This window comes from Epinephelus moara, chromosome 16 (assembly GCF_006386435.1).
Source record: "Epinephelus moara isolate mb chromosome 16, YSFRI_EMoa_1.0, whole genome shotgun sequence".
NCBI classification, from domain to species: Eukaryota; Metazoa; Chordata; class Actinopteri; order Perciformes; family Serranidae; genus Epinephelus; species Epinephelus moara.
Genome location: NC_065521.1, coordinates 22,016,458 through 22,073,457, shown reverse-complemented (window position 1 = coordinate 22,073,457; position 57,000 = coordinate 22,016,458). Strand labels below are relative to the sequence as shown.

General features: G+C 40.6%; 1 protein-coding gene across 1 annotated transcript; it reads right to left on the bottom strand.

Annotated features, from left to right (window-relative positions):
* Window positions 1-4,284: 4,284 nt before the first annotated feature.
* LOC126403204 (contactin-3-like) lies at window positions 4,285-55,724 on the bottom strand. Its single transcript, XM_050065739.1, has 23 exons — window positions 55,514-55,724; window positions 52,826-52,963; window positions 52,005-52,140; window positions 47,105-47,280; window positions 41,836-41,931; window positions 40,525-40,728; window positions 39,556-39,658; window positions 39,025-39,209; window positions 36,283-36,419; window positions 32,262-32,391; window positions 31,620-31,770; window positions 31,137-31,264; window positions 29,626-29,795; window positions 28,148-28,265; window positions 21,540-21,698; window positions 16,826-16,975; window positions 16,639-16,709; window positions 15,731-15,965; window positions 15,117-15,226; window positions 10,766-10,952; window positions 10,436-10,548; window positions 10,093-10,261; window positions 4,285-5,033 (listed from the first exon to the last, which is right to left on the bottom strand). Exons 2-23 carry the CDS (start codon window positions 52,878-52,880, stop codon window positions 4,936-4,938), a joined length of 3,081 nt encoding a protein of 1,026 aa, XP_049921696.1. The 5' UTR covers window positions 52,881-52,963; window positions 55,514-55,724; the 3' UTR covers window positions 4,285-4,935.
* Window positions 55,725-57,000: the final 1,276 nt, after the last annotated feature.

The window sequence follows — 57,000 nt, the reverse complement described above, 5'->3', positions numbered from 1 at the left end:
CCTTATTATATAATAAAACAATTAGTATATGCAGAAAAAGCCTCTGCGAATGTGTTCTTTATCCACTGAATAGGGCATTACTGTTGCCATTTACTCTCATTTAAATGCTTTTTCATAATATTATGCATTTTATAGCTTTGATGGTGCCCCAAGGCACCACTCAAATTCCTCCTGCAGTAAAAGACACTAAAACTGCTGATGCTGAAAATGACACCGTGCCACACATAACTCAAAGAAATCCGAGAGAGAAAAATCCTCAGTGAATTGTTTTTATTAACTCCCTCATTTAGAAAACACAAATGCACCAAACGATATCGTACATGCACAGCTTCAGCATATCAAGATCAGCTGATGACTTTTCAATGTGAAAACGTTACTGCCACGATCTCACGGAGATCACCTGGGACATCAAAATACTGAGGAGTCACAACAGAAAGGCCAAGCGTTGTCACCCAGAGCTCTAAATGTAGTTCTTTATCAGTGTTTGTGGCATTACAAATTTTGGGTAACTTGTTTGTTTCTGATCAATTCTGCCTTTTCTGAAATTGAAAGTAGCAAGAAATTGTAAAGTTGTATTGGTATAAAAAGACAAAAGTACTAGTAGATAATACTACTTGTATTATCTACCGTGCACTGGCCGACTACCTTGTAACAGGTAGCGTTTGTGTCACTGCACCAAAAGGCTGTGTGTGATAGCAGCTGCGAAGAAATGTTTCCCTCTGCTCATGTATTTTTCAGATTCTGGGTATGACAGAGAATTACAATTGGAAGTGGGACACCACAGGTTGGTCTCCCAGTCGGGGGGCATTGCTTCAAATCACAACAAAATACATACAGTATGTACAGTTTACTGTATGAAGGCAAGAGAGAGATCTCATCGCACTGGCTCTTAACTGTTATTTTAAAGCAACACTTGACCTTTGTGCAGAAATTTTTGGAAGAAAAATAAATTAAAATAAACAATCAGGAACCATATCAAACATTTAAAAAAAGAAAAAAACCCAAGTAAAAATCAAAACATCTCCACAGTACTGATACGTTACAAAAACAAAGAGGTTGGCAATGCTTCTATGTACCCAAGACACAAGTTCATAAACTGCGTTAATGTTTCTTTTTTTTTTTTCAAGTTCATGTAATCAATAAATCAGCCAGAAGGATGCATTTCCTGTGTAAACATTTCGTTAGCTTAACAATGACATTCTGTGATGAAATGTATACAGGTTAACCACACGTAAAGCCACAGAAACAACAAAACAGGATTCAAAGACCGCTTTCAGAACGTTATTAACACTCGTCGTGGGAGGAAAGCCTTTTGTCTTCACGTTTAGTAAGAACTTGTTCCTGACCTGGCCTTGGATTCTGGAGCTGCTTTGCACTTGTTCCTCTGCACTGGCAATCCATGGTAATTTGATAGAAAAACAGACGTTTCAACTCCTCCCTAGGTTAAATTTGTTTTTTTTCCTACCACCCATATTGACCTTGCGTTACTCTATTTGAATGTCAGCAGTACTTCAGTTGCTGAAAGCCCTGAACCGCGCTTAAGTACAAGGAATGAGTTTAAACAGTTTTTTTTTCCCAAACAGCAGAATGGTCTTCTTGAAAATGGTTATCCATGACACCGTAGGGTAAGGTAACAACCACACACACACACACACACACACACACACGCACACACACTCACACACCCTTGAATCTTCCCAGTGTCATCTTGATGGGACTGTCCTGATTTAGTCCTCCCTAAATCCTGATACATTAGTCTTGTGTGGGTGTCATTAGTACCATTACTCCTATGCCCTTTCCCACAGAAGCCCCTCAGGCCTGCTCTAATTCATTAAGATGTTTTAATGTCTGCTAAATCATGGCGCATATCAGGCTTTCCATTCGTCAAGTTGGACTGTTAAATAGACCCTTGTGTTGTGCGCAGATCTATCTGCTTCTGCCACGTGAGAGCTATTGAAAGGTAGGTCGAAGCAGGTCTGAATACCTGAGCAGTGGGGGTTTCGCTGAAATACAGAAATAAACAATGACAACACATACCACGCTGAAAAAAAATAAATAAAAAAAGCTAATACAACTGACAAGAAAGGACAGATTCACAAAGTATTAAAACACAGCTGACCATACATTTTGCCAAATAATGTCTAAGCTGGTGGCAAGTTTTCAATTATCAGACTGGCACAATTGGCAGCACTTTAAACCCCTCGTCTTGACTGCGATGGCTGATGATGCACAATGACTGGCACGTCTGTGTGTTGTCCAGATGGATGTAGACTAGTAGGGTTCCAACTAATGATTCATTCTTATCAGTCTATAAAATGTCAGAATATTAAGAAAAAATACAGTTTTTCCAGAGCTGAAGGTGCTTTTTAAAAATGTCCAAAACCCAAAGATCCCGAATGACGGATACTACGGTGTGACGGTGTCTTATTTCTGACTGGGCATTAAAACCAGACAGGTGTTTGGAGATGACATCACACCTTGTTTGCACTGGCAGCTTATTACGACCCACGTTTACATATATTGTTTTGCGGTGGCTTCCAGTGAAGGTGGTAATTACGCCGTGAGCGAAGGAGGAAGTCAAGTGACGTAGTATAAAGAGCCAGAATTACGCAAAGGCAGGAGGTCGAGTGGTTGAATTGGTTAAAAAATCACAAAAAAACAGGGCTTTGACCTAGGGCTGGGCAATACATCAATATTATATTAATATCATGACACAAGAGTAGATATCGTCTCAGATTTTAGTTATCATTATATTGTAAAAGTTGTATTTTCCTGGTTTTAAAGGCTCCTTTAAAGTAAAATGATGAAATTTTCTGAACGTACCGAACGATTCTAGCTGTTGTGTTATTTGCCGTTACCCACTTATTCATTAAATCCACATTACTGGTGATTATTTATCAAAAAACTTATTGTGTAAATATTTTGTGAAGGCACGAACAGTCAACCCTACAATATCAGTATCGAGGTATTTGGTATAAAAATATTGTGATATTAGATTTTCTCCAAATTGCCCAGCCCCATTATGTAATGTCACATCGTGTACTGTTTCGTTGCGTACGTACAGAAGTTAAGTAACAATTTTTGCGAAACAAATGTATTTTAACCTAAATTCATGTTCCTAAACATAACCACGCCAGTAGAGGTGCTAATTTAGGAGATGCTCCAGTGGGTCGTACTAAAGGGTAGGAACAAACGGCCTGTTTGGTCGCATGGGTTTTCTGTTATAAATGAATGCACCAGTTTTAAATTGATTTGACAAAAATAATCCCAAGGCAAGATAAACTTAACATTTTGAAATCACCTTTCAACCACATCTCAGTTTTCACTGTCAAATGGAGCTGCCTCAGTTGTGTTGGGGATGGTTTAATTGACACACTGAAGTACTTTGGTCATGTGATAATCCGCAACACCTGAGCAAGCTCCACTGGCAGATACAGACGAGGTTGAAAGCTCGTATGTGCACCTTTAAGCTGAAATTAGTTTGTGAAACTTTTGTTCCATAAGTCAAGAAAAAAACATTCACAGACAAAGTCTTAAACTGCTATTTTCTGTTACTGAAGTTTTACTACGTTACATCATGTTTTGAGTGCAATCAGTGAAAGTATCATTTAAAGGAATGGTTTGACATTTTGGGAAGTATAGTTATGTCAGTAGGCGGTGAGTGTTTACAGCTGATTAAGCGGAATGTGAAAGTGAAAAGCCAGCTGTTATAGCGAGGGGTGAGACGCGATAATTGTTTTAATATGAGGACTTTTTTGTTATTTCTGTAAAAAACAAAAAGGGGATGTAACAATTGTTATATAAGTAAAAGTCTGACTGAATGATATTTGTATTTTTTGACATATAGCAGTTTGTTGGCATGTGGCCGCGGTATAAAGCAGGATAATACACTCTGAGATGGATTCCTTGGAGGCAAATGGATTGCAATCGAACGTACACCTTTGTCGAGTATGTTTGGCATTTTTTCCTTGATAAATGACTGAGATGACTTGTTGTTGATTATATTCCGCCGATTGACTGATTGTTTCGGCATTAGCGCTGAAGGAAATACACTGGCAGTCATATACCTCTCCCACCACTGCTGTACACAGGCAGATGCAGTCTTCGTGAATGCAGAGTAAAGTCCAATCCATCAATCAGCGGGGCCATCACAATAACTGGTCTGAGGCTCTCAAACCTGTAGGAGCCCTCATGGCACACATTCAGCTCTCCACACTCAAATGATAGAAGGTAAATGGCTAACACCACCGGCACTGTGAGCTGCTTTATGACTTTCATCTGGGACGACTTTTAATGGAGCACGTAAAGATGAAGGCGGCTGCAGTGTGTTCTGAAACACTGACTGGTGTCTGTAAGAGACGGCGTTACAAGAATCTCCAAAGGCACGGGCACGGGTGAATGAACATGTTCCTACTCGCCAATTCAGATGTGGAGAGGAAAACTGAAAACATTCAAAAATACAAAATGCACCTTCTCATCGCGACCCTTCGGCAAGGTACACAGAGGCCTTCGATAATAAGAAACTGTGAGGACTAAAATGTTGAGGAAAGCATGTAGCTATCTTAGCAATAACAACAAGAAGGCTGAAACTACTTTGGCACATGGATGGAAGTAAGGCATCTGTATCAATCTAGAGTCAAAAAAAAAAAAACCCTGTTGAAATGGAGCATTGTTCCCAACCGGCAAAAATGTCAGACCTGCGTAGAAAAAAAAAGCTCAAGCATATACTGTTAATTAAGTGCCTGACAGCACGCTCCACTCTTGTGCTGCCTCATACCCGCAATCTAACACTGCAAAATAGTATGTGGTCACCTCCAAAAAATGAGAGATACTCAAGAGCAACTTTCACGACTTAAAAGTTAAAAAAAAGAAGAAGAAGAAGAAAAAAAATATCGATAAGAAGGTTGAAAAAACAGAGCAGAGTTTGTCATTGTGTCACGACGTCGACCTGAATGTTGATATTGCGATGGCGAGGAGCAGGGAGAGGGGGGAGATGTCCGCGCTCCAGGCTCTTGAGCCGCGGGCACTCATACCTGAAACACACACACAAAAATAAACACGATAAACTGATGTGAAACCCGCTGGATGAAGCGGACTGTTGGCAGCGGCAGCGACACTTCAGGATATCCATTTTATTCCTTATCTTAAGTTTGAGCTCTCTGCGGTGTCACCTGTAGATAAAGCTGAAAACACATTTGCAAAAAAAAAAACAAAAAAACATTCAAACTGAAAATTAGATACTTAAATTTCCAAATCATAAAACATTCATGGTGATGTTTCACAGGGGTACTTAAAATGTGGTAAAAAACAAAACAAAAAACTATTTATGTCGTGGCTTGTGACTGCGATTGTAAGTACAAAATGTATTAAGGGATTTGGGTGTAAAGGGACCAGGAGCCTGATGCAGTTTGCTCTCATCACTAGTTTCTCATGTATGATTTAAGCAAGTCAATTAGCTCTTATGGATCACTGACTATTTCCCTGTAATGACATCCATATAAAAGCCTTTCCTGGAAAAAAAAATATATTATTTATGCAAAAGAAACCTCCTGAACCACCTCTGATGTTTCAGAGCTACTAGTTTCTATAAACACACAGCACTCTGTTTTGCCTGCTAATGTGTTTTGCCCACATCTTTTTCTTTTGCAGTATCCAAAGAATCTCTGGGACAAAAAAAGCAGCCTTTTTTTATTTATTTTTTTCAAATGAAATTTAAAAGAAAAGCCAGCGTGGAATTCTATCTCTCTCAACTGCTGTTTTCAGGGATTCAACACCGAATATCAACAATGCAAATTAGCATTTAGAGCAGGAGAAGAGCCCCCCTGGAGTCCCACAGGACAGTAATAGCATCTAGTAAAAGAGGAAGTCAACCTCTGCGACAGAGATGGATTGCGCTGCATATTTCAGCAAAATGTATGCCGGGAAGAACCTAACGAGGGCGGCTGGGGACACGGGTAATGGTGAGTCAACGGAGGACAAAATGTCCCTGTCAGGTCTAAAAAGTGCTAAGTGAATTCATTTACAAGCGTGGGTAAATAATAAAAAACAGAAGTTCTGAGAGGCTCAGGTGCTGGTGAGTCTGTGTGTCAAATGTTGCCATTCTGTTGTGTTTCTCCAGAACATGGTGGCGTCAGCATATTTCAGCGCTCTGGCTGGAAACTGAAAATATACTTTTTCCTTCCATGTGAGTGGGAAAGAGATGCAGTCAGGGGTGCAAGCAGAACTCAATCTACTGGGGGCGTAAAGATACATTGATCAGATGATCCAGTGTCATCAATATCGATCCATATCATCATCCTTATGTTATGCCTTTGTCTTGAAATCCCCATGGCTCATCTTTGTCACCGTCAAACGGCACCAGCCAGATAATGGCAAGCAGCCAAAAAAAAAAAAGAAAAAAAAAAAGATGATGAGCATATTTACTCCCCTCTCAGGAATAAATCAGCAGTATGGAAATATTTTGGATTTCGGAGAAAAGACGGTTCAACAGACAGCGCACATGTCATATGCAAAAAATGCTGTCACGAGATAAAATACGTCAAACCTGGCCGGGCATCTCACTCTGTTAACTTGTCGCTCTCACTACAGAGTCATTAGCTGCTCAGTTTCAACAATATTAGGTTGAAACACCTGCATGCTAAAATTTCTGTCAGGAGATACAGTGAGTTAAAGGTCCAGCGTGTAAGATTTAGTGGCATCTAGCAGTGAGGATTACAGACTGTAACCAGCTGAAACTTCTCCTGGTTAGAATTCCTTCCATGATCTTTGTTCATGAGGTTTTTACCGGGAGCCGAATTCTCCGCAGAGGTCTCTCCCTCTTCAAAACAAATGGACCCGATAATTTAAACCGGTAAAAACACAGAATAAAGCAGTTTCATGCTACAAATCAGTGTTTCTTCTATGGTGTTTGGCATGTCAGAGACAGGCTGCTCGCCTAGCTAATCTGTGCTCACCTTTTTTCTTTGACAATTTAAGATCCTCTGATAACTCTCTTCATCTCCAAAACAAACAGACCCGGTGATTTAAATTGGTAAAAAAACGAAATAAAGCGGATTCACATTGAAAAATTGAAGTTTTTCTGATGTTCTCGTCGATGAGAGGTTGCTAACTATGGTCCTTTCTAAGCTACTGTAGAAACTAGGGTTGCAACGATCCATTGATCTGGATCAATATATCAATTCTATGATCAATGATCCAATGTCATTGATGCAAAATGAAAACATCGATCCATAACGTCATCTTTGGAATATGCCTTTAGTTTGAAAGTCTGTGTCACTGTCAATCTGAGGCAGGCAGACAAGAGAAATACGATAAGGATAATGTTTATTTACTCTGGAATAATTCAGCAGTGTGGAAATATTTTTGATTATTAAGAAAATACGGGTCAACAGACAGAGCACATAGGGTAGGTAAACAATGCTGTTGACGAGATAAAACATGTCGTAATGTTACCTACCAGGACGGACATCCCACTCTGCTAACTTCAAAAAATTCAAAATTCAACACAGCTGTTCTATCAGGTGATACAGTGACTTAAGCCACAGGTGAGGAAGAAAAATAATAACATTACAGGCTCTAGTTTCGCAGACCGGGCAAGGCGGGGGCGCAGCGCACCTGCGCTTCGCCAACTGGGTGTGGCCAGGCAGATTTTGCAAGTTTGGCACACCATGCGCCCTGGCACAGCTACTTGTCTTTCCCACCTCCGTCCCTCCTACCGGCGCAAGTCAGAAAGAGGGAGGAGAGAAGGCGTGGAGTGGGTTTTACACACATCACATCAATCAAATGAGCCCCTCTCCTCGCCCTTAAATGCGCCGCGCAAAGGCGTAATGAGAGTTTACTCAATTCGCCATGGCAGAAGAGAGCAGCAGCGTCAGACGGCCAAACTTCTCCCAGGAGGAAACTGATGTTTTGGTCCGGGAGGTCCAAGCTCGCAGTGTCCGAATATACGGAACTGCGAGCAGACCTCCACGGGCTGATGATGCAAAGGTAGCCTGGGAGGAGGTCACCACAATTGTAAATCAATGTTGCGTTTCTCTCGTGCGCGCGCGCTCTCTCTTTCTCTCTCGCAGTCTCACTCTGTTTCTTTTCTTTTGACTTTTCTAAGATGACAGATGCTGAATATATACTCCCTATCTGATGCTGTGGCTGTTTGTGGTTGGCTGAGAGGGATGTGAACTCATTAGTTTGCAGCTGTGTTAATCAAATCAGGTTGGGTTTCCATTACGCGTGCCAAACGTGCCAAACGGTGCCAATCCCCTTTGATCTGACATCAGATGTGACGGGACAGTCGATATAGAGATACATTTATGTGCTGATTGCAGATAGTTGCATTGAATAGTGTTTTTTTGGGTATTTATTGCATCGTTAATGTGCCTGATATTCTGGAAACCTGCCTGTGAGGTTTTGGTGACGTGTGCGCACTGTCCGCCGGTCAGCCAAACTTCGGCTTACACCGGCTGCGCTCCGCCTGCGCTGACAGTAGACCTGGTTTCAGCTGGCGAGCTTTTAGCGCACCTTCGGCGAAGCCTTTTGGCACTAAACTGTCACTGCGCCAAGCTGGATCTGTTGACACCTCCCCCTGCTGCGCCGCCACACCCATCTCAGCGCACCTCGGTCTGCCAAACTACCAAACTGAGCGCACCTCGGGTTGTGCTGCTCGAAACTAGCTCTGCGCAGGGTTCGCCACCCTGCGCCACCCTGCGCCGCGCCGGGAAACTAGAGCCCTACATGTAAATTTTTAAGCTATGAGAAGTGGAAAAAATGTCCGCTAGCTAGGCTAATTTATGTCAACATGCTAAAGCTAATAATGGGTGACTAGCTAAAAACAGTTGTTTTCTCTCTGAACCTTGACAGTTATTACTGAGCTGAGTTTGATACTTATATTAAATGATGTTGTTGTTAATCCATGTTTTATAAGGCTGTTGGGAGACGTTTGCCTTCAGGGCTTTAAGACAAATAGACCTGGAATTTTAGGAAAAAGATATGGTGTGGGTTAAAACGAAAATTTCTCTTTCAGAAAGGTCTCTGACAGAAAACCCTGAAGATTAGCTCATCCCATGTGCTGTTTTATGTTAGTAGAGCCAGTTTAAAGTAAACTTTACTGCCCTTGAGCGTTACAGTTACTTACATTATTTATGTGTTGTTTTTATTTTTATGGCCAAAAGCAAAAAAAAAGGGCCAACTGTGTCTTCTGTGACAGATTGTGTTATATGGGCAGATGACATTGTCTCATGTTGATCACAGGCCTTAATCACATCGAATCGAAATCGTATCATGACAGAGTTTGTAATAAGAATCAATATAATATTGTATCATGATGAAACTAGTGATTCATACACCTAGTAGAAACATGGCGATGCAACATAGTGATCTCCATAGACAAGAAGCGGCTCCCTATATAGACATAAATGGCTCATTCTAAGATAACGAAAACACAATTATTTTTATTTTTAGGTGATTACACATGAAAGAAAACCGCCTTTTTATATTATATTCCATTTCTGCCAATACATTCTCCCTAAATCCTTCACATTGGACCTTTAAACCAACGATGAGTAAGAAAGAATATAAATAATATATATAACTTATTAAACTATGAGTAGAGAAAAGGTCTGTGAGGCACTAGACTGATATACACAATGTAAAAGTGTTTAAGCTAAACTGATGACTAGCCAAAAAAACAACCATCTTTTTCTATGAACATTGACAGTTGTTTTCTACTTTTGTCACAAGTTGCTGTTAAGCTGTGATTTATTTGTGTTAATGGAATCTATTTAAAGCCATCTTTATTGCACTTAATTGGGTTCAATATTTACAATTATTTATGTGCTGTTTTTGTCTGTTATGGACAAAGTAAATAGAAAGGGGTGGCAGCTTCTTCTGTAACTGACTGTTTTGAATGGGCATATGACATATCATATCTATCGCATGCCTCTTCATTAAATCAAATCAAAATTGTATTGTGGCAGACTTTGTGATGTGGAGGAAAGTATTGTCCTCCAGATAATTTATGACATTGACAAAACTAGTTACTGACACAACCAGTAAACTATTAATCACTACAGCTTGATAAACTGTGAACAAGGAGCTTACTTAGTTGGTGGATTCGTACGGGATCTGAGGCCGGGCCCAGCCCTCCTTCACTCAGCGTCTGAATATGGATGATGTAGTCATCATCGTCCTCTGGGAGGGTCAGCTCCGCTGTCGAGTTGGTTGTTGTGAGAGTGTTTACTTCTTTGTGTCTCTGTCTCCTGTATGACAGCTGAGAGGGGGGAGGGGAGAAACAAGGTGGGTGACTCATTGTAAACATGTATTCTAACAGCCTGACAGCTTAGAGTGAGCCGCCACACAGGTTAACTTCCGTGCTTTCACTCAGTCTGATGCATAATAGGAATAAATATGTTACTGCGGAGCACACTGAGAGAGTAAAACTCACTTGGTAGCCTGTAACTTCTGACTCCGATTCCATTGCCACCACAGGTTCCCAGTAAAGAGACAGCTGAGAGCCAATTAGGGTCCATTCGACATTCAGCGGTGGTTGAGCTGGTGCTGCATAATATAAAAATAATTCATTTCTATATGTCAGCACGGAAACATATTACTGTCACATCATTCTACAGAAATGACCATATTTCTCTGTGAGATAATACTAACTTCAAAGAATAACATTAAGGGTAGATACAGTTTCTACCACCTGACTTGAATTATAATGAGTGTGGTGCAAAATCAAACACCTGAGGAGCAGCGCGTGGGTGCTGCAACTTACGTGGCTTTTTCGTAGTGACATTGATTGCCGGGAGGAAGGGGCCGGTGCCTGCTGTGTTGAAGGCGCTGACTGTTAGGAAATACTGCGTGTTTCCTGCCAAGCCGCTCACTGTGACTGAGGTTTGGTTCCAAGGCACCCTAACCTTCCCCATGGTCTCTGGTTTAGTGTCATCCTCCCAGTATACCACCTGTTTGAGACGGAGAGCGTGCCATCTGGGATTTAACCTTGTTATATTGCTTTGGATTGGAGCAAAAAGCGTACATCAGAAGGGTGCATTTTTAATGACACAACAAAGTATTAGTAGTTGTTTTTTGATGTCTTGAGAGAAATGTTGTTAAGTGTTCGCCTCTGGGTCTATTCTCTTAAGAGAGATCACAATTTTCTTTTACCTTTCCAGCAGGATATCTGATCTGACATTACAAAGCCTTTGTTAATGTACTTTTAAAACTCCTTGTTTAGTTATGTTATGTTTAGAACGACAACAGGGAGGAAATGACTCATACTTTTTCCTAATGGTTAATCTACTGATATTTTAGAGTAAATAATAAATGACTTAATCATTAAAGCTGCAATAGGTAACTTTTATAAGAATAACTTTTTGTCTTATTTGCTGAAACTGTCACTATATTCACACAGAAGTATATGAGACAGATGATCGATCCCTCTGCCCTCTCATAAGCGTGTATTGGCCTTACCGCACAAGAAAATCAGAGCAAACACAGCTGTCGATCATGTCAGTTGCTGCTTGTGAACTGCGGTCAAACTGTCAAACCAGGAAGTGCCGATCAAATCTCAAATCTCTGAGATATACCACTAAAAAATGTGAAAAATATTGGAAAAATGGAAATCGTATTTGACTTTGAAGTGATCTTTTATTTATATCTTTATTTTGGCTGGTGAATTTAGATTTATTTCCCTCGGTGTTAAGACATACAGGATGGACTATCACTCATGAATAAGTGGATGTTTTCTCCCTCCTTAAAAATACCCTAGTAACCAAAGTCAAGGATCATAAGGACCTTCGTGATCTTCATGGACGATCGTGGACATAAAGGATCCATTATCTGTGATCCTACAGTGTAACCTTGCTTCTTCTCACTTTCTGTTTAACAAGATGTTAAGCAATTCACTTTTACCCATGATGTCCCTGCCTGTTGGTATTGCTTTTGTCTGCTTTTTTCTCTTCGTAAAAAGTAATAAAAATATTGTATGAAAAAAAAAAGATTCTGTTATTTTATTAATCAGCTGTTTTAAATTGAGGAAGTTGGTCTGGCTGGTGGGTTGTCCTTGGTGCTTCACTCAAATATTTCCAACATGGAGGCCGGGTCACAGACTCTTTCATTTTCTAAAAACACTGGAGGCAAGAGAAAGGCAATGCAGTAACAGAATCTTGAATCATATTTGAGTAGAACTGGGTCGATTTCCAGTTTTGCCGATCTGATCTGGTCCAGTCCGGTGTACCAGTTTAAACTTGCTTTATATTTTTTTATATTTCAATATCTTAAGTACTAGTGTTAAACACTGTAGCACAATGCACAGTCTGTTTTAATTAAATTTTATTTTATTGCTTTATATTTACATACTTTTATTTCATACTCTTATTCTTACTTCTTATAAATCTCTGTTCTTTACATCGGTGCAACTGTAACAAATCACAGTTTCCCCTCGGGGATCAATAAAGTATTTTTGATTCTGATTCTGAAAGGGATTAATGGAGCCACAGGTGTCTGACAGGCTGCGAGCTGGGGCCGGTGTCGGCAACATGAAGGAGATCACATTGCAGCAGAGCAGAGGTGGGAGGAACAGAGCAGCGCACATGGTGTTTGTTAACAACAAAGTTTGTGTGGTTTGGGGTGATGAGAGGAGACATGGCAAGAAAACTAAAACTGCATCAATATGGCAACAGTTTGGATTTGAAGCCAGTGAAAGTGGTGTCCTCAATGGCAATGCAGCGCTGCATTTCTATTTATATCTGTCACTTGCTTTGAAAGCTTCATATTGGACGAGGAATGGCTCATTCATGAAGTTAAAATGAGGAATTACCTACATGAAACTAGGGGTGGCTCCACGATACGATATTATCACGATACTTAAGTCACGATACAATATTATTGCAATTTTAATCTTTAGTATTGCGCTAAAATATATTGTGATTTATTAAGTTTTTTCAGCTGCAAATGACTGTATGTCCCCAAAGAAAATGTTTTTCAACGTCAGTTTTATCTTTTCAGGTAAAGTTTTTCAGTCTGTTTATCCCACTTCAGTCATTTTTATTGCAGTAAAATGTATCTAGTGGACTGAAAAAAGATTATATTATTTTAGTAGGCTATCAAAAGTTTAATTTGTATTGTAATACTAATTATTTCTATTAAACATATCAATACTTGACGTGTAATGATAAGATATTGCCACACAAAAATATTGCGATACTGTGCTGTATCGATTTTTCAGGTTTTTCAATTTATTATTTCACTACAAAAACCAGAATAAAGTGTCAACTGGTTGGAAGGAGATGGACAGGGAGCTGAAAGCTTCTGGTGAGCTAAAACACACTCGCTAATAACAAGCTAGGCTACTTGCTGTTGGCTATACTGTACATCGTTTCCATTAAATATCAAAATGTAAAATGTGTTTTCTGTTTAAAAAAAGTAACGTTACAAACGTAGGAAACAAACTAGTAGGCTACTCAATTATTTTTTTTATGGGTTACGTCTCCAGTCTAATCTCCAGTAAACAGCTGATATTTGTGTGGTTTGTTTACATGAAGTAGGCCTAACTTGAATTCATGGATTCACTGTGGACAGAGAGCGCCAATGTTACGTGATGTGACGCGATAGTCAGAGGCTTGCTTGCTGTTGGGACAGGGTGTCATTATGTTCCACTCATGAGCAGCGACACCTGACAAAATTTGGTATACCAGTGTAGTGTTTGGCTTAATATCAACCTGGTTCGAAAAATCTTACACTATCTCAACCCTACTGCTGAGCTTGACAGAGGCAATAGGATGAACAGAAGAATCATGATTTTTTTTATCTATATGTCTCATAAAACATAAAACATGCAGTGACAGTTTCAGCAAATATGACAAAAAGTTATTTTCACAAAAGTTACCAACTGTGGCTTTAAAATGTAAAAAAAATAAAATTAAATAAAAATAAAAAATTCCCATTATAATTTCCTAAAGCCCAAAACCATCACTTTCTTCGCCCAACCAGCACTTGAAAACACAAAGATATTTAATTTGCAATCACATAAAACAGACAAGTATCATATTATCATCAGTATTATATGCTCACATGTGAGCAGTAGGACCACTTCTGCATTTTTGCTTGATGATTGAAACGATTCATTAATTATCAAAATTAACAATCAAGAATTCTTTGTCGCTCGACTAATGGATTTATTGTGTAATCGTTTCCGAGCTACAATACATCATTCCATGTTGCGTAATACAGCATGTAATATTTATTTTTCCACTAATGAAAATCTCACTAATTATGATATGCATTTAAATGAAAATATTACAGATCAAACACCAGCTCAAGATCCCAATCATAAAACAAGGGTCTATTTTACCCATCACACTGAAGATATACTACCCAAAATGACACCCATCCCCCCACCCATCTACCTTCCTGACATGATTATTAAATGTTAGCTGATGCTGAGCTTGGATATGAAAAGGCACAAAAGCTCCCGTTCCCAGATGGAAATACTGAAACAACTTTGGTTTCACTGAACAAAAGAATGATAACAACATCTTATAATAAAGCGCTTTGATCACCCTGATGATTCAGTCTGAAGGATGCAGGCAGGGCAATCAGACTGTCCCAGATTTTGAAGGTAAAATAGAAAGCAGCGGGTTTGTGTGTAAAATGTAAAAGTTTAATATTCCTGTTTTATTTAGTGAACAATGAGATCGATTCCCGAGGTGCTGCCGTGTTAGGCCGTGGAAACAAAAAAAAGGAGACAGTGCTTTGTATCATCACACAGCTTTCGGTGTGGCACGATGGCATTTCTTGGTGTTCTGACACGAGGTCTGGCATTGCAGCACACACTATCATGAGTTCCGTATCATGATACCCGGTAACTGACAGCGACTTGAAAAGGCATGTGGACAAGCAATTTTCTTTTGTTCTCTTGAAAATGCTCTGACATGTTTTCCTGTCGTGCTGGTACAAAGAACTGTATAATTTTGCCTATAACAGTCACCCAACTGAAACTGCCATTTCCATGGCGACCGACGCGGAGTTTGGAAGTGATGGCTTTGAGGTACAACAGGGGCGCTGACAAGCATTTGAATTGTGTTGTGTGTGTGATTTCTATTTCCATTTAAAAGGGTAAAATGTACCTCATAGCCCAGAACCCTTTCAGGGGTGAAGGAGAGAGCCTGCCAATTCACCTCAATCTCAGAGGCTGAGACACTTCTGGCCCAAACTCCCGCTGGCATCCCGCTTGGCTCTGAAAACAGACGACAGGAGACTGAGCATCGCTGCCGTCTTCCAACAGCACAGAGACGGGCAGAACAAATCTCTTCAATTTTTACATTTATGACTGTGCGGCGTTCTTGTTGATCTCTACTTGGATGAATCATCACACACAGGTGCTGCTGGTAAATAGACCAACACTACACTACAGACTGACCCCCTCTCAGCATGCTGAGAGGTAGCATAGATCTAAATGCCAACCGGTTTTCACTTCAGAATAGCCATTCAAAAGAGTGGTGATATTTGGAGGCAATCTGCCCATCCTTACATAAATGTGTTGCAAATTTTTTTCCAATTTTCCTACCCTTTTATTTCAAGCAAAACCACATCTACAAATTCATTTTTCCTGCATGTCTCTTTATCCATCAAGCGCTTTCAGCCCAGTGGATGCGATAAAACGTTCATGATCTTTGTCCTTTTCAAAAACACAGAAAGCTTTGTAGCTTTGCAAAAAACCCACTCACGTCCATTCCCTTACCTATCTCTGCAGAGTAGATGGTGACCACGGGGCTGAAGGGACCCTGTCCTTTGCTGTTGTAAGTGCCAACCTTGACATGAAATGGAGAGAAGGGCGCGATGCTGTCGTTGCGGTACACGTAGCGCGATGCGCCGGGGGCAGAGGTGGCCACATGAGTCCAGCTAACTTCTCCAAAGGCGCGGAAAGCAATGATGTAACCAAAGCTCTCACCATTCTGCAGTTCTTCGGGGACAGGCTGAGAGTGAAACACAAAACTATAGTGATATTAAAACATATACAAACCACTCACGTTCATCCCGCCGCTGGGCTGACACAATCACCACCCACTCGCGTGGTGCCAAAAGAAGTGCGCGACCCACAAATTGCTTTTGTGACCCACCTGACGAAATGAAATGAGCAGTAAAATGCCATTTTGAAAAAAAATCCAAGCTCATTACAAAACGTCCGTGCAGCTTTTATAATGAAAAGTTATTTCTGCATTTAATGAAATGAGAAAACTCAAATAATGAGATAGCTTTAGCCGACTAATGACTTCTTCAATATCCACATTATTCTATTATTTTTCAACTACCCGACTGGTTTACTTCATTGCTGGATTTGAGCATTGCAGATTAGGCTGAACAACAGTAATTCACCACAGATCCAAGCCTCATAAATGACAATAACTGTCAGGTTAAGTGTTCTGCTTGTGTATACATCGTTGCTGCCTTACATGCAGTCTCTTTAACTAAGAAATTACAACGACTGCAGCGCCAGACTTCAATTGACCCAAAATTTATGACACCCACAAGCCAAACAGAGCAGGGGGGTTGATTTAGCGAGAAATATTAAGCACCTCACTCAAGGATAAAAAAGATTAACTGCAGGCACTTTGAATAACAGACTAGAACATAAGACTGATGACTTACCTCCCATGTGATGACCAGTTCCGATCGGCTTCCACCTCCTCCACCCACGTCACCTGGCGCTGCATCAGGAACTACACAACACAGACCTTGTTCACACCTCCATATGAGAAACACTTTAGGCTTCACAAAGTTTCTACTTGGAGGTGTTTATATTTGAGGGGGCTAATGTGAATCACATTTACGGTACCTGCATCCTCTGTCCTGGTCTTGACTGACACAGGGCTGGGTTCACCAACACCAACACTGTTTTTGGCCAAAACCCGAAACTCATACTCCACCCAGGCATTGAGGTCCACCACTGTGGCTGTCAGTGTGTTCCCATCGATTATCTCAGGGACTGGGAGGAAACAGAAAACATATAGTGTGTATACCAGGGGCGATTGCTCTGAGACAACAAGGGAGGCTGAACTTCCCCTAAAATTTCATAGAAGAAATGGTCAAATATGCACTATTGAATTTACATTAAAATAAGAATTTACATTGCATTAAACGTGCGCAAGGATGCGTTTAACATCACGACTATGATCAAACGTCAGCTGTTTATCACCAGTTTTCAAACGCGACCTCCCTGTCATACATTCTCGTGTCAGCACGGTGGACGCGGAGCCTCCAAGCATTCCTATGAGACAGCGCTGAGCAGGTTTTTTCATGCAGCAAAGGGAGACGGTCACTGGATAAATGCAACAAAATCGTCACTTCCAGGGAGGCTCAGCTATCTATTTGGAGACAACAGTGTCAGCGCCATAGATGCAGCAGCATTGTTTCAGTGCATGTCGCAGCCTGAGAGACAACAACACAACAACATATAGTTCATCTCCTCACAGGTCACACTCTGCCTTTTTATTTATTCCCTCACTTAATCATTTTTTTTCTTTAGAATTATGTCTATGATTTTGTATTAATACAATGTTGTTAATTGTTTCTTTAATAATATAAATATCTATTCTTTTCCATTGCAGTTAATTGAATTCAATGTCCTTAATTGTAATTGGGCTTTGGCAACACATATGTCATGCCAATAAAGCCTATTGAATTGAATGGAAATTGAATTGAGAGGCAGAGAAAGACAGAGTGTTATAACACTGGTTTTACAGCACCCAGCATACCAACTTGGATTAATTTTTCTGAAAAACATTTTTGATTCTTTTGATCGGTGGACCCTTACAGACTAAAGGAATACTGATAATCAAGGAATGGACACTTGTGCTTCAGAGGTAGAAATCCACCACCTTTTTCCGTCTCTCTTCTTTACCCTGCCAAAATCTGAGTGAATCACAGTATTTTTTGGTGCTCATGGATTCAGTAAAATGAACTGAACATATACACTATGGAGAATCTAACCGAGCTAAAGATGTGTAGCATCTCTATATTGACAAATATTTACACCCTTTGTATGTGCCGTCTAAGCAGCTTGGCAGTTTAAGTAGCTAAAGCGAGTAGCCGGCAAATTGGTGCTTTTCAAGAGGTTTTATAGATAGACAGATATTTATTAGTCCTTTCAGAAATTTGTTGTGTGCCGTACAGCAACCGTCAGATAAATAAATGACTATAATTACACGGACAACAACAACACCCGACAAAACATCAACAACAGGGTACCTCTTCCATATCATAGAGCTATTCACCACATATCATTAAAGTGCTCTACAGATCATAAGGTGCAGGATCCTCACAAACTGAGAGGTTCACAGTTTGTTCAACAAATATATCTAAAGAACTTCTACAAAAAGGAACTGCTTCTTTAATAAGCAGACCCAGCGTCTAATTGAGGCTGGCGTTTGTTAGTGTAGCAAAAGGGGACTCAGTGTTTAATTGGGACTTTAAGTTGAGGATTTTTAGTACACACAATCACAAGATAATTAAGTGAAAAAGACAAATTATGAACAAGTATGTTTTGTGATCAGTGTGAGTTCAGCTTTGGTTTTGAGTCTTGACTGTCAAAGGTCTGCCAGAGCTAGAAAATCTTTTCTTCTTTCTTGTGCGTTGCGGCAAAACCTTAAGATAAACTTTTAAACTGACACGCAGCTGTGAAGGAGAGGTCTTCACTGGTCTATCGGACCCTGGGCCCAGAGACCTGACCTGGGACGCACACAGGTTTGAGTCCACGTTTTATTATGGTCAGTCAGGTCCGGATTGGGTCCCATTCTATTATCTTTATGTGTGAATCTAAAAAAGAACCATGATGAGCACTGATCACAAGAGAAACATATATGCACTATATGTGTGATGATGAGGCTGACTTAGGATGGGATTAAGAGAGCGAAAGGAAGGTGGAGTATGTTTTATCTGACATGACAAAATGTTTTTTGGGAGTAGAATGGCATTTTAAGTAGCACTTTTAATCACCCAGATCTCTCTCCTCTTAGACATGCACCAGGTCAGGTCTAAAATATCTATCTACCTGCAAAGAGAGTCAGGTAAATACATTTTTAAAAACTGTTGTGTTTAATGAGATGTCAGAATGAATTTCCTGAGACCCATTAAGGTTCAGGTCCGTCATTTTTGACCCGTAAAGACCCCTAGTGTGGAGATGCTACCAGATACGTATGACCTTAAAAGAGGAAGCTACAATGTGGCTACTCACTGCTCCTCAATACTAAAGATGGGTGAAATGCAGAGGACAAAGGTAAGGTTAAGTCTCTACCAACTCCTAAGGGAAGTATATGGCTCTTTAGTAGCTAATTGCGTATTGTTTGTTCAGTAAGGACTGTAGTTCACTACGATGTGTTACAGTGTTGGGTTACTTTTAAAATAAAATAGGTTATAGATTACTAGTTATCCTGTTAAAACATGTAATAAATAATGAGACTATTTTAATGACTTAATCAATGTAAAGTGACTTCATACATTTGCAACCTTTTTGATTACTTTGCTAACATATGTTTTAAACTGGCCCATAAAGTTGAAAAATGTCCAGAAACAGGCTGAGCCAAGAGAAGACACTCGTCCACGGCCAAAACGATCAAAACAACAGAATGAAAGTTATACTCCACTTATAAACTTTTTTACTGAAAACAAGAATTACAGCCTTGCGGTTATATGTCTCTGCGAACCCATCAAGCTGCAGTTACAGTTTACATCCATGTCTGTGGAAACATAAATGTTTCACACACATCTTCCCTCCGGCAGCACAGAGGATCTATACAATCAGCACAATTTAGAGGTGGACAGTCAAAATTGATTTAGCATCTGACCAAACGTCTCCCCTTCTGTTCCTGAGTTATAGCTCTGAGTAATGGCCAGGAAAGTGTTCTTGCAGACCATAATGATGTCACAGTGAGGTTGACCTTTGACCTTTTTGATATAAATTGTCATAAGTTCATCATTTTATCTCATTATACATTTTGTCATAATTAGCACATAAATTCTCAAGTTATGGTCAGAAATGAATTTTGTGAGGTCACAGTGATTGTAGGAACCACAATATGTATCTAACCTCTGTTGTTTAACTCTGTTCTTTTCTTCACTTTCCCTTCCTGTAGTAATTGGCACAGGGGTGTGTTTGGCTTCACATTATTTTACTCACTGGCGTGGCAGCTTTTAGACAAAGAGGGTGAGTTTTGGCACAGATATTTTCTGTGGCCGTAATCACATCACGTAATATTTTGTTTCGTCTCATTTTGCTTTAGTTATCTCAGTTTTTTGTTTCATAAATTACAATAAAACGCCTCTTTGGACTTCAGTATGGATTTTATTGAACGGGTCACAGTTACGAGCCTGCTCAGCCCCATAGCAACTTTTTTCATTTATAGTATAGTTTCTACAGTGATCTTGACCTTTGACCACCAAATTCTGGTGAGTTCATTCTTGAGTCCAAGTGGACGTTTGTGCCAAATTTGAGAAATTCCCAAAAGGGCTTCTTGAGATATCATGTTGACGAGAATGAGACGGACACAAGGTCACACTGACCTTTCACCTTTAACCAAATTCTGATCAGTTTGTCCATGACTCAAAGTGGATGTTTGTGCCAAATTTGAAAAAAAAAAAAAAATCCCCTCATTCTTGAGATATCGCAATCATAAAAATGAGACTGATGAGGTCACAGTGACCTTGACCTTTGACCTATGACTACCAAATTGTTATCAGTTCATTGTTAAGTACAAGTGGACATTTGTGCCAAGTGTTTGCGCCAAGACTTTCCCTCAAGACGTTCTTGAGGTATCAAATTCATGACAAGGGGGTGAAAGGACGGACAGAAGGACAGCCTGAAAACAAAAAGCCTGCAGCCATAGCTATTGCTGGCACAGAGGCATACAAATATATATCGGATGTAACCCCTTTGCAATCTCCAACATTATGATTATTAACTGTAATTTAATTATGTATTTTTTCATCAATAACTGTAAATGATTACAATTAAATATGTTTTGTAGCTAGTTCCTACCCAGCACTGGGCATTACTTATTGGTGGACATGTACTCTGGAACAGGTGAAACATTTAAGGCTGTGGCTCACTTAAAGTTCCAGCTGTCAAATAAACTGATAAAGTAAAATATAAATCTCATTACATTCCATTCATTTGGCAGGCGCTTTAGCGTACAGCAACTTGCAATATGTGCATTCAGAGTCCATCGGAGCAAGAGCTAGATGTCATCCAGCCAGACCCGACTTTACTCAAGCAGATGAAAAGGATTTTGGTTTAGACTGAGGCAGGTGTAAAGGTCATTAAAATGGTTTAAACGAGATCATGTAAAAGCAGCCACAATGACCTCTAGTTCTCTCGAGTAAGACTCCGTATCCCTCCCATCTCCAGAGCCTTCGCTCTGTAGCTGACCCTACACTCTGACCTCCCAGCTGAAGCGGAAAGAGAAGTAAGAGAATCTCCCTGCAGGGATCCGTGAAGTATCTTAATAACATCACACGTGATATAAGATAAGAATTCATCTTTAAGTGCTGCCTACCTGTGTTAACCCTCTGCCAGCCCACAGTGAAGGGAGTCCTGGTCTGGATGAGGTAATAGGTAATGGGGCTGCCGTTGTCTCTGCCGGGACTCCAGGCCAGCTGGGCTGTACTGTCTGTCACCTCCTCCACCGTCACAGAGTCTGGAGGGCTAGGGGGGCCTGGCTCAATCACAGGAACAGACACTGTGAGGTACTTGCACATGCAGAGGCACAGACGAGACTGCAGAATGTGTGGATGTGAATGTGTGCACTCACACGTACTGCGAGGAAAACATGAGCGGCAAATACATTTGCATAAAAAACACCTCCACCTTAACTACACTGCTACAAGAGATTACTACGCCTTTACATCTTGAATTCAACATTAGCAAGAGACAAACATTCTTTAAAAAGCTTTGAGTTTGAGGAGAAGTTATGCCCTTCACAGGGAATTAAAAGTTAATTCAAGATTTATCCTCCAATATTCAACCGACTTGTAATCCTTCCCTTTCATGGTCCTCCCGGTAATTGATCGATGAAACAGCAGACGTAAGTAGATGCGGGGAGTCAAATTAAAAGGTAAAAGATGAAAAAGGGCCTCATAGCCCTGAAGAACCCAAGTTTTATCATTTATTTTCATTATCCCACCAATTAAGCGGTGTGATGTTTTACTTTAGCCTCATCTACTGTTTCCTGTTCTAATGAACGTGTCGGCTCATCAGAAATAATAGACCACTAGAGAGCTGTGAGACAGACCGCAGAATAATAACGCCCCTAGCTCTGCTCACACTCCTCACCGCCTCAAAAGTGGTTTCTAATCTGAAGCCAAATATTCTAATTATCAAAGCGTTAAATGATTATTTCATACACAATCAATGGTTCATGCAGCATGTACGTGTTACATGTTTCAATGCGTGTATGCTAAACAAGTAATTGCTGAAGAACGTTTTTTTGTTTTGTTTACAGAAGCCTTGAACGTGCTGCCCACATACATTTGGCCTTAAAGCCTTGGCTTTAAAGATATTGATCTCTGTAAAACTCATTAGCAGCTCCTGATTAAAAAAAAACCTTAATACACTGGCCTCAGTAATACATATTAATGGAGCACACAATCAAGGATCAATTCCTTATCCTCTTAATTATATTTCATTGGCTGAGGCAAGAGGGTGCTGTCAGTGTCTTGAGGGTGTTCAAATAATCTGTTATTAATATGGGCAGACTGTCTGGGCTTTTGTTGTGAACCTGGCACAGGGCAAATTAATATCTGGCTGGATTATGACTACTTACAGACACAGTGATATTTCTTTGATTTGAGCTGAATACTTCAATAATTTGTAATATATGCCGTCACATAAGTCAGAAGTGAATCTAAATAATAGTACGTTATAAAAGTGATGGTATAATAATGATAAAACACATTGTGCTGCACTGACTGTCATATGGTGGGTGTCTTCCAGGGTGATGATGATGAAACTGTCAAACAAGCCCGAGTGCTCACCAAAGTGGTTTGAATGCTAATGACCGTGATGTTATCTGTATAACATGACCTTCTCCATAACCACTGCCACCCGGTGGAGTGTTTGTGAGGCACCGTGGAGTGGCATCTAAAACATTTTCCATTGCCATCGTGGAAAACAAGAACCCGGATGATCACTCAAGAGTCTTTGTGTCAGGAGCGATCATCATTGACCTTCAGCGCTGCGAGAGGAGTGGAGCGAGACAGGATCGGAAATAGCACCCTGCAAATTTACCGAGCTAACTAATGTTACACAACTGCCAATAGCGCCAATAATTAACATCATGATGACAAAAGCTCATATATGTTGCTGTAGTCACGCTCGCTCCATCTTAAAGCACAATCACACTGACAAGATCATTATCACAGCTAAATGAGTCCTGCATTATTCACATTGTTGTCTTAACATTAAATTTGCATTTTTTTGAGCACATGTAAATGCAGCCACCGAGGGAAGCCTGTCTGAGTGTCTTCTCACGTACCTCTCGCGGTATATAAAGCCATGTGGATAGTTTTATTTGTCAAGGATTTGGGCTATCCATCTCTGAGATGTCTGCCTCCACCCCAAAATGAATGAGGTTAAATGGATTTTTTTTTGTGGTGCTCCAAGCTTTGAAAAATAACATTTTAAAAAATCAACAGCAACATCTCTTTCCAGATTCAGTGCCCCCATTGCTTTGGATAATACACACAACACAGCACAGTTTTTCTGGTGGAAAGTAGCTCCCATGAAAACAGCTTGTTGTGTTCGATTATTCAAGGAGCACTTTCTGTGAAGAGATGTGTTACTGTCAGCGGTGCAAAGTACTGTATTTAAGCACAGTTAGGAGATATTTGTTCTTTACTTGTGTATTAATATTTTATCCTACTTTTACTTCTATTCCACTTCATTTAAGAGGGAAATATTGTACTCCACTACATTTAGAGTGTTAAGGTTTATTTACTGTTTCTCATTTAAAATCTAAGACTTAAAGGAGCTCTATACACTATTCAGAGCATTAATGTAGCAGCAAACCACGATTTGCTATGAATAGATAGTGTGGAGTGATGTGAGCTATACTTGGAGCTTTTCTGTTCTTTGTTGTGGTATTTCTTTGTAAGTGTATCTGAGTCCCTGTGTGTGTATCCTACTGGCAAGCTTATTACTGCCGCTCTGCACTGCCCTCATACAGAGGTTACCACTGATGCCAACCCCCGGTTATCACCGCTAGCTCTGTCAACACTGTTGCAGTTGTTAGCAGGGATGGGCAGTATTTATATAACTTGTATTTTAAATACGTATTTCAATTACATTTGAATATTTTGTAATTTGTATTTGATAAGGCCGATAAAAAGCAAATGTAATTTATAACAAAATACTTTTGAGTGGAGTAATTTTGTATTTAAAATACTCAAAATACTTTCTCCACGAATCAAAAAACAAAAATAACAGGCTACACATTCTTATAATATTGGATTTAACAATATTTTTTACTTCTTTTTTTTAAAATATTTTTATCTATATGTTTTTTTTTTTTTAAACTTGGGCCATTCAATGTGCCCTTCACCGATCTAGTGGTTTGTTTTACTGGACTGTGCATAACATAGGAAATTGTATGTTGTTGTGGTTGATGCTTGGGATGAGTATGCTACAAATGAATTGCCTCACGTGGGATCAATAAAGTTGTCTGAATCTAAATCTGAATCAATAAATAATATTTTAGGGTAGCTTCCATGTCCCTAGCTTTTTTTTTTCTCTTTTTCATTTGAAAAAAGTTGAACACAGGGCTCCAAAGGCTCCAAGTTTTGAAAAAAGTTGAACACAGGGCTCCAAAGGCTCCAAGTTAGACAGCAAACAAGTGAACTAGCTATAGTAGCTACAGTATCTTGCTGCTGTTTAGCTAGACCGTTGGTGGACAGTTCACAGCACAGCTAGACTAGACTTGCCAGACATGCTGCTCATGTGGATGGACCCACACTACCAGTAGACTACCTTGCTGCTGGGTCTGGCTATGTAGCCTATTGTATAAATACATGGTGTTGATAGTTATAATATCAAGCTAGTGATGCTTATGCATGCCATTAATGGATGAATCATAGTTGTTCTTTCTGGCATAGTTACTTGTGGTCTCTAATTGCAGCATGTAAATTTTGAGCATTTTTGGTCAAGGACTTTTTCAGTTATTCACAAAAAGATTTGAATCGGTTAGTATAGCGTCATCTATGGACGAATTGTGGGCACTCTTTCTGGTATAGTTACTCATGGTCTCTAGTTGCAGTAGGCAAATTTTGAGCATTTTTGGGCTTTGTGGATCGACTGACCAACTGACCAACCAGCCGATTGACAGAGTGACCTATAGAGCTGCGGGTCGCTGCTAAAAAGAATACATGTATTTTATTTTGATACATTTTCTGGCACCAGTATTTTGTATTTTGTATCAAAATACATTTTGATGTATTTTTGCCCATCTCTGGTTGTTAGTGCAATACATTTTGATGTATTTTTGCCCATCTCTGGTTGTTAGTGCTGTTCTAGGTGTTAGCATCACTAACTGCTAGCTGCCAGCTTAGCCACCTCCATGTTGAGAGCCGTGTGGAGACAACCTCTAAATTATAGATACTCTTTGAATATCACATAAGGCTCTGTTAATTAAAAAAGAGAAATAAAATACAATAAAATACATTGTGAAATACCTACATGTTTCAGATGCCCATGAGTTTTTAGCAGTTCCACCAAACAGTGACTTCCCTTCAGGTGGTTTTATTTAAATTACTGTTTGAGCCCAAAGAAGTCAATTTATCCAATATTTCACAAAAAAGAGAAAAATAAATTAAAACATCACAACAATTTATGTTGCAGAACTTCAATTTTTTCTTCTTTTCCACCCCAATTAGAATTTCACAACCCCGCAGATTTATCTTGGGACCCATTAGAGTGGTCCGAACTACTTTAGGGAACGACTGGACAAAAATTTGATAAAGTAAATAAAACTCCCTACATCTCACCACCTACAATAAAAAACAACTGAAAATAATGGACGTAGCTACTGGGACGTCACACATTGGCTTGTGGACTCTCGTTTTGAAGCCTCAGCATTTCAACCTTTGCCATCTTGGTTTTTTTGGAGCCAGAAGTGAGAGACTGACCCCTCCCCCCCTTTTGATACTTTAAATACATTTATCCATTCATTCATTAACCATAACTGCTTATCCTATTGGGGGGAGGGTGGGCTGGAGCTGACATAATATATATTTTGCTAATAGTACTTATCTGCATTTACTTAGGTAGGACATTGTATGCAGAACTTTTACTCTTAATTGAGAATCTTTCACATTGTTGTATTGATACTTTTTTAAGCAGTATTTCTTGCACTGCTGGTTATTGTCCATTGTACATGTATCCAAAAGTACCTGAAGAGGGCCAGAGGATATGGAGAAAATCAATTATCAGTATATTTTTAACCCAATACCTCAATATCAAGATTGTGATGATATTTACACAATTTGATTTTTAATACATAATCATCAGTGATGTGGACATAAAGACATACGATATTAAGACAGCCAAAATCTAAGACGATATCTAGTCCATTATCACAATATCAATATATTGCCCAGCCCTATCTAAGTATAAAGATAGAGGAGATTTCCAAACAGGATAATGTCTGGCCACTGGACATGTGACCACTGTCAGTTTGTTATAGCTCTGCAGTTGTGATCAAGCAAAGCCATTCTTTGCCCTCCATGACTGGTTTTCTTTCCAGCTTCATGCTTTGTCGCCCAACATTTGGAGTCATTCGATCCAAGCAATGAGACATCCATGACAGCTGCCGTGAGCAGGAAGTGTAAATAATGCACAATCTGAATCACAGACAAGTTTCTCTCCAGTCAATACTAGGCCAATCCATTTCCATGGCCTTGATATTGCTTCTGCTTGAGAAACAGCCCCATTTCCACTTAGTCCTCAGCCAATTGGAAAGGAGTGCTTATTAATGCCATTTACCCAGAAGATCTTTAACATGCCAAGCTAAATCACTGGTGGGTATCCTTACAAGATAAAGATATGGATCCAACCATTTCAAATCTTGACACCGATATCATCCCTAACCTCATTTGACATTTAACATATTTGCGTAATGTCAATTCGCCGGGCTATTTGACGTATCGATCAAAGCCAGGAACGTCTCTCCTCTCACTCGTCTACACGCAGCACAAATCTGCCTCTCCCCGAAACACATAACAAAAGTTGTTCTATTTTGTTCTGCCCGATGTAGCTCTTGACAATCGTGTCTCTCTGGAGCTATACATACTGCATGAGTGAGCACAGACAGGCATCTAAACATTCCACTGTCAAGTACATTGCAACAATATTGAAAATTGGTCATTAAAAAGAGAGAGAGGGAACATTTTCACAGTTTTGTCAAGTTCTCTCCTTCCAAAGACATCCCTAAACGCAATCTCAAAGAAGCACAAAGCCTCCTCTATTTGATGTAATCAAGCGACTGCTACCAGAAAAAAGCAGGACATAAAAACTGTGGACTCTCTGATGACATCCAGAATCATTTTCATGAGGAAATGGGCATTTTGGTCGCACTGCAATCACCAGCTGAGACAAAACCCATTTGAGCTTAAAAGCCTATGTGAACATTATACGCCCTGACAGTCGAGCATTCTTTATATTCTCACTAAAGAATATTCATATAATCCCTCCCAAAAAATACATTCCCTTTATTTTTTCCTACACAGCTTTGGTAACTCTTACACAGCGCAGGCATCTGTTTATTGTGGCTGCATCTATCAACCACTTTACAGCTATTACATGCCCAAGTGTCCTTGAGCGAGACACTGAACTCCAAGTTGCTCCCCAAGGACAGGCCAGTGACTTGCATGGCAGCCCCGCCGCCATCAGCGTGTGAGTGTGTGTGTGAATGGGTGAATGAAAGTCAAATTGTAAAGCCTTTTGTCCGTTAAGGTAGAAAATCACTATATGAGTGCAGTCCATTTCCCATCTACAACTTTCTGTTAAGTCTAGAATTTTAAAATCCCCCTTTCTAAAAAGAGGAACCCAAAAACAATCCTGGCTGTAAGCCCTGTTTTAATTAGTGACTGCAGAGCAGAGAGGAGGTTTTCTTACCTTTGACGATCAATACAGCCACGGCTGACAGGCTCTCCACGTCCGTGTCCACCACACAGATATATTTGCCAGCGTGGTAAAGCTGAATGTTCCTGATCATCAGATCTCCTGCTGTTCTCTACCAAGGAGGAAAGAAAGCTTTATGTAGCATGAAAGATAACAGACCCTTTGACAGCTTATTAAAGAATCTAGTGAAGCATATATAAGGTGCAGTAAATAGCTGTGCCAAAAAACGTTAGCAGATCCTGCAGTTATTCGGCTAAGACTTTGCAGAGGCCTGTTTTTAAAAGATATTTAACACCAACATCTAGACAGTTCTTTGAAGTCAAAGCCATGACGCCAAACATAATGAAACATTTCTGAATGTGACAGAAAAAGCATAAACGCATACTTCTGTCCAAAATGAGCTTGGATGAAAAGGATCAAGGCCAAAATTCACGCAAATCGTATGCAGCAAATGGAATTTTTGTGTCAGACAAGACCTCGGCTATTTGCCTTGCTTTCCGCAGAGGTCGTCACCATGACCTTCAAGACCTGTTGCGAGCAACTACACAAATAAGCTATTACTATTGAGTTCAGTGGGTTTTTGCTCGATTGGAGAGAGAAGAAAAAAGGCAATCTAGATTCTCATCTGAGAGGACACCCGTAAGCAGCAAATGGTAAATTAGTGGTGAAATCGTTCTCTTGGTATTGGCAGGGAAATGTGGCAGTAGAGCCAACGTGGTTTAATTATGGAAATTAAATTCCTTGAAGCAGCAAAGTTAAGTTGATAATCTCTTTGGACTGGGGACATTCTAGCATTTCTGGGGAAGTCTCTTTTCAGATAAGAACATTGTCAGTCAAACACACATAGGAAGAATAGTTAATCTCAGAGGGTGTGAGGGCGTTCTGAAAGTGTTTTGTCATTTGGGGCTCTGCCAAGACACCTCTAATGATGTGTATCCCCTTTCTGTTATGAGGAGCTGTGCAGCAGTCTATGTCAAAGTAGGATTTGAAAAGGAATTCAAGACCAGCCAAAGACTTAAAAAATAGATTACTTCAGAAGGCTGAGCTCGAGTAGGAGAAGTGTACTCAAAAAGATGACAACCTGTCACAATGGGTGAGCAACTAACGCATTACCTACACGATGGGTTTTATGTAGGAAGTGTATTTTGACATAGCATGGCCATGTTTCCATTCACAAAAGTACAATTGGAAGCTTTAAGGGGCCGAGTGATCTAATAGTGCTTCCTCCCAGAGATTTTCACATTCCCATAGCTTATTGTGCCTCCAAGGAGACTTTCAGAATTGCAAAACGGATGCTATCACACCCATTGCAGCAAAAAACTAGCCACAGTAAATCTCTCCAAGAAATACCATGATGTCAAACCACAAGCTGTCTCTTTTAACTAATGGCAGCGATGAAGTGAAGCAAGATGCGAAGAGGTGCCAACTGCCCATTCGCACGTTCTGAAGAAGTATGACTGTGGGTCACTCACCCCACCCACTAGCTCAAAGTGACCGTCTCCCTTGGCGATGAGCTGTCCGTTGAAAGCCCAGGAGAAAGAAACGTCAAGGACGGGGTCACTGGCGACCTGACAGGGTAACACGATGCTCTCGCCCACAATGATCTCCATGTCCACCGGCCCCTGGGTGATTCTGGTTGGATCTGCCTCAGAAAAAAAAAAAAAACACTGTGAGAGGGAGTCATTTCTGACAGGGCGGCTGCCAATCTCACGCAGAACATGAGACATGTCAGTGCCAGATGAAAAGAGATGAGCAGTGTATTGGTGGTTTCCTGAAATAGAGGTCCAATAGTGAGACAACACTTACATGAACATGCTCTGAAATACACTAAGCCACATATTATTATCTATATAAAGGAAGGTCTCATGAAAGTCTTCGTCGAATAATGTGATAACACGCAGCCTGCCACTACTAAAATGGCCTAATACTCCAGGCTGACACAGCTAGAATAATCTTCTGAAATCCTGATAGCAATTACAATACACTGTGGATCAGATAAAACGTCATGTAATGGGCTGCTCTGTGCATCCAGAACAAAAATGAAGGGCGCTGCTTCAAAGTCTACAATAGCAATCATTTGGCTAAGTCTGCCGTGCTTCAAAAGTCAAGATAATGAATCTGTTAGAATCAAATAAAGAAGGTGCAGCACAAAGGAAGGGGATTTGCACCCTTACATCTTACCTTATAGACTGTCGAGGGAGAAGAAAATCACATGTAAAAAGTGTCCCCTCAGTGCTTAAGCTAGTAATAATCAATGTCTGGGTCGTGGCTCTGTGTCGCTGACTGCATTACGGCCTTGAAAAATACCCCAGCTATTTAAAAAAAAAAAATAAGCGGCCTTGGCAGTTACGGCGGCAGACAATAGTGTTCAGCACATTAATAAAACCAATAAGAGAACACTCAACTATCACTCTGCTGGAAACACGCGCTCGACAATAACAGCATCTGTAACACCTCCTCACTAACGCTTTCATTGCCTCCACTCAGGGCACTTTCATTTGTTGCAGTAAATTGGTTGTTTCAACTGCTTTGAGGCCAACAATGATCGAGTATTTTCTCAAACACCTTCCAAGTGCATTATTGCAGCCGCTGCAGAATGCAGCCGCACAAAACAACTCAATAGAATTAAACTGAAAGACAAGAGTTTTTTTCTTTGTTTTTTTAAGTTGCAGTTGAGAGTTGAATTTGGGTAACCGTTACACCCCCTCAAGGAAATAAATAAACATGTAAAAATGACCTTTAAAATGAATCTAAAAACATTTATGCTCTTACTTAATTATACAAAGTCCCTCAAGGGTAAAAAACTTCCCAAAGTTTTGACAAGCTCCTCAGAGCAAAACCTAAAGTTTGTTTATGTGTTCTACCCACCAGTTATTGACTCAAGTCCTCGTGGTACAGTAGCTGCGTTAATCCATACTGAGCAATAAATTCTGCTTACTAAGTGGGATGCACAAACATTATGCTATTTCACAGCGGAGCTTACCCGTAACAAGGAGCCTTCCAGTTGTACTTGACATGCCAAATCTATTCCTAGCAAAGCACGTATAGCTGCCTGCATCAGATTTGCTCACATTGGCAAGCCTCAATGTTCCATCTGGGGAAAGTGTGATCCTATAGGAGTGTACAAACAGAGACAGCAGTTTGCAATCCAACTTCCGAGAACAACAGCAAAAAAAAAAAAATCATGGTTAGATAAACTCTGGTTCTGGATTTGTCTACATGTCAGTGTTCTACATCATCACAGACAGTTTGTGCATCGAATATTGATCAATTAGACCAAACAAGGCTCAGCTAGAACACAGGTGGGATGAATAATGCATTGGCTTTGATATCTAAACAGAAAAAAATACTGAATTGTTTATGTTTGTACTGTTCTACCCCGACTTTGAACTGCAATCGGTCTTTTGCTGCACCATCATAAAAGTGGTTTCAGAACACAAACAGAAACTTTCAGTTCAGTCATTACCTGTCATTGGTGTGGATAGGCAGGTTTCCTTTCTTCCATAAAATGCTGGCGATGGGATAGGCCTGGGGTTTACACTCTAAAGTCACTGTAGTTCCTGCCTTGGCTTTGAGCAAAGCTCTGAGGACGTTTCCTGTGAAGTCTGGAGGAGAGGCTGATGGGAAACAGTAAACTGACTTTAGTACAAGACTGCGGCAAATCTCTCAGGGCATTTGAAGCATGCTACAGTTTGATCTGCGGAAATCATCAAGTAATGGAGACAGACATTTGAAACATTTTTGATGTTGGGGGAAAAAAATATATAAAATCGAATCACTACTGGTGATTTTTATTCCATTTCCTTCGTAAAAATTCGATTTATGTGGAAAACCTATCTGGCCCAAAAATGTTTAACTTTTAATTGGTTTTACTGTAAAAGATCATGCTCAACTGGGAATTCTGTATCTATCGCCCCATCCTCACCTTCACATCAAAGTAAATCAGGATATCATGAAGGGGAAAATATTTTTTAAATGTGTTTGCCCCCACAAAACCCTTCTCGCTGACCCCATTATCCGCTAATCCAGACAACCTTTAAGAATGACAGTAAGATGACCTTTAAGATTCTTTGCCAAAAATGATTGGAGGATATAAATGCCATCCTACCTAAAACCATTAGTTCGGCAGCAAAATATATGACGCCGTGTTTATTCTCAGCCACACACTGGTACATGCCAGCGTCAGATAGTGTCAGCACCGACACTGACAGCACTCCGTCCTCCACATGGATTCTGTCCTGTGAAGAAAGGGATGAAAGAAAGCAATTATTGCTTAAGACTTAAAGGTGGCTTTTGCTTTGGTCAGCGCACTCTGGCAAAGCTCAATAAGCACTGGAATCACTGGAATGGGTTAGAGGCATTGTCAATGGGCATAGATCAAATCGGGATTATGTTGCAGTGAATGAATCGGTCAGAGCACAAACCACAATTGTGTTTTTCACTATTCATGTTCTCACTATTATGTAAACCAGTCTATAATATAATATAATATCCTGTAGGGAAAACCTAGCATGGAAAGCATTTTAATGATTGATTTACATCATTGACTTACATAACTCTGTCCATGAAACCAAATGCATCACAGTCCAGTCTTATATTGTTTCTTTTTTGGCTGTGTGTATTAACACACAATGTGTAATTTTGGCCGGTGGGGGTCTCTCAGTCAAAACAGTAACAAAGGACGGGTGTTCTGACAAACAGAGCTGCCGCTCACAGTGACCTACCAACATGATGTGTGCATTCACAGTGTGCTTAAGAGGTGAAAGAAAAATATTCGGAGAACATGCTGATACTTTCAACCACATTCTGATTGATCTATTGCTGCTGGCAGGCCACTCTGGGCAGGTAGATCGAGTGCTGCAGGGATGATGTTTTTTGCAGGCCGATGTGGAAGTTAACATTGCCCTGGTTCAATCGTCAAAAAGCCTATGGGATATTTCCATTGGATTTTGGATTACTGCAGGGAAATTAGCTCTGTGGCAAACAGGTTAATGATACATGTTTTGTTAGGCAAGATCATCTTCACAAATAACCACCACTTTTATGATTTTGAAATGTAAATGCAATCGCCTGAAGTAAAAAGCTAACATTAGCCTATAAACAAACTACACCACTGTTGCATAACTTAAACGTTGCTACCACAATGAGGCTGTAAAGCTGTGTTTAGCGTGATGACATTCTGTACTCTTACTTAGCCACTTGTTAGCAACCGCCTTTTTCAAGACACATAAAAGCTTCAGAATTTCCGAGTAAGGTATTTACTGATGCATTTTATGTCACAGAGTAAAACGGATAAGTCTCTTAAGCTTGTGTTAACCACAGACCTTATTTCAGACATCTAACCAAAAACCTACTGACTTCAAGACAAGGGAACCGGGAGCGGGAAAATACTAACTCATTGTCGGGTTTTAGGACTCATTCCTGCACCACTCTATTTGTCAGATCAACTGACTTTGATGGCGTTGTGAAACAGCGTTGAATCATGGGAGTTGTTGTCTCCATTCCCAGTGAAAATCTATCCGACGTGACTCAGGCAGAAATCATGTTCACGGACGAGGCAATGTATTAGTTTTAACTTAATTACTATTTCACTTAACTCTCATAAAATAGCCGCAAGAAACGTTAGCTAATGTAACATTAACTTAGTAAGTTACCATTAGCATTTAATGAGTAAACTACCCGTACGGCTACCGTAGCATACCTTTTATGGCTTATTTCTAGTGTGGAAGACCAGCACTGTTATCTTTGGTCAAAACAATTCTCTAAGAGCATGTTTACAGTGTTTCTAGCTCACCAGAGGGGAGACAAGTATCTTCAGTTAGTGCCCTGTAACAATTTTAATTCAGCCAGCTGCTCAGCTTTGCAGCCAATTTTTCCCAGTGGCCACTGGCGGTTCTGCAGTGAAAAATTCCCCTACGGCCCAAAAACGTATTTTCCCCAGAGACCACCATTGTCAAAGAGATGTCTGCAAAACTGATGACGGGACACCTCGAACTGCACACAAGGTCAATTATGACTCTTTCTTTTATGTTTTTTTTTACGTGGGTGGGCCAGCAGGAGGAACACCACTGTGCATATTCAGTGGGCTGTATACCGCAGAAGTAAACCCGGAAGCTAAAAAATTTTTTTGGCATATGCGCCACGCAACCAAATCCACTGGAATAAAAAGACACCACCTCCTCATACTGTATCTAGGTATTATTATAAAACTATGGGTGCGCTATCCAGCTAGCTAGTTTATTGGACCACTGGTGGGACAACCTATAAGAGAAGCTGAAGCTTACTGAGCAAGCTAGCTAGCTGGATAGGGACACAGCCCCTCCTTGCTCTGCTCTTGCTTTCTCTAGTTTGTGAAAAACACTTTTGTAGATTGAGTGATAACAGACAGCTACTTGACAGCAAACCAACTTGACGACATGGCCAAACCCAAGTATGACGCTGAATATATTAAACTGTGTGGACCTTGACCTAAGGACTAGGGAGAAATCTGGACCCCGTGGCTGGACCAGTTGGAAACCACTGCTCTATAAAGTCTATATAAGGTCATTAGTTGGGTTTCCATCCAAATGTAGCAGACTGTAACTGAATTTATAGAAAATGAGCAAAAGAAAATGCTTATTTTTTTGGGGCTTTTTGCTTTTAATTCATAGGACAGTAGTTAGTGTGAAGGAGGGAGAGGGTATTGCATGCAGCAAAGGGCCGCAGGCTGGAATGGAACCCACTGTTGCTGCAGCAAGGACATTGCCTTTGTTCATGGGCTTGCCCACTCTACCCACTGAGCTACTAGCCAGCCAAAAATACTAATGTTTGTACATTTCTATCCACTACTGTTATACGAATAGTGATTGGTTTCTCGAGATAAGCAGTAGATGGCGCTAATTCCCCAGTCAAGTGCCATTATACTACTACAGAGGAAGATAATGTATAGTGTTTAATAACTAAGAGCACACTGAACAATGGAAATAGGGAGTTTTGAATAAATAATATTACAGCTAAGTGCTCTTGGAAGAGCTCTGGTAACAGCGCTGTGTGCGTGTTAAAAGCCACCTGGAGACGACAGAGAGAGCTTGCAGTGACTTCATGACTGTGCGTCGTCATTATTTTGCTGATTCTGTTTCAACTGCATTTACTTGCATTTTACTTTTATTGATACACCAGTTTTTCCACCCACCCCAAGTGTAAAAGATTTAATGCGCAAATTAAAAATGCATATAATGAGAGGTGGATGGACACACTTATTAACAAAGGACAAAATGAAATGCTTCATTACCTTGAATAAAATTACAGGTTTCTCTGGGTTTAAACATTGTTTTGAATAGTTGGAATAATGTATACAACTCAAAAAAATAGGCTATGACATTTTTAGACATTTTTATGAGTATATGTTACATAACATACCTTTAAGCTCTCTCTTTGAATCTAAGAATATCCATTTACACAGCAGTATGATTTTCATAAGCCTTTATATCCGAAATGGAAATCAAGAACACTAGATAATACCATTTTCATGGTAAAAATGCTAATCATATTCTAAATCTTGCAAGAGTAAATGTATTCTTGAAATCAAATTATATAGTGACATTTAACAAAAGGTCTTTTTAAAAATAAAAATCAAATGTCTCGCCCTGAGCATTATCAAATGCTGCTAAGAAAATAAAGCAACAGCAACATGTTAAACTCAAGTCAAGTTTACAGCTATGCATCTGCAGACATTTCCCTGGTGGTCTGGGGTAAGGTGTGCTGCTATATACAGTATATTTCACAGCAGATTACTCCCATTGTCCCTAAATGTGGAGGAGCTTAAACATGCACCATGAATAATGAAAAACAACCACTGACTCCATTCAGATGAAATGGAGCAATCTCCCAGGGACTACACTGATCCACTCTCTAAGACTGTGTAATCTGCCAAGGTAGAGGAGAATAAGAGACAGTTACATCCATGTCTCATCACTGGCACACCTCAGCAAGATGTTTACACTCTCCTCTCATCTCACTCTGAATTACACTTGGAAAAACAGCCGTGTGTTTGACGCCAGGCTCTCTAAAATGAAAGGATGAGCTGGAGCTGAGGATTAAGTCTTTAAAATGAAACATTGGTAGGTGGCAGAAGACAGGCAGTAATTTACCTCTGAGAGTAGCTGTTGGCCGTTCTTCAGCCACGTGTAGGAGGGTTTGGGCTTGCCATTGGCTCGGCACTCCCAGTATAGTCTCTCCTCTATGGCCAGGGCCGTGTCCTTCATGGCCTGGATCCACTGAGGCTTGGCTGAGGGAACAGAAACACACTCCAGTGAAATATCTGACGAGAACCGCGGGGACAGATTTTGAAGGAGCAGAATTATCTCGCTAAAATATGCCGCTTCCAAAATAGTTCAAAGGAAAGCGTTTGTAGATTGACAGCTCAAATAAGTGGAAATCATAAAGCGCTTGGAGAATGGGTTTGTCTTTAAGAGAGGAGTGAATGTAGGGTATCACTCAGTTTCATCACTTAAATGTGTCAGCACCCCGTGGCAACTCAAGATTAGCACGTAAACACTGCGCCACAAAGCAGGAAGCTCCCATGACGGCTGAAGTGCACCCCACATCTCCTCTCACCGTAACCTGTCACCTCAATTCTTAGTATAATAAACATCACCCCTGTCTGTTTCCCACCCAGCACATAACTCCCTGAGCTTCTCACCTCTTACATATTTACAGCTTTTCAGGAATTTTCATGGGTAGAGTGTTGTGCTCATAATAAGCACAGCTCACTTTGCAGGCACTTTACATATCGTCTATTCCAATTTCACAGGTGTCATTTTCCCTCTCTCACAAATTCACAGCGGCTGAAGTAAGCCAAGAACCCGAAAATGTAAAATTAAAACCAACAGCGCTTATTATCCGGGAAGAAGGTAATGACTTTTTCCGGCTGTTTATAAAACAATGAGCTGTTAAAATTATGACAATTATCATATTACCAAATAACAACTCTTAACCTTAACCACTTCAATTCTGGATTTCACATATTAACAGCAAACGCATTAAAGGGACAGTTCACCCCCAAATCAAAAATACTAATTTTTCCTCTTACCTGTAGTGCTGTTTATCAGTCTAGATTGTTTCAGTGTGAGTTACTGAGTGTTAGAGATATCGGCTGTAGAGATGTCTGCCTTCTCTCTAATATAATGGAACTAGATGGCACTCAGCTTGTGGTGCTCAAAAAATTGAAAAACTCAACAGCAATCTCTCAAGATAATCCACAGACCTTGTTGTTAGTAGTTTCGTGTTGGATCTATTTTCTTTCTACCGAACTACACCTGCCAACAGATCATCACTTTGAAGGAAGCTTGAATCTACTCATGGACGAGAGGCTGGCCCTCGTGGCAGCGCGAGATGTAGACATTAATGGTGTCCTCCTTAGCTGAGCTGTAACGTTAGCTAGCTCACTGGTGCTAGGGGAGTTAGCTGTAGATGCATGCTTCCTTCTGCACAGTGATACAGTTCGTAGGGGTAGTTCGATAACAAGAAAAAATTTCCTGCGCACAAGGTCTGTGGATTATCTTCAGTAACCAGGTCATGATCTCTGCAAAGACATCACTGCAGGGTTCTTTTCAAATGTCTCAAAAATTGGAAAAACACAGGTGTAGTTGAAAGAAATATTTGGATAGTGTGATTCATTGTCTAAGGGTGCAAACAGAATATTTACCAAAAAAAGTGAAAAAGAAAAAGGAAAAAAAACCTGTGTACGAGATTACAAAACATTACGAAAAGGAAGTTTCTCAATAAATTAAATGAATTAGTACCCAATCTGTGTAGATGTTACCTTCCCTCAAGAAGGTAACATCTCTCAAGACAGCCCCTTGTAGAATACTCCAGGTATGAGTCCTAAAACCCGGAAATTAGTTAACATTTTAGCACTCCTGGTTCCCTCTGCGTGAAGTATTTAAATGGGTTTTTGGTTAGATGCCTGAAACAAGGTCTGTGGTTAACACAAGCTTAAGAGACTTCCATGCTTTGTTCTACGACATAAAATACGTCAGTCAGTAAATACCCCACTCATGAATTTTAAAGCCTTTATGCTTCTTAGAAAAAGGAAGTTGCTAAAAACTGACTAAATAAGACTACAGACTAGCGTCACACCAAACACAGCACAGCCTCTTTGTGGTGGTGACACTGAAGTCGTGCGACCGTACTGTAGTTATAGCCTAATGTTAGCTTTTTACTTCTGGCGGTTGCATTAAGCCTTTAAAAAACCTAACCCATATCAACCTGGTGCTCATCTATACAGATTATCTTGCTGAACAAAACACGCAAGTATCATAAACTTTTATTTGCCACATATCTTATTCTCTGCAATAATCCAAAATGTAATATAAATTTCCCATTGGCCCTTTGTTGAGGGAACCAGGGCGACACTAACTCCTGTGTCAGCCCACAAATAAACGTCATCCCTGCAGCAGTCTATAAACCAGCAGTCCTCTCTTTACTAGGCTTTATATTTTCATAAGAAAATACAGTTAACACATTTTCTCACTGGATAAAGCATTAGCAGCTTCTGAAATCCACATATACATAAAACAAGGAATACCTATACTTTTCATAAATATTATCCTCAGACCAAAAAGTTCATCGCAGCTAGTTCCATTATATTTAAGAGAAGGCAGATATCTCTATGGTCGATATCTCCAACACTCTGCAACTTATCCAAAAACAATCTGTATTGATAAATAGCACTACTGGTAAGAGGGAAAAATATGTATTTTTGATTTTGGGGTGCACTGTCCCTTTAAATCAGGAATAGGATGTATGGGACATAGTAAAGATGCTTAATAATTATACAATTAGTAATGTTTCTTTCGTTGTCTTAACAAGCCAAACAAAAGTCTTAGTACCGTAGAAAGCCAGTCGACCAGTGGCTGTGTTCTTGCCCATCTTGTTCTCAGCCACACACTCGTATCCTCCTGTATCATCCTGCTGGAAGCTGGGGATCTCCAGCACAGCGTTCGAGTACTTCATTTTGACTTTGCTGGGGAAGGGAACGCCGTTAGCTCTCTTCCAGGTGATTTCGGGGACAGGGCTGGAGGAGACAGAGGAAGCAAACCTCAGCTGAGATTTTGAATCAAGTTCTTTTCAACTTTTAAGATTGTCGCTCAGGTTGCAAGTGTCTTATAATCCTGTAATAAAGGGTTTGATGGAGCTTAAGAGCCTATTCACTGTATTTCTTTTGCGGATGAATGGTTTAGAGTTAACCCAATCTGACAACAAAAAAAAAAGCCACCTCAAATGGTTTTTAGACCAATCATGACTTGATGCCACACGCTCTGAAATATAATTGCCACAGTAACTTTACTATATAGAAATCGGGAGGTCTGAAATGAAAGACAGCAGAAGATTGAAAACATGCTTCAAGGAATCCAGCTTACTTCCCAAGGGCGAAACACTCCAGCGTAACTGTTGATCCTTTTGCGGCGGGTACATTGTCTGGGAAATTAACTTCTATTTTCGGCTCATATTCGCCCATCACTCCTATGAAAAGGAAGCACAAGAACTTGCTCAGTCTTCCATTATTCATGACTTACAAGCAATACGGCTTGCATTACGGACCAAACAATAGCACTGTAAAACTAACAGAGGAGAAATAAAAGACACATGAGCAAACATTCTCTCATGGGTAAACTCAAAGTAGTACATCACTTAAATGCGCAGCCGCCAGAGTGCAGTGAAATACCAGCGAGGAATAATTTAAATCTCGTCTTGGTGGAACAGACATGGTGGAATTTGAAATCTTGTTTTTTTTAGCTAGTCTGGCTGTTTATCTATTATTTCAAAGCTTGAGTGGGCAGTTCCCAACCACCGGTGTTTTATTGTTTGTATCAGTATTTAAGACATTCAAGGCCGGGATCAGAAAGCGATGCGATTAGATTTAAATTTATGCAGCTACATGTACAGTACACTGAGTGGAAACTAACTGGTTGAGCCACCAGAACACTCAATGTAATGGTCCAGTGACGTATGGCTTATCTTTAATTCATTCGAAGGCAATCTTTATTCACTCTTTCTATGAAGGCGTAACAGAGAATAGAACAACAGACCAAAGAGAACCGGCTTGAGAATTCATGTGAAAGCACAGGGAAAGCTTTTAAAGGGAATGCGAATTATAAGAAAGCAAAGTCAGCAAAGAGAAGATTTGGGTGCTTTGTTTGCTGGCCTACATTGAGGAGCAACTATTTACTTGCAAGCATTAGCACTTGGTGACTCAACTACAGTGAGGCACGACAGGACAAAGAGCACTCATGCAAGTACGATGATTAAAGCCACCTTGAAAGGAAAGGTCCTTAATACACGGCTGAAAGGCATACTTGTCACATCATGGCCGCAAGCTGTGGGCTTACCATCTGTCCTGAGGATCAGAGACGTCGGTGAGCTCTGAACTTTGCCCTTTGTGATGCTGTTCATCACGACACAAGTGTAGTTACCCACATCAGAGGGCTCCACCTTGGCAATGTAAAGGTTTCCTGTCTGCTGGGAGACGAAACGTCGATTGTCTTGTTGAACAAAGTATGGGTACTCGTTGAAGACCCATGCGTATGTGAGGTCTGGAACACAAACAGAGTCGCATATGAGCATGGTAATCTTATAGTGTAATATTAAATGTCACTTAAAGTATTACATGTTGTTATAAAAAGGTTGTTTGTTTTTTTATACTTTAGAGGGGACCTATTATGCTCATTTTCAGGTTCATACTTGTATTTTGGATTTCTACTGAACACGTTTACATGCTTTAATTGTCAAAAAACACAATTTTCCTCATACTGTCTGTGCTGACACACCTGTATTCACCCCCATTTAAGTGCCAGCCTCTTTAAGCCCCCCTCCCAAAAAAGCCCAATCTGTTCTGATTGGTCAGCATTTCCAGGTCTTCCATGTCTTAATGTCCCTGCACCATCATTGCAGCTGTGGAATAACTGTAACATAATATAGCGGCACTTTCTACAGTTAAAAATCCCCAATAAAAGCTTCTAAACCAAAGTCTTTACAACCGGAAATGTTTCATCCAAAATCAGGGAGAAATTAATAACATCGGCAGCCAAGATTACATGTTTTCCTGACATTAGCATGTAGCTACATGTAGCAGTGTGCAGCTGAAGGAATGACTGTGATGGAGTACAGCAGCACTTTCTACTGTGAAAATCACCAATAAAAATTGCTAAACAAAAATCTTCACAACTAGACTTGTTCCAGCAGGAATAAAATCCAAAATCGAGGGAAAAGGAACAACATTGGCAGGCAAGATTACACGTTGTCCTGACGTTAGCATGTAGCTACACGTAGCAGTGTGCAGCTGAGGGAATGACTGTGACGGAGTACAGCAGCACTTTCTACTGTGAAACATGACCAATTAAAGTTGCTAAACCAAAATCTAGCAAATTGTAGCAGTATAAGATATAAAGAAATACAACACACGCTGACATCAGTTTGCCTTTAAAGTATTCAGAGTGGACCTGAGATTTTTGCTCACAGGGATTACTTTTAATGTTTACCTCATTATTTGAAACTTTGGCCATGTTTAAAATGAACATCCAACGTTGTAACATCATATATACGACAGAAAAAAAGGATAAGTATAATAGGTCCCCTTTTATCTTGTCAAAATACTAGAACTTTAAACAACTGCACTGTTGGCGGTCAACATGAAGGCTTACCTCCTGAGGAAGTGGGCGTTCCACAGAGTAACACCACTCCTTGTCCCTCACGGACTGACACCGCGCTTCTGGTGTGGACTTTGAAATGATCTAAGTCTGAGGGAAACAAAAATGAAAAGAAAGATCACCGCAGGATCTCACATATCAGAGCAGGACAGAGCTAAGCAAAAGCTTTCAGCGAGACACTGACACGAGCGCGTACGGAAATTGTCGTGAGAATTGCAATTCTGCGATTCCAGGGAGAGACAGAGAGAGGTTGAGACGGGGGTAGACAGAAAAGAGCTTGTACATCTGATGGGTTTTGTATAGCAGAAGAATATAGTGCAGGAATTTAGCTGACGACTTATATGAGATATTAGATACATTTTACAACATGGGAACGAGGCTGGTAAGAACAGGTTAGGACTCCAGTTGTGTATGTGTGTATGATGACCACATGAGCCTGGCATGATGGGATAGGCTGCAATCCAAACCAGTGCCATTACACAACAAGATTGCTTGGTCTAACTTCAGCTATAGTAGGTTAAAGTAGCTATTTCTTCTTATTATTCTACAGCATCGCATCCAAACAGCATGTTTTCCAGTGTATGTTAAAAGTAAAAGGATCCAGATCACAAAAAACATACACACATATTCCCACCTACCCCTGGTGTCATCTAGCCATGAATGTATCTCCCAATTACTCTGTAAGATCCACAGACTTCAATTTAATCAGTTCCCATTTTTTCAGTTGGGACTGTTTTCATCTGATGGTGAAAATTGTTCAGTTTTTTAATGTCATTGAGTCTCAACAGTGCATATCTTAAAAGCCTGTCAAATGCAACCAAAAATATCTGCATGGCCAGACACTGCGAGAGCGAAAAGAAGGTGTGAAAAGATGTTTTGTTGTGATCTGCCTGAATAGAAGCCTTAATGAACAGTACATAAATAGCAAGTATTCATTTCTTTATCCGTTTGATGTCTGCTGGTTCCACCACCAAAGATATGTTTTGTGAGAGAAATCACAGCTCATATATAATTTTTGTGACATCGCAGTTGTAACATAAAGCAATGTTTACACCATTTCTTATATTCGTTTGCATTACTCTTTTCTTTGTTTAACAGCCCCGGCATATTATGTCCCAGTCAAAGTAAAGGTTTGTTTCAGTCCACATTGAGGTATTCTTCACACACTACTTCAGCAATTTGGCTGACGACTTTACCCCAGGGTGCATCCAGTAAAACGCAGATGACTTTTGATCGAGCCAAGCAGGGAAAAGTGAAGTAGTCAGTCTTTGTTTGCACGTACGAGCATAAGTGAAGTCGTCACACTCAAACTGCTCCCATGTTACTCCAGCATTTAATGTTGCCTCCAAGTTGCAGCGCTCATAAATATTGCAAATATCGCCCACCTAGTTTGGTGTGTGTCTGCATTATTTGCTAAGTGCAGTTTCACTTCTATACCATTTCTTAATAAAAAGTGGCAAACACAAAGACAGACGGTATGAGCACACATAATAGCAGAGAGGTATGGGGATACGGGGACAGGGAGTTCTCTTATGAAATAACAAGAGGAAATTTGGGAGGAATATCTTGGCAATATTAATAAATTCTCCATAACTGTTGGATATGTATTAATCCAATTCAAGGTCATCCATAGACTTAATTATTCAAAATCACGAATACACAAGATACCCCCTGAGGTGTCTTGTAAGACATATGAGAGCAGCTTGTTCCTCTCTCTATGGTCACAGCCAAAAGTTCAGCCATTTTGAAGGAATATATTTGAATTTTGATCAGACTTTTACGCTGCCCCAACGAAACCAGATCCATTGATAGACATTCTGAGTGTCACACTGAATAAGGCTGATAAATGCCAATAACAGGCAGTTTCATTATGCAGGTTTTAATGAAAAAAAAAAGCTATACTTCAGAGGTGGAAAGATGAGTCTGTGCCCACCTTTGAAGTGTGGCTTAGGGAACTGAGCGAGGTATTACATTTAAAAGAGTTGATGTATTATTTAAACAAAAAGCCAGTGTCATTTGTTAAAGTTTGGCACCTAATAAAATCCTTTATGACCAATATTGGCCAGGGATCTCTATAATCATCAATTATTCTTCATCATACCAATTTTTTCTTTCTTGTCATAATGATCGTTTTGTTTGGCTGTGCTCTGTGAGCCTTGACTGTCCTAAGTTGTTTGTCATTTATTATTTGACGTGAGATATCTGACATCGGAAGTTCAAAGCATATAATTTTAAGTGTAGCCATTTAAACATTTATAGTTTTCCTTTTTCGCCTTGTGGTTTGTCCTGCTCTAAGCAATTAACAATATGTTTGAGATAGTTAGAAATTGTTAGGACACTAATCAGTTGGGCCTCATTCCTGAATATGTGCATAGAAATGTTCCTACTTTTCACACAAAATAACTGTGCGCGCAAAATCATTGTCGGATTCATGACACGTGCGCACCGGCCAATTTTGTTCTGATTGCATTTTTTAAACATATCAGATTCAAACTCTTTTCATAAAATAACTTCAGCTATCTGGCGTACATGAAAGGAGAGACGGAGTGCAGGAAAAAAATGGAGAAACGTACGTGATGGTAAATGAAATGTCACGCATCGACACATATTAGAGCAACGTTACCTTGATAGCTAAAGAAAATAAATTGACGTTATGTTACATCACTTGGGAAGTTATCTACAGAAGATTACTTTAACAATTTATTACACACAACAAAACTTCATGACTTTTCCAGAACTTTTCATGATTTTTACTAGGGCTGCCCCCTGATAGTCGACTAAACGTTAGTCAATCAGAAAGGTCATTAGCAGGGCTTGACGCTAACTTTTTTCCCAAGGAGCACATGTGCTCCTAAGTTGAAAAAGTAAGGAGCGCCCAAAGAACTTTAGGGGCACAATGTAAATTGATCAAATAATGTGTTTTCCGTAATAAACATGATGCAAATAGACATTTACAAGCAAAATTATTTAATGAATTTGTATACAAAATGTACAGAAAGGTAAAATCATCAAGTTTTGAAAAAGTATTGCAATTTAATTTTGTCTTTAATGTTATTATCTTATATATATGATCTTTGCAATATGATTATCTTATATAATGTTATTACTATCCTAAAACATTCTCCAGGTCCTCTGAAACTCTGCAGGACTTAAGCCTCTTTCACACAGAGCTTTCGCGGCGCCCACCGCGGGGTAGGGCGCAGAGGACAGGATTTGGGGGAGTACAGGCTCGTTCAGGAGCTACAGCTCCATGATGACCGCTTTCGGGTCTACTTCAGGCTCTTCTCTGCTATTGGACGTGCGGTGGCGAGGTGTCGTCACAGTGTGTTGCGGTGAAATTAAAAAAATTTCAATTCAAGCGCAGGCATCAGCTCTGCGGCAGAGTGGTGCGCTCTTGCACCGCGGTAGCACATACACAATGAATGGGTTCGTCGGCGGAGGTCTGCGCTTTGCTCGCTCTGTGTGAAAAGGGCTTTATTTCCACCCTGCCCAGCAGCGGTACTGTGGCGAACGGTCCCTAAAGGCCTCTACACATGATCAGCTGTAAAACCGCTTTGCGCTGGCTGTCCCATTGTTTGTCTATGGAGAGGGCAGCAACGCCTGACAAAGTGGCACCGCTACCCTTGGCGTCGTGCATGATATTCATTGTGCCGACAGTGGCTTGGAAAACTGACCATAACGGTGTCACACGGGGAAGAGGGAAGAGGGAAGGCGGCTGGAGTTCCTCCAACATTTGCGGTTAGATTATCATATTTTTTTATTGACAAAAATATAGGCTGCTTCGGCTGATTTTTTTATGCGCACATGTGCCCCTAAATATTCTTTACAGTTCACACACACCTATTTTTAGTCGCAAATGCGAGTGAAACGCTCGCACTGTCAAGCCCTGATTAGTCTGCGAGATTTCATTGGTCACTTAGTCGCAGAAAAATAAATAAATAAATGAACAAACATGAATCTCTACTAGGAGCTGCGCCTTGTCAAAATAAATCAAAACCTATATGACTGGACCATGTGGGAATTTAATTTGAAAGGACAGACACAGGAAGTGGCCACGCTCCGCAGTCAGACAGGAGTCAGGTTCATTTCCAGGGCTGGTACCTGCGGTTATTCCACAGNGTATCATCCATTAGCCACTTAGCACAATCATTACTGCTTTGCCGACAGCGTCATTAACAAGCGGCTCGCTCAGTGTGATGTGCACTTGTAGATAAAATACAGGCCTATATTAATGAAGGTTCATTAGTATGGTTATGTATTTCTCTGTAATGTAGCACAGTGTTAACAATGTTACTGATACTATTCTTTCTCACACCTTCAACTCAAACCATTGTGTTGCCCCGCCCAAAATATATAATTCAATGATTAAATTAATATCGTAAACATGCGGGCAACTAGTCGACTAATGGCCCTAAATGACAACTATTGGTCGACTCGGAGAAAGTGGTGTTCTAACACAAATATTAGTCAAAGTCTTGGTAGTCAGAAACCTCTGACAAGCCGTTCATCACTCTCTGCAAACATGTCATGTCAGTCTCTGAAGATGCGCCCTTTTCTGAAGGCATGGGCTGCAGTATCTTCCAGCAAGGTAAGATATCTTAACAGCTGCTTGGACGTCAATCAGAATCTTTTGTATCCTTTATGTACAGTTTCACTGCACTAGAAATTGGTGGGAGTACCCAATTATTATAGACCAAGTCAATGAAAGCCATGAAAATATTGTTATATTTCAATATGGACACTCTTATATACTGAAACACTCTGTTTTTATTGCTGAATGTTTTAATTATGACCACTGAATAGGATGAAAGTGCATCAATTTCATATATATTTAATACATTTGGCCAATGCATTTGTTAGCTAATGGTTTTAAATATTGCTAAGATAGCCGTGCCCTCATCATTAGTGCTTACGCATGGTCTGAGGCAGTTCTAAATTTGATTTGCAAAGTACAAACAAATTCAGTTAAGAAAATATTGATGAATCCCAGATTAAATGATGGTATGAATGGTTTAAGCACAGATTTATGCATACACAGTTTGTGAATGAGGCCCATTGAATCTGTATTTTTATCACAAAAGCATGGTTACACTATCGTCTGAAATCAGTGTATAATTTCTCATGACAATTTAATGGAAGCAATGAGTTTATTTGAAAAACAAACTGTTGAGGCTATATATATATATGTATATATACATATATGTTGTGCAGACTGAAATAAATATTAAAAAAAGAAGTGACAAACAACTTGACTTCTACTTACAGGCAAACTGCAGACTGGCTCTCCTGCTGAGGATAGCTCCTACAGTGTTGAACGCCATACACTGGTACATTCCTACATCCTGGTAGCGGTCCAGACTGCTTATAATGAGGTTGCCCCCAGACAGACGCCGCCGGCGATCCAGGCCCAGATTTATGAGAGTCCCATTCAATGACCATCTGTGAGGGCAAAGACACCATCAGTCCCTGGCAAAATGCACTGTCCGCTTCTTTCCACCAACCAAGGTGGTCTGACAGGAGGTGAGCGGAGAACACAACTCACTGTAGTAACTCACTCCAAGCAGGAATAATACACTGTACATTTGTGCTGGTGTCGAGGAATTCGCAGGCTTGCAGGTTGAAGCAGGAACAGCACAAACCTCACGGCTGTGATTTTTGACATTTATTTCCCTGCTGTGTTTCAACTTTCTTCCAAAGTTTGGAACAAAACTACTTTCTGAAGTCACACAGAGTTGGAGAAGACAGTTGATAGAGTGTCTGCTACTGTCAAACATAAATATACTGAAATTCTCCTCAACTCACATTTTTAAAAACTGCATGAATGCATGTGCGACTGAGCAATATTTCAATATTATATTGATATTGGGATATTGAACTTGGCATCGTCTTAGATTTTAGATAATGTAACATTGTTGTCTTGTCTTGTCCTGGTTTTATAGTCTGCGTTACAGTAAAGTGATGTCATTTTCTGAGCTTACCAGACTGTTCTAGCTGTTCTCTACTGTTTGCCTTTACCCATTTACTCATTATATCCACATCACTGATAATGATTTATCAAAAATCTTATTGTGTAAATATTAGGGGTGGAAATCACCAGAGTATCCACGATACAATATTATCACGATACTTGAATCACGATACAATATTATCACGATACTTGAATCACGATACAATATTATTGCGATCATTGCTGAGTATTGCAATAAAATATATTACGATTTATTACCTTTTTTCAACTGTGAACTATATCCCCAAAGGAAAAGTCTGTCAACATCTGTTTTATCTAGTAACATAAAGTTCTCAGGCTGTTCATTTCACTTCAGCCATTTTACTGCAGCAGCAAAATATATGTCATGGATGGAAAAAGCAACTGATTATATTATTCCAGTCCTAAATTTAATTGGTGTTTGTCATATTAATATGACAAATATGGAGCCTATCCCAGCTGACATTGGGCGAGAGGCGGGGTACACCCTGGACAGGTCACCAGACTATCACAGGGCTGACACATAGAGACAGACAACCATTCACGCTCACATTCACACCTACGGACAATTTAGAGTCACCAATTAACCTGCATGTCATTGGACTGCGGGAGGAAGCCGGAGTACCCGGAGAAAACCCACGCTAACATGGGAGAACATGCATACTCCACATAGAAGGGCTCCCCCCACCCTGGGTTCGAACCAGGAACCCTCTTGCTGTGAGCCAGCCCTAATTTTATTCTTCTACTTATCATATGCTGGACGCTCCATAATTGCAGCATATTGTTTTGTCCCTGTAATGTAGTAATTCTGTAATCCATAATGCTATAACATGCTCTTGTATTATTGGATATTGTTTATATAACCCTTAAATTCACATTTCTTATTTATGTTGTATCTTTCTATTCTATTTTTCTTTACTTTGCTCTTCCACTATTTGCTGCTGCAGCTATCCCATTTTCCCCCGCAGGGATCATTAAAGTTTAATCTCAGAGTATCATACACAAAGCTGTCTACTGCTATTTAAGGGAAGCAGAAGATAAAGGTTTTAGAAGCCATCCCAGATATTATCATCAGTCTTCGCCATAATCACCTCTTCTCCTTCACATTATATTTACATATTGTGACATTATTCCACCTTTGACTTCTCATTAGGACAAAACATTAGCACTTGGCAAGAGGTAACAGAGAGCTGATGTAACAAAGGGTGCCTTTTATGCTCCTTTTCACCTTCCATTACAGCCTTACCACACTTAGCAGGTGCGGGAACTTAAAACAATAATACTTTGCTCAGCAGGTTCAGATAGTGCTATCAAATAAATGAAACACCTGAAAGAACTCTTAAAAACATGAGGTTAATTCAGTGATTTAAATAAGACCCATTATTCAGCAAGAAAAAGACTTTCTTTCCCTGCCACCGCAACGCTCTTGTCTATCTCTTTTTAAATGCTATTCAAAAATGGAGCATTGATGGGTTCAAGGACAGAGCACTTTTCAAGAATGTTCCATCATTTTTCTCAAAGCACTGAAAATAACAATTTCTTTCCTTCAGCCACATTCTGCTATTCTACTTCCCTTAAGTGGAAATGAAAGACGTGGAGGCCATAATGGCCAACTTTCCAAAAGCTTTCAAGTCTAACCTCCGAAATAATTTCTTAAAGAATATCGAAAACCACTGAATGTCGATGAGTGCTTGCTGCCATACTCTAGACACTTATACTTGATAGCTGCGTTTCGGTATGCACTGAGGTTAACCCTAAGGCTATACAGTTTAAGTGACTGTGTGAGTGATGAATACCTATAGGATTGTATAGGCTATGGATATGTGCATGTTTGTGTCCACTTGAGTGCATTCTGCTCTTTATCCCAGAGTCACCACTTTCACCTCTTTCTGACCTGCTCTGAAGTGCCTCTGCTGTTCAGTGGTGCCCTGAACATTGCGCAGGTGATTGAATAGCAACTCCGAAACTGAATTGCTCTGCTTGAGACTCATTTTGTGAACACATGTCGTCTGACCATCTGACCATTGAAAAACTGGAGTATTCTGGATCATCCTGCAGCCCAGAGCCACAGGCCTCAAACCTCAGGTCAAGTAAAGGTTAGGCAAGTCACCCTCTGTTTGGATTTAAACAAAAAAAAACTGCATCACTTTTACGCCCCGCTGTGGATAAGATGCCTTTTCGTTCAAGATATGGTTTTCTCCCATGAGTTATTATGCTGCTACACTGTGCATACTATGGAAGTCTCATCTCTTTGTGAGTGACAGGACTGGCAGAGGAAAGGAGAGGGGAGAAAAGAGAGGATGGGGGAGGGAGCAGTGTGAGCCTATTTACACTTCAAGAGAAGAGCCAGAGAGGTGCTGAGGGCTTGCCGAGCCCCGCACAGCCAGCTTGACAAGACACCACGTTAAACATGCTCATCTCACCTTTAATCAGTACATGGCAATACCTGGTCTTAGGCGGGGAATGTGAAAAGCCTGAAATAATGAGCGTACGCACTCCACACCACTATCATTCAGCTCATCTGTGCTGGCTGTGCCGCAGTAATTCCACCGTCGAACGCCAAAGACACTTGTAATCAATGCCTGTTGGTGCCAACTGGTGTCTAGCAACCTGCATGGGTCTCACCGCTTTTTATAAGAGGAGATTCAAAGATGCATTAAGATGCTACATGTGTGTCGCTAAGATAATATCTGGCGAGACAAGAGGCAGATTGGCGGTGTGTTAGTCAATATGAATTAGTAAAGGCATAATGACAGCACTGCTTTGTTTGTCAGTGTGCATTTCAGTCTAATGTGGAGAAAATGAAAGGGGAGCAAGCACCCGCCTATGTGAAAAAGCTTTATATCCTTATTTAGAGCTGTGTGAATGACTGAAATGGGCTTTATGTTAATGGGAAGCTGAAGGGCCCTTATATATATGTGTATATATATATATATATATATATATCTGTATGATATAGAGAAGAAATGCGGATATAATGACTGAAGTGGGTACAGGAAAATAAAACAGTTAGAATCAAGGTAAGTTCAGACAGTTACAGTTACACTTTACTGTAATGCAGCCTTTCAAACCAGGAAAATACACACTATCAGTATCATGATATGTCCAAAATGTAAGACCATATCCATTCTTATATATCTCATCAACATAATATCAAAGTATTGCCCAGCCCTAGTGTATATTTGTGTATTTATGTATGTATACAGATTTTTATTGTACAAAAAGCTGATCACTTTTAAGGATTTCACACTGATTTTACGTCCCACATATCCAAAAAGTAATGTTGCCTGCAGTGATCACAGTACTTCACATTAAACAAGGTCCTCTTCTGACATTGACAGCTACAAAGAAAGGATACAAAGAAATAGCAAGTGCTGCTGATGTGGCGCTTGAGTGCCTTTAAGTTAAAAGCAATAAAAGCTGATGGTTTGTGCTGCAAATTGAATTTTTATAATCCAGGGGCTGTCCACACCAACGCGGGTATTTATAAAACTGTGACTCTTTGCTCACGGTTTGGCCTTTCATCCACACATAACCGCAGTTTTGGACCCCTGTAACCGGAGTTATTTGTTGTAGTCCAGGGTGAACTTTTTGGAAAAGTCCAGTGTCAGCAGTCATGTGTGGACAGGATAACCGCAGTTATTTTGTCTCGTCTCCATTGTATGACGTCACAGTGTGCGACGTAAACAGAAAACAACTGTTATTACCCGATCCAGTGTGTGCGAGAGACGATTTGAGGATGGACCTAAACAAATACTGCTGCTATTTAGCAGCATATTGATTATATATAATGTATATATATATATTATATTGATATTTCGCACTTGTTGTTTTTCCGGTAATGACATTTTACTGCCTTCTGATTGGCTACAATGGCCTTACAGTTAGGAGTTATATCGCCACCTACTGCTTTGGCATGTGTATTACATTGCTTGATAGTGGAATTTGCAGTGTCATGTGGACGGAGGTATTTTTATTACACCGCTCGTATGGACGCAGATTTTTTAAAAAGTGGAGGCCAAAAAAGTTCAGTTTTAAAAATAGCCGTGCTCGTGTGGACTAGGCCCCAGTTTCAAGACAGAGTTTGGGATTACTAGTTAAAAAATAAATTGAAACTATCAAATAACGAGTCTTTATCTAAATCCTAACCCACACTTTGATGTGAGTGCGCCCTTACCTGTACTGAGGAGGTGGCGTTCCCTTTGCATCACAGGTCAGAGTGGCTTCCTCTTCTATGGAGTCGACAGGAATGAACAAGTCACCTGGCTCCATCCTCCATCTTGGACCATGGTATGATCCACTGTCCAGACAATCTGTCAGAGCAACAGTAACAGCCTGAGCATAATGGCAGGGAAAAAAAGTGCCATTTTGATTGAGTTCGGCCGCCATAATGCCCCGTTTTTCTGGAGGAAATGGGATATTGGGGTTTAACAGGAAGGCTCTTTCAAAATGGGAGATTGGACATTACTAAACACGAGAAGTGATTCAGCGTGTTTGAAATTATCTTGAGAGGTCGTAAAGTGCAGATTCTTCCGAAATAATAACAAGCTGAATAATATTAAAAGCACTTTATAGAAATGTTTTCCAGCAATTAAAAATAATTGCGTTTCCATTTGATAAAAGGCAATCATTCACTGGGAAATTTGTACACTATGTGAAAGAAAATTAATTTGTTTTGACTTCAGAGAAGCAACAGAGGTTATCACGCTTGTGCTCTGCGAGTTATGTGTTAATGAAGTCAAGGAAAATGTTAAAAGAGGAGAACACAACAGCGCATACCTCTTCATCAGGTTACAATCACAGAGCGGTGAGGAGAAAGATTGAGAGCATTGTGCCTGTGTTGTGAATGGAAGTCAATACTGAGGAGTGGCCCTTTAAATTCGGCCCATCCTATCATCTCTGACACTGACATGATTTTCGGCTCTTCAGCCATCAACCCCGCAACTGTAAATGCCCAAACGTGAAAGAATCATTACTCATATATAAAAGGTGGTTTACCTGCCAGACAGTCGATGATTGATAACAGTAGAAGCTGTTTCCATGGCAACGTCATCTTTGGCAGCCAAGGGCAAATGAGACTTTCATCCAATAAGCTTTGAAATGGCACTCGTGTTCTCCGAGAGAGGGGAGCTTGACCTGTTGGAACAAGAATTTTGTTGTAAAACACCAAACTCTACGAACCCCCGGATATTTTTATCCCGCTTTCAACATCCTGTTTTTTAATCACCCACCAGGAGAAGATGGGGAACGTGATAAAAATGGATGTGGGTTTTGGTGCAGGATGTGTCTCATTACTTGTGTCCATTCTCACATTTCTGATCAGTGAAGATCCAGGCGGTGTCACTTTGTGCCCTGCGCTTTGGCCAACTTGCACCCGGAGATGTCTGAGGGTGATACCAGAGGCATATGGGAAGAAGCCCATGCCAATCTATTAGGGGGGCGACCAACGCCTAAGCTCATCCTTCACTTGGACGGATTCACTCTGGCTGCCTGAGGAGACTTGGACCTGGGAATTGGGTGTCATCCAATCAATTAGATTCACCCACAGCAGCATGTGTCTCCCCACATGCTGGGGTGAATCAAGACAGCCTGATGAGGAAGCCATTCCACCCAGGTCCATAATCAAGGGCAAGTGTGTCTGTCTGCTTGTAGCATGTGCTGCAAATTGCGATGCACCCACTTCTTGCAGGAGGAGACTGAGCGAGTAATGATGCAATTATGAAATGTCAAACATACACACAACGGAGAACCAGCAATAACACAGCAGTGAAGTGAGCAGTTACACACACATCCAAGTGTGCAGAGTGTATGCAGATCAGTGTACAATAGTGTGTACCTGCATACATGCACATGAATAAGCAGGTCTGCACACATACAGAATCACAAATTTCTTCAAGAGGTGTTCAAGATATATTAAGGGCAGAGACAGATAATAACACCAATCTGCTAAATGTCACACAACCCACACACACCTACACAACCAAACTCACTTTCTCACCGTGTACAACACGTATAACACCCTGCCTCCACACACACACACGCTCGCTTTCCATTTAGAAGACATAAGCCGTGATGTGCGGCTCATTTGTGGCCTAATCCCGGGGCGAGCCTGGTTCAGAGCGCTACTTATGGAGGGTCTAATTGTTTGTCAGCTGCCTGGATGTCAAATCAGACACGTGGGGTCTCAGCCAGAATTTTCTTCCCTACCTTTCATGTTTGCTTGGTCCTTTTTCTTCCCCGAAAGTCTGCAAAATTGGATTGGTACGCTTCCTCTCAAGACGACTCCTGCATGCCATACCTCAGTGATAGGCCCACAGTGTGCAAACTGCTGGCACCTCAGGACTGAGGATTGGTGTGTGGAAGGTACAGTGGGTATTACACTACTGTCGACTTTGCATGTTATGGTTTGCATTTGTAATGGGGTTCTGTCAGGGATGGCACTGTGTAACACCTGATGCAATGTCTTCCTCTTTTTTAATGCAGAGCCAATAAATCATTTACAAATGCAAAATACTGAGAGTCAGAATTCTATCAGTGATTTGACACAGAGCGGATCGCCTGGCGGTTTCGCATGTACACACTGTATAAGACATCTTCATACACATGCACAAACATGAAGAACGTGGGCACCCACACATACAAACTCACAGCTTGCTCTCATGGATAATGGTGCTAACGATGACGGTGATAGAAGGTGGTGAGAAAAGCTTTACAGGGTGAATCACTCTCAATCACGGAGGGTACCTTCCTGAACCAAGACACCACTGGGTTAAATAATGTATAATCACGATATCTACCACCTCCATCACACTCTGCCTGCATCCAAGTAACACGCTGGTTGAACAAATAGCCCAGCTGGCAGAGTGGGAGTGTACTTACTTTGAAGGCCTTAGCTGCATTCATCATAGATATTCCAGCTGACACTGTGGCATACCAGTATGCAATTACCTGGTGAATGTTGCAGGGTAGAAATAGTGTGTATGTGTGCGTGTGTGTGCACCTTTCACACTTACTGTATCTCAAGAGGCATGCAGCCAATCATTGCCGTGACACTTCTCAAGGTTTGCTCAAGGTATTTTTTGCCTTGGGAAGAGGGTCCTTGGTAACACTTGAATACATTTATGCAGTCTTTTTCGGCATTCTGTGCATGCAGGTCCACCCAAGGTTTGATTTAGTCCTAAAATGTGTCAGTGTTGGCCTGTAGCTCCACAATTCAGCGGGTAAGGTGAAGTGGAGCCAGGCTGCAGTGTGGCTGGCACCACACCAGGTAGGAACCACGAGAGCAGTTAGAGGCTAAAATACCACCATGTGAGTGATGTAACAGCATCTCCACAGCAGTTTGACAAAGAAAGGCACGGCTGAGCCAACTCCTAATTTTTAAACAAAATATCAAAGTGTGTCTTGAATGCATGCTCCTCCAAAATCAGACTAAGCAGTGTGGAGGAATTGGCTGCAGTTGGGAGGGCACGTCACGTTACTCCAGCCTCAACAATTATGATCAAATAAACGGCATTAGGAATTGATGGGCCAATTCGGGACAGCAGGCAAGACAGGCCGACATGTGAGCCTGTTAGCGTGGATGAATATTTGAACATATAAATATCACTGAGTAAATAATTTAGCTTTCTGTATTTGTGCACGTTCACAATTGCAAAGCGCGCTCATGGGCTATTTTTTTTGTCTTACCTCTTATCTTGAAATATCTTGAGACCAGCAGGAACCAAATTCAGCCCTCACGGAAAAAGCGACACATTGATCCTCCATGGAAACCCCCTTTTTAGGAAAAAATTCGGTCACAATCGCAAGGTCGTTCATACAGGTGAAAAATTGAGCCGGTGGTCAGTCAGAGATAACGGGTAGCGCAGGAGGCATAAACACACGCGTTTCATATCGCTGCTCTCCCCCTTCTCCTCCACTCCCCACCAAAAAAAAAAAAAAAAAAAACATACACACACACACACACACACACACACGCACTCACACACACGCACACACACAACACCCACGTTGTTTGCCGTGCTGAATCACATTTGAAACATCCCCAGTTAAGAGGCTCGACTCTCGCCTGTGTTTACGCTCTCAAATCCAACACGCGTAGGTCTGAAATTGGGCTTGAAAGGAAATCTTGCAGAGATGATTTATTATGCGCATCAAGTCAGCTCCCCCTGCGAAGAAGAAGTGGGCTGCACGGCGGCGAGGAGGAGGCGATGGAGCAGCCACAACCAGCAGCGCTGGGATGGGAAGGTGCGGGAGGGGAGGAAGACGCACCTGGCGGAGAACTACGCCCCCCTGCGTCAGACCACGATATTACAAAGAGACAGTGAGACTCCGTGATTCACTAACTGCCAGGGGATGTAGGGCAGTTTGTCCAGAGGGCACTTTATTTTTCTGCTAAGGCCAATTAATAAATAAACCATAATAATATTAGCGCATAGAATAAATGAACAACCTGTCTTCAACCTTTCGACATCTGCTGTCCTCACTCTTCTTTGTCAAAGAGGCAAATCCAGTAGCAGCAGCCCCACACAAGTCAGGTATATGCAGGGGCGTTTCTAGGATTTTAAGATTTGTCAGGGGGTCCAGGGTTCCTTCACCAACATACAAAAAAAAGAAAAAAGGAATAAATACATGAATAAAGACTCATTTCCACCAAACAGTTCAGGTATGGTACCTTTGGAACCAAAAGTAACCCTTCAGACATGGTACCTAGACCCTAGCGTTTCCACCAGCAAACAGTAGCCAACTCTTAAATGTGGGCGGGGTTGTTGTCACTCACTATATTTCCTCATTACAGGTGACACAGATGGAAGTCTGCGCCTCGCTTATCGTCCACAGAACGAGGCTGCACGCCAACATTTTAAGAAAGTGTACCAAACCGAACTGAACCGTACCGTACTGTACTGCTTGGTGCAAACATAAATAAATAAAATAAAATTAAATCCCAGTGTGAATCAATTTATTTTCATTGCAAATTAAAAAGTGATCGAAGGGCCATAAATTGAGCATCATGGGTCATTTATATTTTCTTCATGAGGCATTTCTTCCAGGTTGAGACAACAAAAGTAAGCAGGAAGCTAATTTCTAAATTACACTTGCAGATTTATTTGCTCAGGTCCCCCTGGCTCACATGCAGCCTATAATTACAAAGGGAAGGTGTACAGCCAAAGAGTGTA

Coding starts and splice junctions, on each gene's coding strand:
- LOC126403204 (XM_050065739.1), bottom strand. CDS start 52,880: ATGACGTTGCCATGGAAACAGCTTCTACTGTTATCAATCATCGACTGT. Junction 32,392..36,282: donor GCCAACAGCTACTCTCAGAG/GTAAATTACTGC, acceptor CTTTCTTCACAG/GACAGAATCCATGTGGAGGA. Junction 10,262..10,435: donor CAGAAGTTACAGGCTACCAA/GTGAGTTTTACT, acceptor CCCCCCTCTCAG/CTGTCATACAGGAGACAGAG.